At 38.8% G+C, this 54,734-nt stretch overlaps 3 protein-coding genes across 5 annotated transcripts; all 3 read right to left on the bottom strand.

Annotated features, from left to right (window-relative positions):
* Positions 1–30,683: 30,683 nt before the first annotated feature.
* On the bottom strand, positions 30,684–35,257 carry MKKS (MKKS centrosomal shuttling protein). Its single transcript, XM_009811824.2, has 4 exons — positions 34,252–35,257; positions 33,556–33,731; positions 32,783–32,893; positions 30,684–32,321 (listed from the first exon to the last, which is right to left on the bottom strand). Exons 1-4 carry the CDS (start codon positions 35,240–35,242, stop codon positions 31,881–31,883), a joined length of 1,719 nt encoding a protein of 572 aa, XP_009810126.1. The 5' UTR covers positions 35,243–35,257; the 3' UTR covers positions 30,684–31,880.
* LOC132319041 (uncharacterized) lies at positions 34,641–37,738 on the bottom strand. 3 transcript variants are annotated; one of them, XM_059828517.1, is made up of 3 exons: positions 37,710–37,738; positions 36,264–36,493; positions 34,641–34,653 (listed from the first exon to the last, which is right to left on the bottom strand). In XM_059828517.1, exon 2 carries the CDS (start codon positions 36,474–36,476, stop codon positions 36,285–36,287), a length of 192 nt encoding a protein of 63 aa, XP_059684500.1. In that variant the 5' UTR covers positions 36,477–36,493; positions 37,710–37,738; the 3' UTR covers positions 34,641–34,653; positions 36,264–36,284. The 3 variants fall into 3 exon arrangements, with proteins under 3 accessions (XP_059684500.1, XP_059684499.1, XP_059684501.1); XM_059828516.1 differs by lacking the exon at positions 34,641–34,653 and adding an exon at positions 35,646–35,684; XM_059828518.1 differs by lacking the exon at positions 34,641–34,653 and adding an exon at positions 35,646–35,684 and having other exon boundaries at positions 36,264–36,489; positions 37,710–37,726.
* Positions 35,479–35,634, bottom strand: LOC132319042 (uncharacterized). Its single transcript, XM_059828519.1, has one exon. It carries the CDS (start codon positions 35,632–35,634, stop codon positions 35,482–35,484), a length of 153 nt encoding a protein of 50 aa, XP_059684502.1. The 3' UTR covers positions 35,479–35,481.
* Positions 37,739–54,734: the final 16,996 nt, after the last annotated feature.

Here is a 54,734-nt window from a genome sequence, read left to right as displayed (position 1 = left end):
TTTTGGATTCCTTTCCTTTTTTCCCTCTCCTCATTTTTTTTTTTAAATGATGTTTGCTGAATGACAACACTGTTGGAATGCTAAACGTGCTGTTAACCTTTAAATATACAGTATTGTTCTTGTAAAACTGTGACATTCCACAGAGCTACTGCCATGCTCCTGTCTTTGGGTATCATGATGTTTAAGCACTTAAACCTGCTGTCTTCAGTTCTTCATTGCCATTATCTGTTGTTATGATTTCATGATTAGACAATGTGGAATTATATAACTATAACAAGCATTGCACTAAAAAGTGATGTGATTTATGCATTTATGCATGAGGAATAAATAGACTTTTAGACTCCTACTTAAACAAGACTTTTCCCATGGCAGTAGCACACCAACAATGACAACAAAAGCATGCTCAGTATTCGGACTCTTTTGGGACTATGTTATACCAGCAAGTTTGCAGTCGTGCCACTTTTTTCTTGTTGATATATATATAGTTATTAATCATGATCATTTTTTTTAATTATGAAAAAAGAGGGATTTGGCACTCACCATTTAGCCATTGCCAGCAAAATAAAAGCTTGGCTGAAAATATGTCAAAGACAAAAAGAAATAAGTGTAATATATTGGGTTTGTCTGCTGCTTTTGAAGACTATCTTTTGGAGGAAACGACTACCATATGAAATGGTGCAAAGAAATGTAATTTTTATAAGGCTCTCTCTTACTAGTCGCTATCCCCATGTGGTTTGTTATCGGTACAGTTCTCTGTTGCTTACCTAGAGCTATGCACACCAAATCGCTGAGATGTTTAGTAGCTGACTTAATTAAAAAATAATAAAAAAACCTAAATGAATGAACTCTAGATAAACTGTGAGATAAATATCATTTACAGCATGTAATATGAAATTCCTTATGTCTCCTGTCAGTTTGTGAAGTGATTGACATTTTGTAGCTAGTTTAAAAATTATTAAAAATTATAGATCTCAGAATCCATGCTTGCTTTATCCATTTGTTGCCCTATGTGTCAGCGACAACTAGTTATTTGCCACTTACCTGGGAAAAGGAGAAGTGCAAAGAAGTTTAAAGACTCTTTACAAACTGGTTCTGTATTACACATGAGAAACGAAAGATTTCTGTTTGCAATACTGTGTAAAAGTAACTACTCTAAAAATAGCATTTTACACTCAGCACATTTCAAGTGAATATTATTTTAAATAAACTGGCTTGGATTGCCAAACACCGAATCAAAATACATTCTTTTGTTCAAGGGAAAGAAAAAATTAAATAAATGTTATAGTACAAAAGGATATGGTTCCTTAGTCAATAAAATGTATTCCTGTAGCCACGTGCTAATACACCTTTTTTCAGGGAACACTTTGAACTACAGAGTTTCTATAGTCTGCTAAGAATAACTCTCTCAAATGACTAACAACAACTAGTGTTTACTGCCAATGAAAAGTGTTATCATATTTTCCCAGGGTTTTTTTTCCCTATATGGACAAATTATAATTAACTCTGCATGAGTGACAGTTCACTCATGTGTCTCACATGGCCCGAAGTCAAAATACACAAAGAACATAAATGTTTGCATAATTAAAATCGCATGATAATGTAGACAAGCTATATTTTCTTTAGCAGCTTTTTATTTTTAGTATCTATTAAAAATTCATTTATGCAAATATTTTCTCCCACTATTTCAAACCAAAGACTAAACTTCAAGCAAACATTTTTAACCTGCTGACCATTTCCAATCCTGTTCGTTCAGGGATTCTAGTATTTGTGACTGTCATTCTGCAATGTCAAAGCCTACTGAAGGAGAGTGATAACCATACTGGAGAATGCGTCAGTATGGGGACATACAAACACATGGATATTTGAGAAGGGCAAGAAATATATAAGGAAGTAATGAGGATATTAATGGAGATATTATTCTCATCTGTTTGACAAGAACACACGCTGTCTGAAGAAGATCATACTTCCAAAAGCCACTAAAGCTGATCAAAAATATAAGCTGTTGCTGTGAAGGAAGTCACTATGTTCTGACATCTGCTTTTGCTTTGAACAAAGATCAAAATCCAAACTATTGGAACTTTTTGGCAAATGGAAAGATAGAAATATTGAAATGTTTCATTGCATTTCTCTTTGTATCCTCCTCCACTGTATGCAGGGTCTCTTAGCAGCTGGCTGAAAATTACTTAAGTAAACAAGTTTATTATATTGCATTTCTCTGATGTTTTTGGAAATTGACTTTTCTAGGATTAATTATTCTTGAAATAATTCAAAGAAAGGCTCAATCTCATGCAGTTTGTTTATTAGAACAATCCACTTCTGTTCGTTAAGTTTTGCGCACAGCAAATCCTTGATGTAGCAGCTGACTCAATAGGAAAAAAAAAAAAAAGATGTTTTATATAGAACATTGCTTCAAATGTGGCATTTCCCTTTTTTTCCCCTTTCCCCCTCTGGCCGGCCCCTGTTTCCCATAATACGCTGCAGGCTTTCGCTGCGGCTGAACAAGCACAGTGCACAGTTACCATCCTGAGGGGCAAGGCTTGCTAGACAGAAAGGGACACAGCAAAGAGCTGGAATTACAACTCCCATAAGATAAAATGGTCACACTGACCATGGAAACAAAAACCACCCAGATTTTTCTGAAGGCAAAGCCTTCTTTTCCTGGTAAGAAATTTCCCTTTGATCACATTATATTTTCCAATCAGTAATTTCTTTTGTCTTTGTACCACTGCCATCTGGAAATCCAGGTTTGAGAGGAAAAAAAAAAAAAAAGAGAGTGCTTGAAGACACAAAGCTTCATGAAATAGCATTTATTTCTAGACTTTAAATGCAATTTCAGCCACAGTTTGTGTGCAACATAGCAAAATCCTCATGTTGGTGTTGGTTTGAGGTGGTCTTAAGGAACAGGTTTGTTCATATTCTCAAGTGCCAAAGCTGAATGAACTAATTAGATGGATTAGTTAAAATTTTGCTTAAAAACTGAAGTCCAACTAAAAACCAAACTTCTGTTGAGCTCTACAAATCCACAATTGACTTCTTTCTTATCATGCATTCTCCTCCTTTCCTAGTCTAGGCTGGAAATGGAAATATCAAAATCATCCCAAGGAAGGATATTTGAATGTTATTCATCAACAGAACAAAATTCATTAGTGTAATATCTCATGCAAAAAAATCACCTTCATTAAAATCACCTGGCCTGATTTCAGTAGTGAGAAACTAAGAGAGAAAAGTGGAAAAGCTAAGTAAAAGCAAGGTGGCTTATCTGAAGCAAACTTTAAAACTTCTAGGATGTTGATGATTCCCAATATTAGCATAAACACAAACTCAAAACTCAAAGGAGACTGTTATGGCTTTCCAGATTGACACAAATGCAAGAAAAGAAACCACAGATCATACACAGCACCTTGTGGTTTGATAGAGTATACCTTACGAAAAGCAGATGGACTTAATGTAAAGGTACAGACTGAAAAATAATTGTTTAATATTCTTTGAAGATTTGGTGGTATAGCTGTACATAACAGAAAATGATAACTCTAAATAACAGTGATGAGTATTGTTTATTTTTTTAAGAAATGTAAATTTTATTAGCTTACATGGGTTAAATACGATGCATTCTTAATTTCTGAAGAAAACTAAATATGCCAGAGTTTGCATGGCAAACTGTAAAGCACCCCCTTAGAGAGATGCCTGTGCCACATGACACACTTATTACAGATATACTTTAAGTCCTCCAGAAATATACAGGACAATTATTCTCCAAAATATTCTGCGTGCCACACTAGTAACTGATAACCTCCACAGGCTTTGGATTTGGACCTGAATCTGGAAAGAACCCTCAAGACTTTCATTTGAGGGACCTAGAGGCAGACAAATCAACTCCTGCACTTTTTTCCTCCCTCTTTCTTCTGTGCGTACACACGCACATATAAATCTTTTACTTTAAAGGCATTGAAAATGGAAGAGACTAGTACTTAGTAATAAGGAAAATTATGTGTGTCAGAGACAGCTTAAGTATATGCACTGCTGCTGTGTGTGCCTGTGAGCGTAGGTGCACAGGACGCGACTGCTGTCTTCTGAGCCATTTTGTTGCCTTTCTAGAGAGAGATGAGGACAGTTTGTTTGGAAGTTAGTAGAACATAAATAGAGTATTTTTAAACCTGCAAACAGCTACACGAAACACAGACATGGGTGATAAACCTTGCTGAGAAGTTGGGGCATCGGGCTGGTTTGATGGGGGTAAGGGGGGTAGGTTCTAGATGATTTATTTTGCAAAGCACTTGCCAAATAGTGTTGGGTCCTCGCTGTAGCAGTATTCAGAGAGATTATGTTTGTGTTGTAAAATACCAAGCAGTTTTAATGCATTTGGTTTCAAATGTTATTTTGTAATTCAAAAAAACCCCAAAAAACAACCAAACAACAACAAAAACACACACAAGATGGCGGTGAGGGAAATCAAAATAAATCGTTACGTGATCAAAATAAATCATGCTGATTCCCACACACTCAGGATCTATTCCAAGATCACTGCTGGCCATGCAAAAACTGCACATAATGGGGTAAACAATTTGGTCAAGCAGTGGGTGGCAGATGAAGAGGGTGAACATTTGCCTGGTGGGCTTCACAGTTGCTTGCTGAAAGTGAAAAGTATCAACTAGGGTATCGGGGTTCAGTTATTGCCTTGGTTACAAACAGTGGTGGTGGGGTCTTTCATCGGAGAGTCCCAGCCTTGAACTGTCTTTTCTCCCCACTTACTAGACCACAGCTCCCACTCCAGTGCACCCTGCACCTCTGTCCCCTTCTCCCCCAGCTTCTCTCAGCTCTCTTCACTCCCTCCTGCATCCCCCTGCACCTACCCAATTGCTTCTTCCCTTCCTGTTCTTCTTGTGCTGAATTAGCCTGCCTTCAGTCCTGTCCCTCATTTCACGTGCTTCACATCCCTCCGCCTGCACATTTTTCAGCCCTGGGCTTTCAGTCAGGCTCTCTCCTCCACGATTTTGGCAGGAGAAGCACTAAAGAAACAAACAGCCTCCTGCTTTCCACTCCACAGCTAAGCACCATGCCAGTGTCACCCAGCGTCTTGCTCAGCCCTGACAGTCCCAGCAGGCAACATGCATGTTGCCAGGGGAACTTTTTGGACAGTTTATCCAAAAGGATCTAAGGAGTTGCCGTAGGTTGGTGCAAACAAAGATGTTTGGGCAGTTGAGGACACACAGGCAAGCACTGGGTAGGTATTTCAGAGGAAGACAATAGCTGAGAGGTCCTCCAGCCTGCTGAATTTTATGTCTCCGGTCCACAGCACTGGTGGACAGCAGTGCTTCAAGACAGCTTCGGAATCTTTTCTAACACAGGCAAAGCAACTCTCCTTCCCTTCTTCCCCAAATTTCATTCATTGGAACTACCAAGATTTTGGTTTTGGTTTGGCTTTTTTTTACTGAAGCTTCTAAAACCTGTGCTTCTAAAAAGCAGGTAGAGGAAGCAGATTTCCCTCACCCCACCTAGGATAACTATCCAGTGCTGGGTTATTTAATCCAAAACCCAGAACAGCTCAAGTTCACCTAAGAAAGTTAAAATGCAATACTGTATCGGAAATGGTTTAGTAAACTTCGCTATAGGCAGTCCTAAGTTAATTTGCTAACTGTTAACTTAAATACAGGCTGTAAGTTGCACATACAACACAGTAGGTTTTCCATCTAAATTCTGATCAAAGTTCATTGAAAGGAACAAAATTGTTCTTTTCCACATTCATGGGGGCTGATTAGACCTCCAAAGCTGAATATGCATAAAAAAATCCCACTGCACAAAGGGTATTCTTGGGTATCAAAACCAACAGCACGTAAATGTGAGCAAAATATCTTTAAGAAACCTTACCTATTTTGACTTTACTGTACAGTACTCCCAGACTTTACTGTATCAACAATAATAAATCCAGCTGATGACAGTATTTTATTAACTGCTTTTGATGCTCTGCAGGACCCCAAAAGTCTAGGTGGCTCTACAGTCAGTTTATAAACTCCATGAAAACACATGCTGAAAAGTTAATTTTCAAGGAACAGCAGCTATAATTCTGACATTCAGCCTTAAGCCCTTATCTTAAAACATATTTTCAGTGTCCACTGCACATTTCTGTTTCTTGGATTAAATTAAAATTTGAGGGGAAACTAACCAGAAACATAAAATTTAATGAACTTCTGCTTTTTTTCGGGCGATCCTTACAGCCTTACCCTCAGAAGTCAACACATATTCACTGACTCTTGCTGAGCCTTGAGGTGAAAAAGAGAAAAAGCCTATTTGCCCTCAAACTAATTAGGTTTTAAACTCCTAAACACACATCAGAAGCACTGGTAACTCAGACAGCTGGAGAAAGGAAAAGGGCTGAGGCCAGAGGAAGGTGCAGAGGACAAGAAATCAAAGCTGAAAATGGACACAATAAAACACACGCTGCGAAGCAGAGCTGCTGCGGTGCATGTGAGGACACAGTGGGAACTCAAACCACAGCCCTGCAATAGCATTCTGCTCTGCAGTGACCTCATTTAGAGATACAGAAAGTGAACAGACAGTAAGGACTTGATAGTAGAGAGCACTGTAAACATGGACAGTTACTGGAGTGAGCAAAGACCTGAGGAAGATCAGGGGCTCAGTTGATACTAAGTTGTAAACCTGTAGACTGCATATTACTGTATTATGAAATTACTCTAGAAGAGTTCTGATATGCACAATAGTAAAAGTTAAACCCAGAAAAGCAGTCTGGGGGAGAGAGAAAACTCTACCAAATTATCTTGGTAACTTATTCAAAGTATTTTCTTATAATTCCCTTTAAAATATTTCTGTTTAAAGCCAATCAGGGGAACTAAAAAAAAAAAAAGAAAAAAATCTTAGTTTAACTTAAGTTAGTGGTAGTTTATTGCAGGAAAGGGTCTGACTTGTTATGCATTAGGTGCCAGCCAGATGTTCTCCCTGCCCATCAAATCCTCTGCACCAACAGCGCTTGTGTCACAGCAGCACCTCAAGGCTCCTGAGGTCAGCGTCCCTCTGGTACAGGCAACACACAGCCCACAGCCCCTTGCTACCCCAACAGGCTTACAGCCTAAGCAGACAAAACAGGCAAAGGTGTAGTTATGAAAAGGAACTGTATGTTGTAGGTAGTTTGCTCAAAAGCCGATATCCATATGTTGGAGGGAGAAACTGAACTGGCACAGGGCTATCTTCTTTTCTTTCAGTCATCTCTACCAATAAAGGTTCATCTTAGTTGAGTCTGGCTGGCAAATGTGTTGACAGTGCAGAAGTCGGTGTGAACGCAGTTCTTTTTTTCATGGCTATCTAGAGACTCTGCAATGATGCCAGTCATCCTACGCTAATCAAGATGCACCTGTTATTCATGGGCCAGCACATATAGCATGTTTCTGCAGAGTTTTAAAAGTGAGAATGGCTGCTGAGAATTAATCTCATTATTAAAGGAGTAATATATATAAGAACTATCACCACTATGTACCAGCTTTGATTTTCACCCCTTATTCAACTGTCCAAAACAACGAAGCACATTATTAGTAATTTAGAGTTCCAGTCCAACAAAATACTACGGAAAACCTGAGAAATAATGAGTGGGTTTGCAGCCACCACAGAAATCTTTAAACTGTACTTTACCTCTTGCCAGCCCCTGTTCAGTACTGCCTTGAAATGCTCAGTTCAATAGGGCTTGCCTAAGACAAACTCCTGAAGCTCTGAATACCATAAGGGGTAGGAAACACTTTAACATAATTTCAAAATTATATCTGCAAATCCTCTGAAATACAGAAAATCTTTTGAATGTAGAGAAAGTGCAAGATGAGGGTGACAGGACTAGAGATTTTATGGGTTTCATGAAATCATGACAGAGCACTAAGCAGAACATTTGTTCTTTATTTCCCGAGTCTTCTGACAGTGACTGCTAGTCAAGTAATCAATACTGAGCCAGCACGGCAAACTAGCTAGTTTCAATATTAAGTCTGAAATTGGATTCCTCAATCCTATTTTACCTAAAGGGAAACTAACTAGGACACATGGCTTCAGTCAATGAAATGACACAGGCAACTGTAAAATTAATCTGAAAATCAAAGAATGTGCAGGACCACACCAGCTCTGTGTGGTCTAACATATGCATCTCCATAACTCTAACATACGCATCTCCTAAAAAATACCCTGAACTGTCACTGTCCTGTAAAAACTCTCTAGGATTAAAAATCCACTTTATGTATTGTACAACATTGTGATACAATCAGCTTTTTATTAAGTTAGTGATTCACAAAGCACCCAAAATCAACATATCATAGAAGTTGCAAGAATTAAATATGATGGAAACGTACAAGTAAATGGTTGCATCATACACAAGGACACTGACTTGCTACCAGTGAGTCACACAAACATAGAAAATGTTAATAACTGAAGCAAGGAAAAAAAAAAAGCAGAAAGTAAGGTGAGGAAGGGACAGCTCTAAACAAGCCCTGTTGATCCTTTCACTGAAGAGTGGCTGGCAGAACTTCAGTCTGAAATGAACACTTAAAAGACAACACAAAACCCCCAAACATCTTGGGTCTGATACAGTCTTTGATTTTGGCCCATGTCTTACAGAATATCCCTGCAGATATTTTCCTCCCCATGGGTGGTACTTTCTATAATATCTCTTTCTACTTACTTGAATGACCAGCCACATTAATTCTATTTTTACATTAAAGAAATGAAGTCTTTTGAGCAATTTCTTTTCTTATAAGTGCTTCCCCACAAAGAACTTTCATTGTTCTATTAAAAAAACCATACCCAAAACCCAACACTTTGTTTAGGCAAGCCTAAACCAAAATCTAGTGATTTCAAAACTTCAAAGTACCACCACTGGTTCTTGTTCCATTGTCTGAGCTGAATTTAAGCGCTGACAGGTAATACAGTGTTGGTGCAATCATAAGTAATAGGAAGCACTGTGGGACAAGGAAGATTATCCCCAGTGGGTGGGGGGGGTGGGAGAGTGGTGGCGGTGTGAGGAATAAAAAAACAAATGAAAACCCCCAAGAACACAAAACCCCAACAAACCCCCAAAACAAGAAAGTGCTCAACAGACCTGGACAACAACTTCCATGGAACAAACCAGCAGCCTTTCTGGATCAAACACTGTTGTGAGGTTTTTTTTTCCCCTGTAAATTTTATCTTGGTTTCTAGGTGAAATACACTTTTTTTTTCCCTTTTAAAATCAATTTTTTTAATTTTTGGCAGGAAAAAGAATAATTGTTTTTCAAAGTGTCCCTCCATTTTTCAACCTTCTCTGTCTCTTTCAAGAAACACCCAACACCTGCAAAGGCATATATTGCAGCATTTGATTTTCACAGCTGAGTTACTTTGGCAAAAAGGTTATTTTGTAGCTCAGAGAAAAGAAAATATGCTGTCAAGACAAACTACAGCTGTTTAAATCATTCCTCTGTGAAGCAATGGTTTCCCACAGGGAGAAGTCCCACAAGTATATTTTTGCATCTGCAAATGCCTTAGCTGCTCTTCTGCCCAGCACAGCATGGAGAAAACAGAGAAGATGAAGTCATGCTTCCACGGCTTGTGGTTTGGGTTGTTTGTTGTTGCTGTTTTTTGAACAAATACTTTAGAGAGACGAGAACATTTCTCCCAGTCTCAAGCAGCCTCACGAAAATCACCGTAGCTGTACAAGCGGTATTAAGTGCTAAACAGAGCACATACTCTTTGGCTGTCAAGGTGTTCTGATGTTGATCCCCACATGCTACAGCATATCACAACCATATGGATGTGAGGATAGCTAACGGCAACACTGACAAAACACTTAGGGATATTCCATCTAGTTTTGCTCCAAGGGACTTAGGTGCCTGGACAGGGGACACCTTCAGGAGATCCCTATGACTCTGGGCCAAATGCTATTCAAAAATGCACCAAATTGACATGGAGTTGCTCTGTCCAGCAGACAGTGTAGGGTAGTGATTGCTTCTGCACATCCATATCTGTGGCACAGCTTTATGCCAAGCTGTGCTCTCTGGACTCTGGAGACATAACATTGTGCCATCATCTCCATCAGAGCAGTCTCAGGACAAAAATCAGACCTAAACATCTATATTTGCCAAAAAAAGAAAAATTAAAAGAAATAAGCTCCATTTTCCTTTTCAGGCAGGGCCATGACATACAGAGCCTATACCAGCAATGTAGGGCCATATAAATACATAGGTAGAAAAGAAAAATTCAGTCAGAAGTAAGGACTTATGGGTAAATTTAAGCAGCCTAAAATTCAGCAATCTCTGTGGGAGTACATCCTGAGCTCTTGCTGGCTCCACTTGAGGAGCATATGCTCAGGTGTTCACTGCCGTTTAGCAGAGCTCCCTTTCCCCAAATGCCAGGAGGCACCTCCTGACAGCACAGGTATAAAAAAAACTAAAACAAAAAGCAAAGAGAAATCCCCTCAACCTTCACACCCCCCAAACTATACTCTTCCAAGTTGCAGAAATTACCATGACCCCCCGCTCACCCTCAGGGAAACAAATAGGATCTCTGGATAGGCATTGGATTTGGCCATGCAGGGATGCAAGGGCACAGTGCGCACCACAGTCTACACTCCTCCAGAGATATGCTCATCAAGATTTGTTTCAGAAGTCACTGATGCAGACTAGGGGCTCTGCCTGTCTTGGCACATCAGCTCTTTGTTTTCAGCACTGGCTCTCCGAGGCACCACATCTACTTGTGTTGCTGTAGCCTCTGCAGACAGAGGGCTGAGAAGCAAGTCCAGCAGTGCACCCCACGGCTTTCGGCTGCAGCCTTGCCCTGAAGGGCTGCGATCGTCAGGGATGAACGGAGACTGGTGGCTCTGCACACCCTGGCTTGACCTCCTCTGAGCTCTGTGCACCACGTGCTGTCCGGTGGACTGCTAGCCATTAAGGGCCGAGCTGAAAATGCTGAAGCAAGATTTGTTAATGCAGCTCTTCAGGGAAGTGCTGGATTAGCCCAGATTAGCAGCTGACATTGTGGTTGCACAAAATGAATTGTGTCCTTTTGGTGTAAAGCAGATATACTACCACATGACTTCAGCTGCAGGCACAGCCAGGAATAAAACAGAGTGGATTCAGTTAGGGGGAGGATAAAAAAAAGGGGGATTTCATATACTTCCCAACATGCACTGAATCATATTGCTTATTCCAATTATATTTGAAAACAACACAATACAGTGATTTCAGCATGGGAAGCAAGACATAGTTCATCACTTACAATTAGAGAAAACCATTTTCCTTTGCCTCTCTATTCACAGTTACATGATTCAGGAAACACCATACGAGCTGCCAGGAACAGCAATCAGCTATAGTCACTCTTGAAGAGATACTGAAGATAGTCTAATCATTTTCTATTTAAACAAAAATGCTTTCACCTAATAAGATTAGTCTATGCATTTTGATAACATGCTTCCCTTCAGAGTTAGGTCTTCTATCAACTTAAATGAACCCAACTGCCAATTAAACAACTAGCACAAAGGCATTCATCAGCCAGCAAGAATAAATATGGGAAAATTAACCACTGGGAAGAAGGAAAGACAGGACAGCTAATGTTTTCAAAACAAACATAAATGAGATTAATTTAGATTGAAATGTGGTCAACATCCCCTTTAGATATTACACATGAAAACATTAATATTTGGAGAATATGACCCCACAGTCCAGTGATATCAGACATTTCTTACCATAGGCAAACTTCACATGAGCAAGTGCTAACTGATGTAAAAATACATGAGGAATAATTTGTCTATGGTGACTAGATAAAACGGCAAAGGCAGCTAGATACTCTGTACAGAAAGGGAAGGTAAAATAATGTGATTTAAGCATTCATTCAGAGAAAAGCCCTTCCCTTCTACTGACAGTTTTGCTAGACAGATCAGTCACAGGGAGCTCCCCAGTTGTTAACCACTACCAAGATTTCCATTCCTGAGCAATCTCATAAAGGATCTTGCCAAACCACAGCCACCAGTTCCTCTAAAGCTTATACCTTAGGTCTGCCACTGTCTGGGTTTAGGCTGAGACACAGAACTGAAAATACATTAACATCACTCATGCATGATGTGTTGTGAAAGGAGACAAGATAGACACCCATCTTCACCTTCTGTAATGCTGCTGCACCATCCAGCAGCAGGAAAAGTGAGAACTTGCTGTATGTTTGCCAGACAGAAGTGGCAGGGCTTTAGGGCAATGTACTGAAATGGTCCTAGCCCTTCTGGAGAGAGATTCCTCCCTGTGAAAAGGATGCACACCCTCCACTAGGAAGTTCATTTTCTGATCACACCAGAATCAAACCTCTTCCTGCTCTTTCAGCACTTACATTCAGCCACTGGACGACATACACAGACTGAGGTTCCACTGCCAGCCATATGCACACATCATTCTTCTATTCTTTTGCATTAAACAATTGACTACAAATGCTAGTTGTTTAGGTAAGATCAGTTTGTGGATGAAGAACAGACAAAAAATCTGAGGCTGGTGGGAAGAATACAGTAATAAAAAGATTTGGTGCTTGCTTTGTTCAGTCTGCACTTCATGCTACTGGGAGATATCAGTGGAGAATCCAAGAGAGGGTCTAGAGATTTCATCCCATCCTAGCTGATGATTTAGACTTGATCACACATTCTTTGCAATATGTTTATACATATTACCTGGCACAATACTATGATAGGAGTGTAACGTGGAAGAAATGAACTAATGGCTAACTAGCATGGGAAACAATGCCAGCATCAACCCGACAGTCGTTAACTAGCCAGGAGGCTGGTTAAACAGCAATAATCCAACAATCCTATATTGCTGTCTCACATGCATGATAGTTTTGACACATGCAAATCACTACCAAAAAAAGAAATCAAAGGGAAAAGAGAATGCTCAACAGTCTGAGCAGGACAAAGTCTTCATATCTGTCTGTTAAAATAAATTGTTACGATGAACTTCTATTTTTTCAACTCCTTCAAAACCATAGGTTTTGGATTTGTTTTTTGCCTTTTAAATTGACTGCTTTCAGAAGAATGTGTTTTATATTTTCTAAGTAACAGTCATCTCCTGTATGGGTATGGAAGAGGAAACAGAGTATTCATTAATGCTGCTCAATAGTACATTGATTGGGAAAAGATTTATGAACAAGCAAACCAAATGGCACGGAAGTTGCCTAGAAATGTATGCTGCAGGATTTTGTATTGCAGCATTCTGAGCTGCCTATGAGCTCTGTACATTTGGGAGATTTTCATTGAAATTCAGCACATTACGTTGCAGGCAGGGAAGACTGCCAACGATTTTATTTTTAAGATGCAGCAGCTACATGACCCATTTATGCCTTTGACAACTAGCAACTTCTCCCTCAAAAGAAAAAAAAAAGAAATAAAAACCAGTGCAGATTTCCGTACCTGTCCTGTGTTTTGCTTTCTACCCTTGCCACACAGATGATGTGGAAAAGCAGCAAGGATTGACAGTGGACAGCTATTGAGATCTGGCTGTTTTTCCTTCTTCATTCTTACATTTTTAATCTCCACATATCCAGAAGAAAAAGTGAAAGACTATGAGACAATCTACTTTGTTAACTGCCAAATAAATTAGCATATGCCTATTATTTGATGAGGCCATTACCAAAAAGAGAGATCTTGTCTGACAGCATCAGGATAACAACAGCATTCGCCATCCCCTCCAAAATGGCAGGATCCTCTTCTACCCCCGTAACTCCCAGTTATTGCTTTGGCTGCATGTCAGTCAGCTGGTCCTCTCACTGCAGAGATGGCAGAGGCCTCAGGAGCCCATTATTTATATAACACTACAGTGGAGGAGAACAGGCTGTTCCTTAGGCTTCCTACGGCTCATGCTTCTAAGAAGAATTGCACTCACTGCCCACAGGAAAGAAGAAAGGTGGCTTGTCCAGTTCCTCAAGCTGGGATGGACATGGCAAAGTCAGAAAGCATGAGGAGTGGGGTGGAAAAAAATAATTAAAAACCCCACACAGCAGCTATAGAGCTAATAGAAGTGACTGACTGTGCTATGGGGAGGTATGTCTCACTACACACATCAGTGGGGAAAGCAAATGTGCTTCTTATGCATCCCTGGGACAAAAATACCTGTATGGGGCAATCTGACTCATCATGACTCCCACTGGAGTCCTCTAGCACATACACTAAGATAACTCACATTTTTAAAGCCAATATTAGTAATGTCAAACCTTTTAACTCCCTCCTGTGTGTGTGTCCCTTTCTAATAAGGTAGACCAAAAGATTAGTTTTATAGTTAGTTTTTCACCTGCTTGGAAACTGTCAGATTCATATTTTCAAGCTTCTCTGTACTGCAATCAGTGCACATGGATTTAATTTTCTACTACTTTTTTTTTTTTAAACTGAAAACTGGGACTCCAAGTATTTGGAGTAGTAACTCCAAGTAACTGCAGGAAGAAGCCAAGCTCACAAAAATTTTTGCAGGAAGTGCAGGTATGCTTATTTCCACTGCTTCAAGACAGAAACCTCAAGAGTTAAATTTTGTGTATCTGCCAAGTTAAATCATTATATCTGATTATTTAACACTGCAATAGAGAAGTACTCCAGTCTTCCTAGACAAGAAGAGTGGACACTTGCACCATGATTTACAAGGAATTAACCAGATATACAGTAAAAATCCTGCTGTCAAAGGGTGGAACTGCGTGGAACTGCTTGTGGCTGTTTATGTACGCTCTAAAACCCCAGAGGACACTCAAGATCAGTAAATGGGCATGAATGTAAGTGTATCTTAGCAGAAATTAAGGTTACAGATTACCCCAAAACTAGGGATTTGGAAGAGGTTTCTTGCTCTATGATGCCTGCATTTGCCCTCTGTTGCACATACAATATCGTCACTTTTTTTAAAGCAAACAAGCTATTTTTTTTAACCTCAGAGTACAGCAACTATGATTATTTTTTTTGTTTGATTCCAAAAAGGAACTTTCTTAAAGAATTTCTCTCAAAGAATAGTAAAATATCTCATCCAAACTCACAAATTTCCCAATTTCCTGATATGGATCTCAGAGACTCAGTGCTCATCCTCTATCCTAACTCAGGTCAGTCTTATGTTCAGAGGCTTCCTGGTGGTCCACACTCTACAGTCACGGCTGTGAAAAGTCACTTACTGCCTCAAATGTTGCTATGTATAAAATTAAAGCCTCCTGCATGGTATTTCCCTTTCTACCAGACTTTTCCAGCAACTTTCTACTGTGTTAACCATTATAGTGGCAAAGAGGCAACCTTCCTTGGAGCAACAATACACATGCACGATGGGCGTCTGAGAATCCAGATAGACTGAACACCACTTGAAGTAGTTCCCTAAAAAGATCAAGGGACTTAAGGGTCAGTACAACAGGGCTTAGACTAATAATAGTCAATGCACTACTGGGATAAAGTGAATCAGATCTTCAGAGAGTTCTAACAGATTTTTCAGGCTTTTTGTACTGCTGAATGTCTTTCACAAAGTCAGAATAACACAAGGAAGAAAAGGAGGACACTGACTTTGGATTCAAGACAGGAACTGCCAAAGTCTCAACATGCAGACAAAACACCTTAGTCATTTTAGAGAAGAAGCTGTAGGATTTAAAAATATGTGTCTGAATTCACAGGGTCACTGACAAAGAGGAGTATTTTGGAAAATTTTACTTGAAAAGCTTAGCTTAATCTGGATAGAAAGCAGAAGCAACATAGGAAACCAGTTGTAAGAAATAAAGACTGAAGAATACTTCACAGCCATTTCTACAATAAATCAATGGGCCAGAAATCCTGATAATTTATTCTGTGATTGCTCAAGAGTTTTTGTGTTCCTGGGGATGTAAGCCAAGGAATTTCGGGGTCTCTGCATAGCAGCCAGAACAAACAATCCCCTTTGTGTTTGTAAGAGTGCCTGCTCCTTTTATTTGCTGTTTTGAGATGGAAGAACACAAATAAAGCTAGTGACATGGACTGCGGCACAAATTGTTTTGGTAAATGGTCTCCAGAAAAAAAAAAACCATCCTCCTTTGGCTGGCTAAGCCTAGCAATCTCTTGATCAACTACTGGACCAAGCACACTAAGGAGTCCTATGAATGGCAAAACTAAGGCAATTCTGTGTCCTGTGATCTCTGACTATTCCTTCTATTCCTGTACAATTCTGTTCCCCACAAGTTCCTTGCTTGACTTCTAATCAGAATTATACCATTAACTTTTTCCATTAACTTCAAATACACCTATGAAATATCTTCTGTTAAAAAAAATTCCTTGTAATTGCTGTATAATAACTTAAGGCAGTCACTTAATACTCACTCTTATTGAGTAACCTTTAATTTAATGAGCCCATTTCAAGTGTCTAAACACTCAAATTACAGAGCATCAGTTCTTTTCCTCAAGAACCCTGCAGTAATCCTATTTTCATCATATCCTTGGGTGATCAAGTAATGTTTCATTGCATTTTAACCTAAAACACACTCTGAAAAGAGATCACAATGCAAAAATCTCAAATGGATTCAATGAAGTTCCTGCAGTGAAACTAGTTTAGTTAATAATTACTTTAATCGTACCTGTATTTCCTTCCATGTTAAAGGTTTATTTGCTCTGTGCTATTGAAACAACACAAAGGGCTTTAGTATTTTACTTTTTCTTTTTTTCTTTGTGCAAAACTCCCATATTTTCATTACAAGAACTCTTCAGTAGCAAAAATACGTTTTATTCCTGAGAACGCTTTCTTTTAGCAAGCGGATTATACACTATAGTGTTGATTTCTGAAAGCTGGTTGAATAGTTCACCTCTATCAATTCTGCCCTTAAGATTCCCACATTCAATTAACCAAGTTGGTGGAATGAGATATCCAGGAAAAATGTAAAGACACCTCTTTTCTTTTTTTTGTAAAGAAATTCTGCTGACACAATACACCGATACAGAAGACATCCAAAGACTGGATCAGCTACAGTGACAAGACACCTTGGGACCACTGGCAAAGAAGTGCATACAGAGAAAACATGCAAGAAATTGGAGAGTAAGAGTGCTTATTTTTTCAGAGGAAACTTACGTGTTGTCTGGCCCAGTTAGCTGTAAGAGAACTGATAAAAAGCAGCAGGGACAGCCTATCAGAAAGAAAAGAGGCTGGGAGTACATAAGAAGCCCACGAACCACTTAACTGCCAACACCTTCCCGTTCACAGTAAGCTCAGGACAAACACTAGCCTATGCAGAGCTTCACTAGCTCGCCCTACCTAGAGCTCACATCAAGTAATCAAAATATATCAGAACCAAGAGGACTGCCTAGATGTGAACTGACAAAAATACAATGACTAGCGTAGCTCTAGGCCAGCCGCAGAAGCGCAGAAACACTCCTGCTTTTGAGTCACAGCAACAGGGGGTTGTGAGTAGGTGTGAAGCAGTTAGAAAACCACAAACTTACCACAGGATAACGATTTTCAGAGATGACTACTGATTTTTGCTATAAACCAGTTTGTAAGTGACCAGTGCAAAAATCTGAACACTGCCATTTCTTTTAAAAAGATAGTGCTTGGCACCTTTTGGAGATCAGGTCCCTTTGGCTATGGCAGGCAACTATAAAGTCACAGAGACTTTACCTGTGAAACACAGGAGGTCAAGATGACTCACCGAGAGATGTCTTAACAGGACTTACATAGCTCATGACCAGCTACTTCCTTTGTAATCAATATGCAACTTTAAGCATTGAACCACAGTAACAAGTACTTATTGAAGTGACCCCAGACTTTTTCTAGTAAGGAAAGATCCATCTTCAACAGAAAACAAATGATGGGTTACATGGAGGGGATTTGCTCAAGCCACGACAATGCTGTGAGGTGAGATACTGCTTGCTGCGAATTACATGGCACTGCTCCAAGACTATATGATTATCTTTCACATGACAGAAGCATTGAACACCCATGTAACTCAGTCTTCTGAATGCCATGACACTCCTGGCTCTGCAATTCAAATAAGTACTAACAGGGAAGTATAAAAAAAAAGAAAGGTTTCTCAATTTCTCCAAGTACACAAACCACTTCCCTGGCTTTTTGCTGCTGGAGATCACTCCCACTAATCTCATGGAAAAGAAAGTCATTCCCCCCCACCCTCCACCCCCCACCCAAATTAGGGCAGACCAATAGGTGAATCTAGCAAATATATTAGAAAATAAAATAATTGGATCAGAACATTTTCAGACATAGTCCAGGATGCATTTGCTTGTATAAGGAAAGTAAGTTTAAAATTTTGTGTTGGAAATAGAAATCCTGAGACACAGTCATGGCCAGATATGGAGGGGAAACTGATGTGTTTGGTGGAAGTTGCTTTATATATTGCATTAAAAAAAATTGAACCCATTAGATACTAATTTAAATATAAACTTAGTGTACAGACCAAAAGAAATAGTGCCTGGCATGCCAAAGCAATACACTAGTTTGACCTTATGAAAAAGAAGAAAGAAAGATGGAATTCATACACCACTCAGTCATTATGGAAAGGTATTTGCATTCATCCTGGACACACCGGTAAAGTGGAAAATTCAAACCAAACTGGAGCTCTAGCTTTTCTGCTTTTAAAACCACAGAAGAAGAATGTTTTTTTAGATAGATCTCAAAGGAAGAGTAGCATCTGGATACACTGTGCATGATTTCATATATTGCTTTTACCCACTGAAAAGGCAAAAAAAAAAAAGACTAGATGTTTCATAAAATGCTTTTCAGCCATCAGGACTTGTTTGATACTAGATTTGTTGAAACATATGGCATAACAGTACCTCCTAAACAGAGGTATTTGTTAAGGAAAACAGTTATAAATATAGATCCAAATAAACAGCTTTCAATGTGAAAAAAACCCCAGCTTTAGCTCCTTTGTTTACCCAGGCTAGCTCTTCCTTAGAGCACTCGCTGTATACCACACATATAGCTAATGGCTGAAGGCAGATCATCACAGAGCACCATTATTGTTAGCTTAAAACTGACTTTACACATTCCCCTATTGCTATCTGCTTTGGCTCTCTTCTCCAAGAACAATTCTTGGCCATCATGTCATGTCCCCAATGTCACTTCTAGTGTGCTGGCTATTCTTCTCTAACTTAATCCATTTCACTTGAAAAAAACAAACAAACAAAAAAAACAACCCAAACCACCAGAGAACCCAGGAACCCAAACCATTGTTTATTCCAAAGGGGATAACGAGAAAGAGGAAGGCTAGACTGACTGCTAGCATGGGCAATAGCCTAAAGATTTCTGTTCAATGAGCAGACATGGCACAGTGGCCAAGGTTAGCATCCCCAACTGGTTGACCCACACCTACTATGCAATGAACTGAAACATCTGTGAATTAGCTGTTGAAATCCTCGATTTACCGCACAGCATTGTTTTAGTGTCATCACTGATTTGCATTAAAAGGCAGTGCGTGAAACTGCTTCAGTTCGGCAATGAAAGCACAGGGATAGGGCAGATCACTTGGAGGTTTGACCTCTTTGGTCTTGCTATTCCCACCCAACAGCCAGAACCAAAACATTTTGAGAATCCAAGTTCAACAGCTTGTTCTTTAAAAGATTTGCCACAAGTCTTGCATATTTCACCTGCCAGTTCCGTGAACCAACATAAGCAACAGCGCAGCGTTTCACTGGTGTATTGAGGGTGGGGGACAAATACTGCTAAGGCTTGAGCTGCTCTGGAAATAGAGATGCCCAATACCAAGAGAAATGTAAAATGTATATTTGCAACCCAACTTTATCACCATTCCAAATTTTACAAGCATTTTGTGCAAATTAAACCAAAGGATTGGGAGTAAGGTCTCTCTGCCTTACCACAGCAACCTGACTGCAGTCCCATGACAGTGTTGCAGCAAGCCAGAGTAATTGATGACTTAGTCTTATCATAGCAACCAATTTTTTAAACGTTTTTTTATATTTTACTAAAATGGGTTTGGAAGGATTGGACACCTGCCACTTTCTCTGTCCTTCACTTATTGCCCATCTGCAGCTGACAAAAGTGTTAAAGTATACAGATAGCAGAGGGAAGAAAAGCAGCAAAAGCAGAGAAGCAGATCTTTTCTTTCATTTGCACAGTTACTGCAGACAAAAATTCAGCAAAAGGCACAGATTTCCTCTCTTATACTTGTTTCCCTAGTCCAACAATTTGCCAAAAAGCTAATTCTAGAAGGATGGAGCTTCTCATCCTTGATATCAAGAGCATCTCAAAGGTTTCAACCTTTAATGCAATGTGAATTTCAGTATTAACTTCACACACAGGTATAGGAGAATTGATACATATAGAACTGCAAAATCCCAAATATCCAGATGAAACGAACACTCACTCTTTAATTTATAAGGATGTGGATGTAAAGCAGAAAATCTCAGGCCTTCTGTAGACAAGACATGAGTTTAGGGCTCATAAAACAAAAGATCAAATACCACCTCTTCTCACCTAAGGTGTGACCTACAGCATCTTAAATTAGGCCTCCTCTTCTAATCTATCTGGAAGCCACATCTCTCTACACTTCTCTGTTGTAAAGATTATGTAACAAAGTGAGCTTGACTCTGACCTTTATTTTATACGCAGACAGTTCTGACTGAAGAACAATTTCTTTTGTTTGGTTTTTTTTAATAAAACCAGGAAATACACATGGGTTTTCTCCTCTCAGAAGACTCAGCCTGGTAATCAGGGCACTCCCATGGACCATAGGATGCTGCCACACAGCACAAGGATTTTAACTAGATTCTCAGGTGAATGCCGTAAGCGGTGGAATACCAACTACACCCAAGAGGGCCTCTCCTAACTTCCTTCATCCCCATTTAAAAAAGCAAACAGGGCTTATTTTACTGTATTTATTATCACAACAGGAAACAAGTCCAAAGTTAAATCCCCAATGTACGTTCAAAGATCTGTTAAATTCACCTTGTGGTCTCTTACTACTAGCACTTACATTATGAATAATTCAAGGCTGCTCCTGCCACAGAGGACAGTATTCCATCACGGGTGGTTTGTCCAGCCTACGCTGTGCTTTGCAAGTGTATTTTTGAAGCTATGTTTTGCAAGCTTCTAACAACTTAGCCCACTGGTTTACACAGAGCAATGTGACCATTTAGGTATCAGGAACCTAAACCATCTTAAATACTTACTATTACAGAATAGCTAACCAGTCTGGCATACATGGACTATAAAATAAGTTCCCTAGGCAACTTCACCTGTAAATCTCTTATATTCAGCACCATGGCTGTTATCATCTGATTCTGTGAGCTAAAGAAGAGATGGCATTCAGTATAGGTGGGTAGAAGAACAGGGACACCTAGAGAGTTTAAGAATAGGACATGCACATCTTTCAGATTTCCCTGCTGTCACATGATAAATCTGTTTGGATCTTAAGCTCAGCCCTCCTGCTCTGTCCCCGAAGCAGGTAAGTGACCTCTATGATCTCATGATTCTTATGACCAAAGTAGAGCCTAAAAATCTCTCTAAAGCATGGTCCAGGGCCCTAGAGACTCTCCATATGAACACTTTTATATCTCATCCTGCCATTTCAGTATTTTCACTATGTTTTTTATGGTACGGGTGTTAGTCAGAACTAGCCCAAGCAAGGTTCAGCCCTAGACATACTCCTTCACAGATCTGAAATATCAACTGAGCACTTAGTTGCTTCATCTCCTTATTTTCTTTTGATCCACATTTTTAAACAGTCTAGCCTAATATGGACAACCTAAAGAAACACACATTTTGGCAAAACTTAGAAATAGTCCTAACAGTGCCTGTTAAAACTGACAATCCAGATGCAGCCTGACCCAGAAAGTCCTTAAATTGCTGATTACTAGAAGCTAAGAGAGCAGCCCAGGAAAGTTCTTGCTGTTCTTCCCTCAGCACTTAAAGGCCACTGTAGCAAATAAAGATAATTGTATCTGATCTGTCCCATCATCAGTCATATCTTTGAGGACAGAGACCACCTTTTTGATCTGTACCTTGTTTTGTGCCTTCTGTACTTAAACAGTGTCACGGAACAGACCAAATTCTCAACATGGTGGTGGGGAAATGACACTTTTCCATGCTCCTAGGACAAAGGAGAGACAGAAGTCTCCTTGACATCCCTAAGATCTGGCCAAAATTTTGAATATTTCCCTTTTTAAAAATTGGAATAAAATCAGGTGTACAGTTTTTCTCACCATACAAATCACTGTAATTCCACCATTAAAAAAAAGGAAGCAAGAAAAAGCTTAACACATCAGACAATCAATAAAAATAAACACGCTAGTTTTTGAAAAGGCCAGAATCTCATCAACTCCAGCTCTTGCAAACTAAGCTGAGCGCACAGCACTATGACAACAGCCTGACACATTGTTTAAGACCAAAAGAAACCAGTAAGTGTTTGTGCGAGCTGTGGGAAGGCGGCAGTTCCTGCACCTACCGTCTGGCTGAAGCTGAGAATCTCTTTGGAAGACACTCACTTTTCACACAAAATCTCCAGATTCTTCATCAAGGTCTACACACAGAGCACAGCCTGCATACTCTGATGACAACCAGAACCACACAAACCTACGACTGTCTTCAAATTCATCACACGAAGAACCTTCTGTTGAGATAATTTCTCCAACTCGATTTATTATCAACCTGTCCCTGAGGGTTCTGCCAGGAAGAGGGTGAAGCACAGCGTTTCTACTTCTGGATGTCTCCTTATGGCAAAAAGTTCATATCTAAGTGACTTACCTGCGACAAAGATAAACATCATGCTCAGCTGGACTGATAGCCAGATCCCAGGGTAGGATCAACCCTTTTTTCCTAACTGTGACAGCTATAAAGAGTATGTCTGTGTAGTAATTTAGTCTAATTCTTGATTAAACATTACTGAACACGTGACAAGCATATTGGATGTAGTTTGCCCATCTTTACCAAATGAAGTTCAAGCTTGTATCTGCAACGCACTGATTTTTTATTCAGGTATTCTTTCCACTAAATGAACAGTAAAGACCATAGTGTACTTGCCACACAAACTATTCTATGTTTTTATTACCTAATTTTTATTATCTAATTCCCCACTCAGGGATTCCATCTACAGAATTATGATAAAATTGAATGCTTTCCTTCCACCCTGTACAGAAATAATCTTTTGGCCTGTGGCTCCAAATCCACTCGCTCTTCTGCATTTCTTGGCTGTTTGTAAAATTGCAGTTATTACAGCTATGGAATTGATTTTGTGCCTTACAATTACTGCTGGGTTTGCCACTCACTATGCCTAGTCATCAATTAGGCTGGCAAATATTCTCTATCTGGAGCTATGAATATAAATGCAGATAAGTAAGAAAGACTTGCAATTCTAGCAACAGCAAGCCAGTGATGAATTGAAGGCAAAACTCATAGTAAGCCAGGAAGCCTTGCCACAAGGTCTCACAGCAGGACAAAGACAGACATGATTTCCAAAGCAGATTTGCACATTTATTTTGAATCCTTTAGTATCGCCTGCCTGGCACCTTGCAACAACTGCTATATATGACCAAATCATAGTGGCAAATAAACTCATATTTCCCAATAATACAAGTAGTCCTTCTAAGGCTGGTAGGCATATTCAAGAGAGGTTAATATTAACCTGTTAAAAAGGTAACTACCTGCAACATCTTTCAGTATGCAAAGCTTCAGGCTAAATGTCTATCAGCAAAATGTAAACTCACCTCTGCTTTCTCTCAGAGGTGGAACTATTCCTAGCAAAGCTCAATGAAATGTTGGGCCTTGGGTTTTTGTTCAGTTCACATGCATGCCTCCCTTGGAGACCAAAAATTTCATAGCTTACAATTATGTCCCCAAAATTTTCAGTTACTGCTCACAGGCACTTTAAGGAACTGTCAAGAACCACTCAAGATGGTCAGATGTAGTCCTGGGTGACTTTATGCCTAAAAGTAAGAGTTTTAAGCAACTTAGGATGACCTATAAACCAGAAAAATCTTGCTTTCTACTCTCGTGTCTTTAGAGTCAATAGCAAAGCTTTAGATCCCTACCAGCTTACAAAACCAAACTGACCAAAACCAGTCACACACTGAAAACCACATTGTCAAGATTACACTTAGTACTCACAGCATCTACTATGGAGTTTGCGGACATTTATGATCCTCTAACTTTGTGATGCAGGAAACTTAATTTTGCCACATCACCACGAGATTTTTGGCCTATATTTTGCAGCACACACTACATATAGAGTTATACAAGATGTGCATGCTTAAATCAGCACTACTTCAAGAAACTTAAGATTTTAATTCTGGGCTTCTATACATAGGAATTTATTATAAAATTTGCAATTGTAATGACCCAACTAAGAGCACTGAAATGAACTGCTCATTCAAACTATTCGTTGTAGTTTGCTTAAAATGTTAACTTCATCCTGAACTTGAGAACTGTAATAATGCAATACCAAATCAATTGCTTAGAACAATTCAGCCATGCAACTGTATATTTTTCTCACTTAATAACTCCACTCTTAAACATAAGCCATGCATTAGAGAAAGGTATATGTTGCTACTCATTGCCCACATCTCCTTGTAAGTTGGTTCCACCCCATGCCAACATACACAGATCCAAATGGAGACAGTCCAGAAACAGAGTGTTTCTCTAGTAGGTAAAACAGCAATCCATAGTTAACCTCAGAAATCCTGTGATGTATTGTATCTAGTCCTTAACATACACTATATTAAACATAAGCAATAATGTCACGCACGAGTTATTCTTGTAGAGGAGCAAATTCTTTTCTGGCCCACAGAGAAAGACTGGAGTGACATCTGCTGTTTTGCATGCAGTTTTAGGAACAAGATTTTTCATTTAGCAGCCATTTTGATTAAACAGATACAATGGATCTTCTTAACACCGAAAACCAGGATGCATATGCCCTCACTTACGCTCCTCTCTGAATGCTGCTATTCTGTTGAACACTGATATAAAGAAGTCCTTGAAGAGATTTTATGTTCACAAAGACATCAAGTGCATACAGCTTTTCTTATTTGACACTGTAATATTTCAGTACACAAAGGAGGATTTTACACAGCAATTTTCATTATTAAAAATCTGAACTAATTTCTTTGCTGCTTTGCTTTGGAGGTGAATACTTTATTTGGAAAGGCCCACACCATACCAATAAAAAGACTAGATTATTCAATGCAGGGTTCAAGTATTCTATTTTCTTAGCATTTTGTATTATATTCTTCTAATTACCAACACATATAAACCAGTTTATTTCAAAGGTAACAGACAGCAGGGACATCTTCAACTGTCTTAGCTACTGCGTGATTAATCATGTTTCAGCTGAGAGCAACTTTCAATTAGAACTGTTCCCAGCTGGGGAACATTAACACATTTGAGTGGCAAGACGAAACACTTCAGTGTCTGTGTATAATACTGAAAAAGCATAATTTATGGACAAAGTCATGTTTACAAGTAAAGCACGACAACAGGGCAGTTCAAGACCTGATTCAGCAAAGGTATCTGGGCCAAACACAGAGCACAGAAGTCAGTGCAATGCCTATCACAGAACTACACGACACTTGAGCAATACAGGGACAGTTAGTTTCAGGAAACACTTTCTAGGATCATGATTTTAAATACTTAGAAAGAACTCAGGTACAAATTAAAAATCTAGTTTTCTTTCTCACCCCTACTGACTGACCCCAACAAAGAAGAAAAACAGGAGGCCAGGGTTAAGGCACGTAAAGCCAAGTGAAGAATTTGTCCTACCTTTGTTAGCTACAGAAGAAATATTTGCTTGCTTAAAAATGAAGCAATGGAAAGCAAAAAAAAAAGAGAAAAAAGGCTGGCATAGGCAGACAGCCACGCCACACACACCCCTGTTTAGTAGGCACCATGCTGGTGCAAAGTAAATACAGGAAACACTCACTTTTTGGAGTCACCTCATGAATTGCAACACTCATGCGATGACAGAAGGGCCGTGGGTCAATCCTCTGTATCGCACATGCGCTCGTATCCTCAGACCGTGCTTAAGGAGGCTTTTACGGGTGCGAGTAGGTGGTCTTCCCATCTGAACTCCAGCTGGGGAACCCCACACAAAGCAGCTCTTGGGCCATTCCCCTTCTCAAAGGTACTGGGAAGCCATCTCAGCCTTCCCAGACAGCGCCCATTTCAGGAAGCTCCTCAGTCATTAAGCACACCTTTGAACACTTGCTTTTCCATAGGTAGGTCCCAGTGATCTGGCTCTTAGGGGAGCACGGCACCCTGTCACACCTGCCCTAGGTAACAGCCCTCAGCAACCACATCTTTACACCATCCACATCCAGTAGAAGTTGGGTTTTTCTTCACCCTTGCTGTCTGTTTTTTGAAGTCAGCCCTTTTGGCTGGTTGATCCCCAGGAGTGGCACAATTCCCTCCTGAAGCACTCATCACATAAGTAAAATACCTTTTTCCCAGCGCCTCTGCCAGGATGAGGCATTGCTGACATCTCTAGTGCTCTTCCTATGCGCTTTCCCCCCCTCTAAGTTTCTTTAAAATCAACAATTTTTCCACACCCTTCAACAACGGTTAAGAGAGGGCTCACAAAATGGCACCCTGTGAGGTATTTCAGAGGCGTCAGCAGGAGGGGCTGCGTGGCCTCTGGGGGGAGAGGCCGGTTCCGGCCGCTGCTGCACAGGGCACAGCCCAGCCCCTCAGCCCCGCCAGCGGCACCTCCGCATAAACAGATTTCAGAAAGGGCAAAACACCACTTGGCAGTGAGGAATGAGGGGGAAAAGCGTGAGAAACACAGGGGGAGGAGGTTTATTTTGACCCAGGAGGTTTTTCATCCCGTTTTCTCCCTCTGTCCTGTTGAGGCAGCGAATGAACGAGCAGCTGGGTAGGCGCCGGGCAGCCGGCCATGGACAACCCACAGAGATTCACCTGCAAAAGAGCACTCATAATCCAGTCAAACACGCCAAAAACCCTAGACAAACCCTGCTAGAGCTTAGGGTCCGCTGGCACGTGAACAAGGAGTAATAAATGAGGGTGTAATAGTTTTGCTTCTGCCTCTCGAAGCCACAAAGTCTTTCAAGAACGGGAACTACCACAGTCCCTACAGTTCCCTGAAAATCACTCGGTCATCACCGTTGAGTACACCAGCCATCGGCAGGGGATCCAGCGTCACCCGCCCGACAAGTGACGGCTCAGAGTCGTCCCGAGTCATCACTACAGACTGGGGAACTCATTTTTCCCACAACCTCCCATATTTTTTACCCAATACTCACCAGGTGTGACAGATCAGACTAACAATGTCATAAGCCTTAAGGGAGAAGATACTAAGGATGGCTTTTAAAGATTCAAGAGAGGTGATTCAGCTTCTCTACTTGTAAAAAGACTTAATGGTTTATAAAACGAAAGTTACGATAAGGAATAGCTGTTGATGTTGTGGTATGCTGCCACACAAATGCTTAGCAGACAACATGTAATAGTGTTATAATAATAAGCAGCTAGTATGTAATGTGTATCTGAAGAGAGCTGATGTTGTCAGGACAGAAAATAACAAAGACACCAGTAATCCGTTTGCAGAAGGCAGACGGTACACAGCTGTGGCCTTCAAGGCACATGATGAAAACTTGAATAAAAGGTTTTCATGTGCAAGCAGATTTGAAAGTTCAAGTTGATAAAGATGTTTGTATTAAGGTATGAAAATAAAATTCTGCATGAGATATGTCTACAAGATATTTATATATGTTTAACGTACATCTAAGTCAAAAATAATGGAAGTCAGCACAGTTAAAGATACAAAGTGCCAAGCCCAATCCTAGAGCCTATTCTGCAACTAATTTATTGGTGTCTGGTCTAATGACACAGTGCCTCTATCTACATATGCTGTGACTATATTTCTGCTTCCAGCATAAAGAATAAATCCATATATACTTTTGAGCTTATAATGTGCATGACTCATTTATACAGTGCAATGCATATAGACAAAAAATAAAGGTATTTCTTAACTGAGGATTTAAGATCACAGTGTAACTGGCCAAAAAAGTTATTTATTATTACTGTGCAACTTGTCTCTGCTGAGAAGCAGGTAGAAATAACTCATGTTTACATTATTGGATAAAAGCTACTGAAAAACTTGAAATAGACATTGTAATGTGACTAGCAACTGACTTCTCAAAAAGCCTGTCTGCACAGATTGTAAGCATGCTGGAGGCAGTCTCTTTGCAATAAAAACAGACTGTTTCTGCATCTCCAGAACAGTAGTAAATGCAAATTCAGTTAAAGTTCTTCCTATGACATTGATTGACTCATGGATATTGATTTTTCTGAGATTGAAGAGTATAGTATTTACATGACTCAGTTCACGTGGCACTGCTGAAAATGTGACAAATACTACACTTTGCTACTCAGCACAGCAAAATAAGGGCACAAGTAAAATTCAAAAGTTCAGGTTTTGGGTAAGGTGAATTGTTTTGTACATGCTCTACTATGCTTGCAATATTCCAGACAGTATTTTTCTTACAAGCTTTGACAAAAATTCTCCCTTCCCTTACTGGGACAGATCTAACACTGTAACAGCTAGTTAGCCTAAAAATGCTGAAACACTTCTTCAAAAAAAAAAAATCAGCGTTATGCTACCAATACAGTAAGGTTAGGTTTCTCAAACTCATAAATCTGTTTCTACCCTGCCTTCAAGGATTAGCATCATATGAACATCTGGTCTGAAATACATGCAGAGCACAGACTCTGACGACATACATGATACAGTAAGGATTGCTGAGGTGTCTGACAACGCTCGTCTTGAAGTTCAACCATTCCTGCACAGGGCTTTAAGGTCACATTTCGCTGGATGTGTGTACTGAAGATGTAAGGCAATAGATTAGGTTACCATTAGCAACAGTAATATACTGTTGCCAAAATTTCAGAGAAAAAGAAAATGCATCTAGGTCCAATATACAGGGAGAACAGGGTTTTTACCTAGCAGACTAGTTGAAGGAGTCTACATAAATCCTGGCCAAAGTTTCATTAAGGAAATTACTACAATACTTTAGCAAGGATTTGAGTTTGTTTTGAATTATTTATTTCATTGGTCCTCTGCAGCAAATAGTTATTCACTTTACATCTGGATCTTACTTAGAATTCTTCACCCACAAATCTCCATGCCTTAAGAAGAGTTATCTTTGTTCCCATTTTATCAATAAGGAAATAGACAGAAAAAGACTTCAGATATGGCTCAGAGTGACTCTACAAATTCACAAATCAGTAGCAGAATCAGTGAAAAGCAGGTATTCTGCATTCTTTGCCAATGCCAAAATAGTAATGTTTAATGGTATGTCTACTTGAAATAGGATGCAATAATAGAAATACTAAAGATCCCTAAATTAATCAGCATTTTCAGGTCTTCTTCACTTTGAAGTTTTAAATACCAAATGCGAACTGGAATACCAAACAAAAACTGAAAAACTGAACTGAGGAACAACTATATTAAACAGGCATCTTTCTTAAATATGCTGAGTGATTATAATATCAGCACTTCTTTTTGCTCCTGCTAGGCCTGGAGCACTAACACATCTGAGAAGGCTGGAGATGAATGTTCTTACTTCTTGTGCATTACCAGTAGAATTATTAAGATTTAAATTAATAGCCTCTGAGCAATCTGTGGAAGTCAACAGACATGACTGAGTTCACGATCAGAAAAGACTTGTCTCAATAATGCCTATGTAATGCTAATTTTTCCCCACTGAACAAACTTTAAATTCCAAGGGGAGCAGGAATAAAACCATAGTGGCTTCTCAGAGGACTTACAACTGGGGATATTTCATTTTGTCGATTTCAAAACACAGGGGGGGAATCCTACCATTTTTGCACTTAAGTTTTACCAGGAAACACAGGAATTCAGCAAAGTTATTTTTTATGTTGCTCTTGGATTGAAAGTCAAAACTCTATTTACTTGCATTTTAAACAGTATCCAAAGTTGTGTCCTTCCTGTGTTACCGATTAAAGGTAGGGTAACACTAACCGCTAAAGGTTCAAGAAGACTGTAGCACAACTGAGAACTGAACCCGAACTGCCCATAAGCAGCAGCGCCAGCTGCTTATTTATCCTTTTCAGTCACACTGGGAGACAAAAATTCATTGTTATTAAAACTATCTATATACAAAACAATATTTGGTTCAGGTATAAATGAATTTTTACCTACTCACCAAAAATTATTTTTTTTCACAATTTTCTAATGTGTGATTTTAAAACCGGGGGGGGAAGAATAGAATCAGAACTAACAACGGTTTTACAGGAGCTGTGAACCAACTTTCAGATACCAAGACAAAAGAACACTAGCAACTACTTCTACTTAAACGTTGTTTTAATTTTCACTTCACAGCTGTTGTCACTAAACTCAACATTTTTGTACTGCATAACAAGCTGCTATTACAGGAAGTAAAATACGCTAAATTCAACACTCTGAGTTAGAGGCTCATAATTAGATGAGTATTACCAAGATTCTTTGGTGCCTTAAGATATACACCATCATTTGGCTTCATTATTTCTGATGTTTTTATATGGTTCATGGTATATGGGAGGATGAACATATGAAAGCAGCCTTTTTAGTAACCAACAGCCTCCATCTCAACCCTTGTAACATTCTTCCAGAAATTCCCAAAGGATGCCTTATAGCACTGAAGCAATCATTTCAGGGCATAAAAAGTTAAAGAACTTTAACTTTTTTTTTTCCAGTGAGAAAATGATTATTTATGCTCTTAAAATGAAAAGGACTTTGTACAAAAGGTCTGGAAAGATCTGTTTTTAATTGCATTTTTCAAAACTGAGTTATACAAGACAATTCTACTGCTTATACTCAGTAAATAAATTAAAAACTTAAGAGACTAGGAAACAAATAAGCAGACTCGTCTGTAAGTAACTCAGATGTATTCTGAAAAAGCATGTCATGAACAGCTTGTCCTTTGTGACTGAAAACAAAGAGGGAGAAGAAAAGGGCAACAAAAATGAGTTTAAGCAAGAAACTGTAACACCCCTTTTAATCTTGCATGCAAGCTGAAAATGAGGAAAAAGTTTCGATCATTCAGTCTACCGCCTTATTTAAAGATCAAAACAAGCTTGAGCAGCTTAAAGCCTTACTTCATTAAAATAAAAGAAGCTATGCACAGTCAAAGAGTTAATTGAATGGTAAGTGGGACATTCATTCTTGCAGCTTTGCTTAAATGATAGAAAGATCATTTAGAAACTGTACTTTATTCCACAGAAGATAATGAAGGTCCACTTTACAAGAGTTTTTTTCCACATAGTCTGCCATTTCTTTTCAAATCTCCTATTACCTACCTACTACCTTAACATCTCAAGGTTGAGTTTTAATAACTTGCTAAATAAATTACATATATGAACTAAAATCTTCCAGCCGTTTAGAAACAGAAACTGCATATAGTATATGGTGACAAGATCTTCAGAAGGAAATTTGAGAACAAGTGGCTCAAGATATTTGCTAAGGAAAGCCTTCTTTTACCTATAAAGTTAAAAATACCAGTCAAAGTTCTGCTGCAATACAAGTCTGTTTGAATGGGTAAAGCTTTTGCTGAGACTACATAAATTTTAATCTATGATATGTTTTCTCAGCAAGTGAATCTATTTTCCCCATTCCTTTGAAGATGCCACAGAGCTAACAAACATCCAAAACTGCTTAATGCAGAGGGAATATTGAATACACTAATTTGAATACTCCTAAGTCATATGGTACTATGATTCATTGTATATTTGGCTAATCATTTAACAGATCCTAACAAAATGTTAAACATTTGAAAATGCTTGAGGGCACAGTAGATTAACAAAAGAGTACTTAATGGCCAACTGTTTGATTTAAAATTTCTGTCTGTTATCCATATTCTAAACGTTTAAAGTATCTTAACATGTTATGTGTTACTCTGCTTTCAATTAAGTATCTTGCTGTGCAACACAATTAACGTAAGATCAGAGCTAATTTTGATCTTCAATTACATATGAGAGATCCAAAATCAGATTTGCTGTCTCCAGAGCTACTTGTAGGCCATTGCACTTTGCAGCAAAACAGTCCAATGTCAGAAAGTCAGCAACCTTTACTGAGGGGTCTTTAGGGCAGCTCTGTGTAACAGGAGAGCCAAACTGGCCTCGCAAAAGCCTCCAGTTGAGATTCTCAGTGTTACCATTAATCCCACAGCCACATTTTGAAACTAAATCTGACCAATTAGAGACAGAAGGAAGACCTGATGGAACAAACCAACAGTGCCCATAAACCATGTCTGTAAGAATTTCTCCACCATCATGATTCAGAGAACAAGCTACAGACTCCAAGGAACGGCAGAAACCGTCAGCAACCAATTGGTATTGTGTCCGAGAACAATCCATATCTTTAAAACTGCTGGTGGACAGACTACAACTCTAAAAAAAAAAAGAATCAGAAAATTAGAGCACTTGGAAATAAATTTAAACAAACATATATAGTACTGGTGCTTTTTTCCCAAACAGATAGTTCAGTTTTAACTAAAAAAGTGTTCATGTGATGATTATTCCACAATAGGAAAGATTTACAGACAAGTCAAAGCGGAGTTCTGCACGATTATCTTTCAATATAAAAATTCTACACATTTAACACTTAAAAAATAAGCACCTACTATAATAGATACCTACAAAAATATTAACAAGCACAAACACGGTATTAACAAAAATCTGTAAAAGATGTCATTAGCACCAAGTACTTCAAAAAGACCCCTTTGTTTTATATTAGACAGCAAAAATACAACACTTACTAGAGAAGACAAGTGTTTTATCTGTAGCAGTGGTTCTACATAAATTTTCTTAAGTATATTAAGCAGATTTTAAAAACCTTTTGTCTTACATACCTTGTGTCTTATGTACGAAGCCAAGTGCGTTTCTGTACAGCCACCTCCTAACAATGCCAAAGGTTCCTTGATTGTTAACTGTAACACATGTTCTGCAGTTTCACAGGCACGCTGAAAACCATATGAATTTGCTGTTAGACGCACCATGACTAATAGGATTTGTCATTTACAGTAGTTTGTGGAAGAGACTTTATTAACTTGAATTACATGTGGATATAAAGCTGCTGAGTGATTTCCAAACCCATGTTTACTTAATGAGAAATTGTCTTTATTTGTCCACACTTGGTATGGAAAAGCAGAAATAAAAGCTGTATTTTATTCCTTCTTTTGGCAAAACAGGGTTGTATATAAGAAGTCAATCAGTATTGGTAACATTTCTAGAGCAACTAATTCAATGCAAAACTATGCTTAACTACCATTGCAGGTATTGCTGCTGACCTTTTGCTGGGCAATTTTCTCTTTATGCTCTCGTAGACCAAGGAATGAGAATGAAAATGTTTATCCAGCCTCAAGAACAGGGGAAAAATGTTTCTGTCTCTAAACAACTTCCCATATTAAAATAGAGGCATTAAATGAACTTCAAGGATTTTGAAATTCTGGAAACAAGTGCATTTCTGAATTGCTTTCCTGAAATTGTATACCTAAACTGTAACTAAGCTCCATTCATGTACTATCACTTTTCTAAACTCACTGTATCTACATTTCTCATTACTTTTTTATTTTTTCATTAAAAACATGACTTTTCAAGAAAGATTTCAAGAAAATTTGCCTACCTTCAATTCATCCCATGCTGTTTCATTTCTGTTACAGAGTATCAAGCTGCAGACAACTGTGTCATTAGGAATTAGATGCACAAAATCTTTTGAAGCAAAACTCTGAATGCACACATCTTTCAAACTGCCATAACAACTGGGAGACAATGAATGTATGGAAGCTATAGGCTTTGAACCTGTCCAATTAAGAAAAGCAGAGAACAGTATGTATTACTGTCATCAGAACAGCTATCTGTTGCATTTCAGAAAGCATGAACCTTTTTCCTCTTGGCTTTTTAAATTATATATATTCTTCAACACCTAACATTTCAATCTGCACAGGAAGTCACAAACAGAAACCAACATGTTTTCAAAGTGCAAGACTTAGTGATAGTTTAAGACAAAAAAAGTAATTGTTTTATTCTTATTGTTTGAAAATAATCTAAATTTGCAAACAGTTACTATAATTGGATAGTCCTCATACAGCAATCAGTAATCACATGTGCAGTATGTCATCATTAGAGCCTGCAAAAGACCAATCTTGCCTTAAAACATGGTTTTCAGACTAGAAAAGAAGAGCTCTTGCTCAGCTGCTAAGGCAGGATACAGACAGAAGTAAGAGAATCCTTACTCTGCAATGACACCAACCTAGACAGGTTTTCATTACGAGAGGAACATTAAGGACAATTGTTTGAGTACAGAAAACTCGCTTGTTACCTGTCATCCGACTCAGGGGTTCCATCAGAGATAGCCCAGCTCTGTCCACAGCGATGATGTGGTTTTCTTTCAGATACTGTTTCAAGGATGGATGGATAACTTTCTGGCATACTATAAGGCCAACTTCATCCTTAACCAGTTGCTTTCCTACATTAAGCAACTGATTCAGCTCTGACATTTCTAGAGAAATGCCATGATGGACTGTTATAGTTCCTTCTTCAGGGTTGAAGAGGTCTCCTGACATGGACACACAGAAAAGTGCTATCTTGATCATGTTTGAACAAGTTCTTTTGACAGTAAGTGGTTTTGCCAATTGAATTTCTGGTGTTTCTATCAGTAGTCCAGGAAGAACTGCAGAATCCACAACTCTTCTACCTTTCACAGGTACTATTACACACTTTCCTAAAACAGGATTAGTCTCAACATGACATGGAATAGTAAACATAAAAGCCTTTAAAATCATCATAGTGAGATGATCAACCTCTGGCTTATTAAGCATGCAAGCAGGTTTGCTTGTTAATACGCTACGTACCAAACAAAGAAGAGTCTCAAGACTGCTAAAATCCACAGACACTCGGCAACCACAGGCCTCAGATTTGAGGTAGTCCATACATAAACTCAAAAGATGTTTGCTTATTTTAATGACAGTGCAAGATGCAACATTCAGGCTTTTAAAGTTTTCAATCAAACTACAGCAAAGAATGGCAGTAAATAAGCCACAGTCACTGAAGCGGGATATATGGTTCTGTACAGAGGCTGTCAAAACCCTTAACACAGGATGACTGACAGAAAGACGACCGAGTATGGCTGAAGACTGTGAAGTTGTACAAACATAGCCTCCCACACCATTGTGGAGCTGTTTGAGTCTACCAGCAGGACCATAGCAAGATTTTAATAGTCCGCTTAGCAGACACAGCGACTGACTAACCGTATCTTCAGTTAAAGGTTCACTAATAAATAACGGAGGCTTCTTAGCTTCAAGACGAGACATTTTCAAAGTAAGATTTTAATTCTGGCCAACAAAACAGATTTCATTTTTTCTTGGATCTATAATTCATAGCACTTAAAGTTTAAAGTAGTACATGTTAATTCTTTGCAGCTATGGATTATCATTTTAAATGTGAAACCGCACATACAGTACAATAATGATACTCCTGTGACTGCTCATCATCTCTTAAAATGCTTAAATCCTATTGTGAAATTGATACATAATGACAGCAGTAAGCCATATCATTCACGACGATCTTCTTTTTTAGCTTCTGAATGTGATCGAACAGATTTTTTTGCAACAAAGTTTACGAGCATGCTTCCAAAAGGGACACCTATAAGTGACAGTCCTGCCACAAGCAGAAAGTTCTTTCTACTCCAGCTAGCTTTCCTCATCTCTTCTTCTGGCAACACTCACAGATGAAAAGCTTCAAAGCTAGTTATACCTACAATAAAAGCCAGAAAGGTATTAAGAAATCTCTGCCTCTGACAGAAAGCGTTTCTTACTTCAAGATGCCTAACATATACAATATCGTTTTTCAGTTCTTAAACACTTAAAAACTTGAGATATTTATTTACATTTCTATGTGATCTCTACAGTATTTAGACTTCTCTCATACTTAATTTTGTTTGTTTTCTATTGTAATTACCATCCCTACTAACAACACAGAATATGTTACTACGTAAAGTCACCATTATTTCTGGGCAGTTTTGAACCTGAAAGGACACTGTCGCAGACTCAGTCACAAGAGTTTGACTGTTGCCTTGAAGTTATTGGAGTTTGTTTTTAAATATCTGTAAGACCTACATTACCATCACTTAATTGATCCTATCACATGGGATTTAGCAGTCGTTTTTGAGATGTATGATGCATTTTTTGGGTCCAGATTAACTTAGCTGCAAAAAAGAATAAAACTCTGGAAGACTAAAGTTAGAGCAGCAAGACTGCATTTGTTAGAAAATTCTCATTTAATTGACTCATCTCCTGCCGCAAAGATACAGATACAACTAATTAGGCAACTTACCCACAATATATAGCACTAATGCTATTTTTCTTTATTTTTGTGATCGCGTTGCATCACGTATGCCACAATCCCAGGTTCTGGAACAAAGTCCTCTGTCTTCACTTGGAAAATAGGACTGGACTTGATGTAAAACCACCCCCAGTGCACCAGCCCAAGGCTAGTTCCCATAACAATCAGAACTTTGTAGTCCTTCCAGATGGTTTTAAGACCCATTGCAAACTGGCATCTACCTAGGGAAAGATAATTTATTATTTTAAATATATTCTAGAAATCCTTTTTTTTCTCTATAATAATAGCACAGAACAGATGAACCTGAATGTTAATATCTTTAATTACAGTGCAGATGATTAAAACACAAAATGACACAAGAAAGTCTTACTTTATGAACTTCAAAAAAAAGGCTATAAAAATAACCTCATTTCAGACATCTTGAAATGTTAATTGCTGCATTCACTTCAAGCTTTGGCACGCTAAATCTTAAAGCAGTGTTAGTTTGTTATATTTATCTCATTACAACTGGTACTGCTTCAGATGGTAAATATTTGAAGTCTAAAACAAAGCAGTTTCAAAATACACTATGTTTTTCCCCATAGTTAATAAAATTCAATGACTAACCAAGCGCCTGACAGAATACAGAACTTTTAATTTGCAGGCCAAAGTGCAATGCTTCTGACATCACTTTACATCGCCCGGTGTAGCAGCTATGCCTGAGCACCTTAACCCTCTTTGCCCTTGATCTTCAAAAACTACAAAGTATCAGTACAAACATAATAAATACATCCTTGTCTAAAAATGTGTAAGCCTCTACTTTCCATGGGATTTCATTAAAAATCCCCCAGTACAGGCAAAAAAGGTGTGCATACTCAGGTTTTCTACCAAAATAGCTTCTCGGTTTAAACTGCTACAAAGGTACAACTCGGAGCAAATGTTCCTACGCCTGCCCACCTTCATCCACCTGACAGGAGTAACGTGTCCTGCTAAACCCCCCTCCATCACGCCGTGGAGATTCCACAGCTCCACACCACCCGGCGGACGAGGCAAAGCAGACCCGGGAACCACACAGCCGGCCGGTACGCGGGAGGCAGCCGCACGCCGGCAGCGAGCGGCTGAGGCAGCGCTGAAGCGAGCGGCCGCGGCCCGGCCCGAGCAGCCCGTCCTCTGAGGGGCGGGCCGGCGGCAGGGAGCCCTCCGCCCTCGGGTCCCGCCGCGACACGTCCCCAGCCGACACCCCTCCTCTACCCCCGCGTCCCAGCGACCTTACGGCGCGGACGCCTGAGGGGGAAGCGGCTCTCCTCGGGCCAGCGGCGGCTGAGGAGGAGCAGCGCGGCGGGAAGGATGGGGGTGAGGCAGGGGGACGGCGCACCAGAGGCTTCTTCCCCTTTTCCTCATGCAGCAAGAGGCCGCGGGTAGATAAGGCGCTGCCCAGCCGCCCCCAGCAGCGCTCACCTCGGGGAGGCGAGGGGAGGACTCGGCTGCCCGACCGCCGGCGCCTCAGCGGGACGGAACGGGCCGGGGGCCGCGCGCCCTCCCCCGCGCGTTTAAACCCCCAACGGCAGGAAGGGTCCTCGCGCAACCCGGAAGTGCGGCCCGCGCCCCGCCTCCCCGCCCGCACGGGGCCGAGGCTAGCGCGGGGGCGTTCTTCCTCTCGCCCGCCATTGGCCAAGCCCTGTGTCACGTAACAACGAGGTGCTCTCGCTCTCTCGCGGCACCCGTGTACGCCTCAGCCACCCGCGTGCTGCTGCCCCGGCGGCCATTTTGTGTTCGGGCAGGGTAGGGCGGGCGGCGGCTACAGTCGGCGGCCATTTTGGATAGGGGAGAAGAAGCTCGTGCTCGGTAGCCATCTTGCTTAGGGGCAGAGGAGCCGTTAGAACCGTTGGAGGCAGGCACCGCGCGGGGAGGAGGTACGGCGCGACTGCGGCGGCAGCACTGCCGTCACCCGGCCGGGACCCTCGGCCGGGAGGCTCTGGGGGGGAGCGGCTGCGTCTCGGTCTTCAGTCTCGCTTTCCTCCCTAGATAAACGTGTGAGGTGATGTCCTGGGGGAGCTGCGGCGGTGCCGGCCGGCTCCCGCCCCCCTTCCCTCAGGCAGCCCCCTCGGCTGGTCCCTCCTGGCCGCCCCTCGCGTCAGCACCGCCTCCCGGCCCGCGAGGTGCGAGCCTCTGAAGCACCGGCCAGGCGTCAAAATATGCATATCCCGCTGACTTCTCTGCCTCGCTTAACTCCTGCTGCAGTCACTCTGCACCTGTCTGAGCCTTCCTGCAGGCGGACTGTGTTGCCCTGACCAAAGCAAGTTCAAGAAAACTTTGTTGCCTGACCGCTTCTTAAATTTTTGCTTAGCCCTTCTGTTCCGTGCCTTTTCTGTATTCACTCTTCTCTCTCCCTCTACTTTTGCAGTAGCTGTCAAAAATATCTTGTATTATATTCACATGTTAATGTGAGGGTTTATTTTTAATTTTGTGCATAGTTGCAGAACTTAGAATTGTAGCCAAAAGACAAGTTTTTAATGCCTAATCTTCATACAGAAAGGACTATAACAACTTTTTTTTAAGTTTTGTGGAACAGCTGAATGGAATGTTGACTGCATTCAGCTGTTCCACAAAACTTTAAAAAAAAATGGCCTTCAGCAATGCAAAAGGATAACAGCCAGCACCTGTCTGTAATAAGCACTCTGATGGTCCCCAAAGTCTCTCATTCCTCTAGTTCTATGCATTTGTGTGGTGAATGGGTAACACTTTTGAAAGTGAATTGTTGAACTTTAAAGGTGAATTGGCAGTTCATGAATGAAGGAGTGTAGATAGCAATGAGCTAAAAATATGTTAACTTGTTGGAAGAGTAGTTTCCAAAGGTTAAGTGAAAAATTGGGAACAGTGGGCCTAAAAATCCTGAGACTGCATAATGTGAAGGTTTTAGTAGGTCTTTCCAGAACTAGAAATGCTTTACTAAATATGTGAGTTGCTGAGTATTACACTGGTCATCCCAAGCTTAGGGTCAGCTCTCAGAAACTGACTGAAATCAGAGTGTTGGATCTGGGCTGGACAGTATTCGACTCCAATGCCTAAGGACTGGAAAGTTCAGAAAAATTCTCTTTTATGTTGTGACAGTTAATTTTGAACATTAAAGCTAGTTAATGTTAACTTACCCTAGGGAGCTCCTTAATTAGCATTTGTGTTTTTGTTTCTGCCTTTTTCAGGTGCCCAACTGTATGCACACATGGTAAAGGCACCCAAAGATGGGCAGAGTGTGAATAGTTTCCAGCTGTTGTGTTAGAAGCTGCTGTATCTTCAAGTGGGCATGTGTGGCAGGAGTTTCAGTTCCTCATTCCTGCTGAGTTCCAAATTCCCTCACCACAGGAAGCTACTTCTTTGATAAGGTAAGATGCTGATCACCAGCTGGCAGAAAACACTTCAGCTTGCTCTCTGGGAGGCCATGTTTCCTGGCTTCTCCCGAGTGTCTACCATTCCACTTAATGTCAAATTTAGGAAAGAAAGATATTCTGCCACATTATTTTTGAAGTGTGTCTCACTCAAGCTACAGGGAGCCTATGTGTTTAATTCTAGATCATGTTTTCTTGTGCAGGCTGTCTATCAAAAATTTACTTGTTGAAATAGTACAAATACCATATAAAAACTTTTTTTAAAAAAAATATAAATACATATACTTTCTGAGATGAGTTTTTCTGCCTTATTTGCTTATCTTCACATTTCCTTATGTACTGTTTCCTTTAGAGATCCACATTAGTTTGCAACGGTATTCCATGAAACAGATTCTTCTTACTAAATAGTAGCAATTGTAATAAATCTGTGTTTCTTGTGGGGTTTTTCCAATGCAGAAAATGGCAAAGTATTTTGGGTCTTGCTGGCTTTTTTTCTTTTATAGTTGATGGGTGTTTTTCCTCATTTTCTGATGTCTTAGTATCGGGTATCTTTTCATCCATGATAGTTCAGTGACTTCCCTGATGGTTCACACGTTAGGTGTATTCTTTTTGGTTTTCTAAGGATTTGCTTACATTTATTCTGTTTGCTCTATTTCCTTTGTCTTATCTATATGGTCAGTGTAAAGGATGGGGGAGTCTGCAAACTCCCAAAGTCAGCTTATTCCCATGAACCAAAGGTAATTTCTCTTGTGCATTCTCCTGCCCCCCAGTATTTTGTAAGTTGGATTTGGAGAGGATTTCTGTGTGCCAGCAGTCCTTCTCACATCAGTAGTAGCAGACTTCTTGCAACGGTAGTATTCTGTATGGCAAATTGTTATGAAAAAGAGGTTGGTGATGCCAGAATAAGTTCAGCTGATTCATCCCTGTGCTTCGTTTGTTCTCAAGCAGGACATGAGCATTTGGTGAAAAGGTGATTTTCTGGCATGTTTTGTTGCAACTCTTCTTCATGTTGTTACTGTAAAGATTAATTATAAAACATTAGCAATCCAAATATTGTTGTTCAGTTCAGAAGCCTGCAGCACCATCGTGAATCGTATGCCATATGCAGCTCAAAAATGGTGTACAATCTAGGTGAACTATATTCCTGGAAGCATGAGGCAAAGTACCTTGTGTTCTACCATATCCCAAGGTACAGGTAATTCCGTGTAAATGTTAGGTTTGTTGAATATTATTATTGCTGTTGTAGGAGCTCTTAGTTGATAGTGCACTCCACAGCAAATTGTGTTTGTAATTACAGATTTCCTAACTTCAGGTTATGATTCTAGCTACTTGGAGAAGAGACTATAGCATTTAACACTCTCCTACTTTTTGCTGGTTCTTGCCTACTGTTTTTCCTATTTTTGATTTTTTTTTTGGTTGCGGGGCGGAGGTAGGGATCATTAGTAAAGCTCTAGGAACTAGCCTTTCATTAAGATTAAAAACCCAATGCTGAAATGCTGCTGTGAGACTTTTCTTTTTTAAGAGAATCTGATGAGTTGTACGTGCCCAGGTTTTGTGGTGTTTTGAAAGGGCTGTGATATAGCTCTGCTTTTTGTTTTTGCATGATGGGGTGGGTAGTCTTTCCTCGGAGTTCTTGAACACCAAGAATACAATGTTGTACACCATTACAAGGAAATAAGAAGTGCAGTTGGTTTTCACTTGGCGGTTGCTGTTTCCCTTTACCATCTCTTCTGACCTTGTTCTAGCAGTTGCTGTTTCAAGAATTTGAGTTATATCTCCTACTAAGATTCTTCTTATAGTTGTTCCACTATGTTTACTTCTATACAGTAGCACATTACTACCTGAGTGAATTGAAATATGATGTTCCAAGTGGTCCAGAGCACTGTTCCTTACATTGTATTTCTCAAAATTGCTATCGGTAAAGTTGACAGAATTTACTCCGATAAAATAGAAAAGTTTCTAGGGCTGTTTTGTGCAAGGGAGAAGGATAGTCGTGTGGCACAAGGCATGTGTGCACGGTATTCCAGCTTCTGTCTGCATGACTGTTACTTGAAAATTCAATTTGCTCTATATAACTTTCTGCTTACTATTACTGTGCAGCTGATAAAAGCTTTAACTTTGAGCTTTTTCAGGACATAGTAGAAACATTCTATTAACTGTATTAAAGGTTATTTTCAGTAGTTACTTGCAGAATGCTTCTCAGTTCAAACTCATTTTAAACTGGTTACAGTAACAACCATTTTACTTCTTACTGTTTATGATCCTTTTACTGTTTCTGTTTCTTACTGCTTGGATATTGATATGATATATAGAAAAAATAACTGAAGTAATTGGGAATTTTCCTTGAGCTGGTATATGGAACTGTGCCCTTGTTAGTTTCACATTGTCTCTTAGTTGTTTTGAAACGTCGGGTCTCAGCATTTGGATATTTGGAATGGAAGCACTGCATAGAAGTGTTTATTTAGTTCAGAATGATTACTGTTGAATCTTAAGATCAAAATTATCTGTGCTATGCTATGTAGTTGTAAAGTGGGTCTTTATCTTGTTTTGCACTTTTCTGAAGTTAAATAAGGGTAACAACTGCATTTTGAAATGTGTAAGTGTAGTGCCTGACAGAGACACATATCACCAACCTGACTTGTATCCTGAAATTTTGACAGCTCTATCGCAATGCTTTACAATAACTTGAAGTATGCAGTGAGAAACGGGTATGTCTTCCTGAATTCTTACTGTTTTCCTATACCATCTCTTACAAAATTGACCAGATTTGTCTATCTTATAGGAGACTAATCCTTTTTGAAATGTTAGAATGTGAAAGGCAGCTCTATTCTCGATGTAGTTTCTGTTGCAGTTTGTCTACTGCAGGCAGCAGCTACTGACTTGTTTTCTTTCTTGATTTTGAAGCTTGAACTGTATTGTTTGGGTACTCTATCTTCTGCCAGTATACTGAGACCTTGTTCACCTGGTTTTCTGTCCAGTCTAAGTCTCTTCCTTGTCTGTTGCCTCTGTTCCTATCCTGTGTGAAAACAGAATGTATCTTAATTTTTTTTATTCCTGGGTTTTTGTAGATACTAATTTGGTACCATAGGGCCCATTCCATGTCTCTTCTGAATCCCAGCGTTGTGGGGTTACCTGGAAAGACTTTAATGAATTTAACCTAATATTTTACCTTTTGACAAGTGAATGTTTAGCTCCCATTTATGTGGAGAATGATGAACTTCCTCAGTAGTTTCAGTGCTGTGACTGTAATTGTTGTCAGTTTGAGGAAAAAAAAAACCCAGTTAAAAAACTGAAATCAGTGTGGAAGGTGACTAGACTTGTGGTTTGGCTTGCAAACCAACTTGAAGCTTGTAGTCATTTGAATGAGATACAGTGTTCTTCTATGGGGGGGGCAGGGAAATCTTAGCAATTAATTAAGGTTTATTCTTGTGCCCAAGGGAAGGTGCGTTTAACTTCCAGCATGAATTAATGCTTCCTGGGTTAGTTGGAATGGTCTGAGGCAGGGTCAGGGTCTGTGCAGATAAATGTACCTCACTCAATATCCCAAATTAAGCATTCTGAATCCTGTTTGGGATAAGCAAGAGGAGAGGATGTCTAAAGTTCACTTTACTTCTGTGCAACCACAATAATGCTCAGGTCACATTGCTTTAGGCGTGTAGTAGTCTAAAATTTTAAATATACAGAACGTATATATATGCATACTAGGTGCACCAGAAGCCATAGGGTTTTTTTGGTGTTTTTTTTTTTTAAAGTGATCGTGCTTTGTTCTTGAAGTGGTTTAAATTCTGATACTACTGATTACCAGAACTGCAGGTGGTGAATAGGTATCTCAGTTCTGAAGTTTGCTTACTGCTGCTTGGTCTGAAAGCAAATTTTGAAATTTGCTTAGTGTTGCTGAGCCCCTGTTAAGAGAGCATGATGGAGGATATTATTTCTATAGGGCCACTGTTGTATGCAGGCTGTTGTGGGCTCCATAGCTAAGTAGAAATGGAGTATCCACAAGATAGGAAGGGATGAACTTTACGTAGAGAGGTTTGAGGACTCTCTTGACTAGAGCAGGTATTATTTAATGTATTAAGATTGTTTTTTCTTGAAAACAATCCCTTTTTTAATTTCGTGTATTTTCTTCCCTCTTTTCTTCTTCATTCTTTCTTTAAGCTATACAAAGGGATTTTATGTGAAGCTATTATTTTGAAAGAGATAGTAGGCTAGCAGCCGTATACATAGGGACCAGTGGTTGAGACGGTAGTAAAGGAATATTCCAGGTTTAGTTTGCTGCTCTCTGAAAGGCTTCTTGAGGGTAAGTTAGGTGGGTTTGTCTCTGTCTTGGTACTGGTCTGAAAAATAGCTCTAATTTTGTATTTCATGTGTTGGGTGCTAAGGGCCTGAACAGTTACGGGGTTCACTAAAAGAAACCAACACTAAGTAATGTAAGTAGCTAAGTAATTCTCCTTTAAATAAGAGTTTTCCTTGGTTTTCTTAAAGCAGAGTATAGGGTTTGAAGAACAGAAGTAATGAAAAAAAAGAGTAATAGATTTTAAAAATCCTTCTCAGTTGGTATAGAGATCTGAGTTTTTCTATAGTGCTGATCGGTTTTAATTGATATTTTTATAGGGCCAGCTTACATTGACCTATCATGGCATCCAACAAATTTGTCATTAAGGTAAGCAGAATGTCATAGCTTTCATTTAAAAAAACAAGTCTGTAATACTGCTTAGAATGTGCATACGTTGATTTTAAAAGTTAATGATGAAGAGGTGCATCCTTCAGGCTCCTGGTCATAGTAGCATATCTTGTATCAGCTTTTCTCTCTGTTTGGAAGCAGACTTCTTGAATCACTGCTGTATCACGGCAGAGTGTGTCTGAGGTCAGCTGAAGATTAAAATCGTGTAACTAAAAGTGATTAGTTGTGTAGTTAGAATTAGAAACTGCATGAATTCTCAGTAAAGCAGTATTTGCTACCTGAAATCAAATTTAGGGTTAATTCTTCTCTTACTTTAATCTTGCAATATTATTTGTGTACTTCCCAGATAATCTAAGAGTTCCTGATTCAAGGCGTAGCAATGTTCTTAAACTACTTATCACACTTGACTCTTTATCTGCATCTTTTTTTGCCTCTCTTCCCATTTTCAGGGATTAGTTGTCTTACATCCAGTAAAATGCCATTGCAGCTTATTTTGCAAACAGTCTCTGACTTTTGTTTATGTATCTGAAGAGTAATGCTTTTCAAAACATTCCATAATAAACATAGCACTTCATAATTCTTTTACTGTAACTGTATCAGCTTATCAATAAATAAAACTATTTGTTCAGTAAAAATTGTGAAACCTTCTCTTTTGGACCTTCTCTCTTGTTTCTGTGTTCCTGTATGTCTAGGGTTGTTTAGGTAATGCATACATTTCGAAGTGATTAGTGCAATGTATTATTCTATTGGAAGAGTTTTTTCCAGGAATTTTCTTAACAGAAGAGACTTTTTCCTCTGTGGACAAGCTTGGGTTTTTTGGAGGTTAGCTACAAAACCCCTCCTGACTGATCAGGCTGTGGAAGCTGTGGAAGCTTGGTTTTTGTGGGTAACCAACCTGATCAACAAGCAGACCAAGCACTTAATTTTTGTGTGCTATGTGTTCTTTTCCAAGGAAAACTGCTGTCATTTAGTGGGACTTTTGCTTTAATTTTTATACTGTTTAACATGATTGTAAACCTTAATAGTATCATGTCGATATGATTCACTGCTTCTAAATTGATATAGGAGTTGGGAGAAATATCTTTAATTTCGAGCACATTTTAGCTGATACTCAGAGTATATATGCCACTGATGTGGGTAACAACAGGAGCTGAGGCTGAAGGCATTGTTTTTCTCAGCTGAGAACTCTTGATATCATCAATATTAATGCAAGTTTCCAAGAAAACAAGTGGTGTGAGTTGAAATACCTTCACTAGATAAAAAGCCTTAAGATATTTTATTACTGACCTGCATTATTACAGCTTGCTGATTCAGCATAGACACTTTACCGGTATACAGCATGTATCCTGGCAATCACTGAATAGTTCAATATCACTGACGATTGGGGCAAATGGATAGGTTCTCATTGAGCATGTGTGTCAGTAAGCAATATCATAGATACAACTTCTGAGAGTGCCAATGAGATGCAGCTTTATTTTCTTTCTGGTAGTATTTGAGAAATGAGGATAAGTTTTTTGCATCTACTGAATGCTGAAAATTAACTTGTATTGACTTTGCCTTGACTAAAATGCATCAAATATATAATGTAAATATGTGAAAAGCTGATTGGAACTCACTTTGTGCAGAGATGTGTAACGTTTTACTTGCTAGATCGGGGATTTTGTGTGTGAGTTTTTCCTTCTTCACATTTCACTGGATTTGTATTTAATGTGAATTAAATACAAATTACCCCTTTTTAAAGACTGTTCAACTTTCACATAATTTTTTCAAGGAAGATCCCTGTGCAGAAGATTCTCCGTTAAAAGGCAGAAAATATTCCCACTTCTCTCTGCAGGGACAGTATAGAAAATACTATGTTTTTACTTTTAGGTTCCTTGTGTTTGAAATTGATAGGGGTATTTTACTGAGTCTGAAAATGTTTCATGCATGCTTTGTCTTCTACATTCTCTACTTTTAATTTTTTAGATTTTATAAGCATGTGTATGTTAATCTTTTTGGTAAGAGACCGAAAAGTACAGCTTATCAGTCTTTCAAGGCTTAGCTAACTGGAATGTAATTAAGAGGAAAACACCTATGACATGTTTAATTGCTTTGCTTCTTAAAAGCATGTATTTTATGTGAGACTCTCTGTACCTCCAATGTAATGGTCAGTTATTTTCAGTAGAGGGAGTAGTTGGCCTATTTTTGAAAGGCGATCCTAAGCTTGGTTTTATGGGCAATTAAGAGCGATTGAAATAAAATAATTGATGCAGTAAAATAGCTTTAAACCTTAATACAAAAACTACAGTTGAGTCCTAAACACACTTTATTCACTTGCCAAGTGGCTGGATGCCATAGTGTTGTGATGATGTACAATAGGTAATATTTTATGCAAGTTAACTTGATAAGCAATTTTCAATTTTAGGAAATACTGGTATTTCTTAAAGTGCTGCACGGTAAAATACCCCCAAATCTGGAAAATAAGACATATGAATTTAATTAAGCTTTCTGTGTGTCTTGCTAAAATATTTTACTGGTGTTCTGAGAAATAAATCTTAACTTTTAATTGGTGAGGCTTAAAGCAAAATCATGAACTCTATATGGATTTGAAAACTAATATCACTAGGGCCTTGTTTAAAACTTTGGACAAACTAGAAAGAATTGCTCTTCCAAAATTGTGTAAATTGACTTTAGTCATGCCAAACTGCAGAACTAAATATAGTAATTTTTATGGCTGTAATAGAAAAATTTCATTTACTGTTTTCTGCAATTCATTCATTTGCCAAACACTGAAGACTTTAAGTTGTTACTACATTTCAATAGCTCAACTCAAAGGGAAGCTTTTTTTACTTTGCCATTTCCTACTTTGAGAAATTGAGCTCTGTTCTCTCTCAGATTTGTAGGCCTTTGCTAGCACATATCTTAATCTAAGATAATTATAGTTTCAGTTTTCCCTGTGGTCATTCAGCACACTTGGCAATCGATTTTTCAGCAGTGTTCTTTGTTATCAATTTAAATTATTGCATGCTGGAAGCGTATATGAAACTTTTTGGTCCTTCATACCTCAGACTTTTTGCTTGCTTTAAATTGCAAGTTCCTTTGAAGCAGCGAGCATATTTTTCTGTTTTATATTGGGAACAAAGATGGAAGTACTGGAAAGGATTGGACAGAAAAATGACAGTACAACTGTAATGTGGTCAATTTTTCCCTTAATTTTGCTTGTGTGTGTATCCTTTTTTATGTTGATATATCTTAATGTAATCATTACAATACTGATTCATAACTAAAGGCATCTTAACATCTGTCTTTGCCTATCTGAGAAGTGCTCCATGAAAGAAAGTGTGTATAGAAAGAATGTTGATCATAGGCCCTAACAGTAGGTAGAATGAAGTGGAAAGATATCTTCCTGTAGACAATATGCTCGTAGGTACTTATGGCGCTGTATGGGTCATTTTAGGGTCTGCTCACAGACCTGCAGAAGGTGTTATTGACTTTGGTGTGGAATAAGAAAATGCGCAGTTTATTTTGAAGGGGCCTTTTTTGATATTTCCATGCATGTTTAAATATGTTAATATATTTCTAATGCTAAAGCTTCACCATATCTCTGGCCTTTTCAGTGCATTCTTTTTTTAAGCTACCGGTTGAAAAGTAATACAGTGATAGTACATCAACAAAGATTTCTGTATCAGTTATGTCTGTTCGGATGATTCTTAGGTGATGTCTAAGTGGGCAAGACAGATTAAATTTCACATTTCTGTGAAGTGTGTTGACTGAATTAGCTAATCAATATTTCTGTAAATATTTTGCTCTGTGCGAAAGTGGTGGGTTTGCTTCTTGCAAGTTGGAGAGAAAAAAAGTAGGGACATGAGTAGGTTTTCTTATTTAACTTGTATGTTTTTCTCTGATTCCATATAATGAGTAATGGAGGATAGTAAATGCATTTTACTGCTATATTAAGTCCATAGATACATGCATGCAGTGCTCTGAAGCGGAGAGCGAGAATAAGGAATACCGTTTGTGTTTAAAATAATTTTTTGGTATGTTGTGACAACTCAGAGTTACTAGACTGATACTACAGATGCTTTTCTTACATGCATAGTTTTGAACTGTTTAGCATACTGATTTCCAGTTTGAGAGCTAGGTTTCTTTAGAGTGCTTAGTTAAAATGACTAATAAATACAGTATTTTCTGATGTCCGCTTCATTTTCCCCATTGTAAAAGTTCTCTGAACTGATTAAAGGTTGTTGAATTTTACTTACACCAGATGTTCTTAATATTTGCTTTTTGGGTGTTTAAAAATTAAGAAATAGCTATGTTAACCATTTAATGGTGGTTTTCTAGGTATGGTGTTCTCCTAAAGCAACATTGCTCAGAACATCTATAAATACAGGTAGTTGGAATTGTTATTATTAAGAAGCATCACACACTTCACTCAGCTGTGATGTTCGTTTCGATACGAATGGATAAAATATGGTACTTGTCTAAAAGGGCTTAAATGTCTTAAGAAGATAACAAGGGACCTGGGGGGAAAATATGATGTAAAATAGGAAGTAGAAAACAATAACAATGGATGGAGGGACATCTATTTAGTTCTCTTTCTTAACTCTGCAATTAATTCCCAATTTCATGGGACCAGATATTGAATGACTAAAATGATGAGTAAATAAGTTCCAGAAGAAAGAAAAGAGGAAGTTGGGAGGTAGAGGGGGGAGGAAAATTAAGTGTACGGTCTAATTCTAAACCTCCTGGAGTCAATGGAAGTTTCCTCACTGACCTCAGAGGATTAATTTTCAAGCCTAGGGAAATGATGAGTGGATGAAGAGTTGAGAGATTAAAGTGTTAGCAGAAGGAGAAAGGAATAGGAAGCCAGAAGGATAAACATCAGTAGTGGAAACACTGCTTTCACGGGGATCACTTCAAATAAGGAATAAAAGAATGGTTCAACTTGCATTACTTTTTTTTCGTAATTAAAATAAATTAATCCGATTAGTTTTTAAAAAAATCCAGTTGTGGCAGAAAATGAGGCTTTTGTTATTTGTGAGCACTGTAGTACTGTGACAGTGATAGGGGATTCTAAATACACACCATATCAAGTGATACTAATTTTGTTTGGACGTAATTAATTCAAAGGTGTAATCTCCATGATGATTGCCACGTGCCTTATTTCTGACCAGCTCTACCATATTTTACACCTCTACCATTCTGCTTCTTGGAGATCTTGGTGGTACTGCCTGCTTGACCCCTGAGTCCAGCAGTGAAGGAGGAAGGGATGGGAAACTTAGAAGCAGACTTCAATCTCTGAGTCCAGCAAAACATCAGGGCTTAGCAGAGATGCTACATGGGGTCACTGAATGTCTTTAGGTCCTGGGAGAGGCTTCAGCTTACGCTGTAGGTGAAATTCTTCAATTCTTTCCAGTGAGTTCAGATGGAGGTTAGTAGGCTGGGAGGTAGAGGGATCCATGTTTCATATAGTACCTGGTAATGTCATGTACAAACAGTTTAATGATGCAGTTTTTGCTCCTGATGTTAGTGTGATGAAAATTTAATATAAAAATGTTTGTATTGTTTCATGTGGCCTCCCCCCACCCTGGACAATGTAGATGGATTCTAATATGTGGAAGTTATCTGGGTATTTGATATATGGGTGTGTTCTGACTGGACTATGGAGTAAAAGGGAGAAGAGAGACTGCAACACATTTTTATTCTTTCCTTATGTTTCATCCATGTAGCTCACAACTTCCTTAAAAGGCATCTATTTTTAAAAGCAAAATTATTCCTTAGTTTCAATTCTCAAATAAAAGCTTAGTTTCTGGACATTTTGTGTTCCCTGCAGCACTTATTCAACCGTGACTTTGCAGTAATTTTCTTGACTCAATAGCCAAACTTTTCCATAAATAATGGTACCACAGGACATGGCACCCTATTTCAGTATTCTGCTGCAGTCATTGCTAAGCATGAGCACTGATGACACTCGGCCATTGTGAAAACCCTTTAAACTGCTGATAAAATGATGACTCATGGTCACCTGATGAAAACAGCTTCATTACCATGACTCCAGAAAATTCAGATCCCATGTAAGTGTTTCACTTCCCACACTAGTTCTTCTAAAAGGCATGATGATGCAGTTATTTGCTAACAGTTGACAGCTGCTCAATTAAGCTGTGACAGTGTGGTTGGCAAAAACTATAAATTCCAGACTTTTTTAATAAAAGTTTAAGGAACTAAAAGTCTGTATGAGCTGTGAAGAAGTCACCAACATTATTCTCAGTGTTACTCGGAGTGTTTTCTGATCAAATTATACATCTTAGGTTTCATTTACCACTACTGAATTAAGTTCTTTTTATAGTGGATCTGACCCAAACCTCACTGAAGTCAATGGGCTTTGGATCAGAGCTTGTAGGAGTATGCTGGTAGCACACTGTAGCTTAACTAAGGACATACTAATTTATTTCATAAACAGTCTTCCTCAGTTCAGTTTATCTGTCTTTTTTAAACACTGTGTCTATAATGTTAATGTCTAAAGAAGTTAGGTTGGAAAAATAATTGAAAAGTGATACAGACAAATAATAAAATATAAATCAGTTTTAATTCCAATATGAAAAGAGTAAAATGAAAACTCCTGTGTTCTTATTACTCAGGGACTGTGAAAAGATGGATAAAGTGAAAATACAACTATGAAGAAACATTAAATTAGACTTTAGGGGTGTATGATTCTATGTTATAAAGCAGAAAAAGGTTCTCAACGACTAACTGAATGTAGGGTAGTGTGGGATGGTTCATTCACTCTTAAATGATCAGTAGTTCGACTGGCAATTTTTGTCTTGCACTAGTTTCCCTCTTTTGACTGGAAATATTTCTGACTTGAAATGCTGTGAGACACCATGCTTAAGGAAATCAAAATATTAAGTGATTTCAAATGCATATGATTGAAACTTTTGCTAGAATGGATGATGTTTGTGTGTGTATGGGACCAATATAAAAATATTATTTTCTCTTTCTTTTTAAACAGAAGTTGACTAAGTAAAATTCATGCTTTAAAATTTAACAGGCAGACTCCTACAATTTTTTTTAGTTATATGTCCATTTGTGTTTGTTTTTTCCATTTATTTTCCAGCTGTCTCATTTCAAACTTAGATGATAAACATTATGTATATATTCTGTGCTAAAAACTGGGACTCATCTAGTTTGAAAAAGAATGGTCTGATCAGAATTGAATATTAACTTCAGATATTAAGGAAAAAAAGGTAGGAACAAGATACATTTCTTAGATGCTATATTATCAGTCATATAAACTAAGTCAGCAACTTACATATGGGAAAGTCATGGCTTGTTTGTGTGGTGGTGTGGTTTTTTTTTTTTTCCCTGAATCCCTCCACCATTTTCATTACCATAAGCAGTGTGGTAACGAAGAGGCAAAAAGTTGCAGATTTAATGAAGAAATTTAGTAATAATGTCAGAAACACATTTGAAAAACAAGCTACAATATGGAGTGAAGTGGTATCTTAATTGACAAAAAAGAACTCTTACCACAGAAGGCAAGTTCTGTAGAGTTTGTCTGTATTCTAGCGCTTCTGCTGTTCTGTATTGTTCTAGCCTTCTGTTTTTTAACAGAATTTATCTACTTTTGCCTTCGTGTGATATTGCTTGGCCAAGTGAACAAAAAGAATAAACACCTTTATGCAATGAACAAAAATCAGGTTAGTTGTATAGGTTCATTAAGTCATACAAAGAAATGGTAAATGAAGATAGGTCTTGCCCAGTCATTGTCTCTGTACCTTTGCGTATCACCCTAACCTACTTTTTATTTGCGTGCTTTATAGAATGCAGTATTTTTAATGAGGCCTATACAAAATACAACTCTGCCTTCTTACTACAAAACAGTATTTGTAGCTGAGAGTTTTTCACTTGGGAAAGTGGAAAAATGATAGTTTGTGGTCTTGATCATGTGCAGATGGTCTTGAACCAAAGTCTTAACTTCAGTGATTTGAGTGCTTCAAGATGATCTTTTCCTGTTGGTTGTGTACACTTTGCTAGGGAAGTATGGTCCATTTATGAAGCCTTAAGAGCAAGTGTCATCTTTCTTGGTTTTGTACTTTCTTGTCTTTGTAACTTCCCTCATTGAGGCTTCTTTGATTTCTGCTGTGTGTTTTACAGACGGATCCTCTTGTGTGAAATCCTGAATCTACAAGCTTCAGCGAAACAAAGATTTTATTCCTTTTTATACGTCACTTGCCATATTAAATAGCATTCAAGTGGAGAATCACTATAAAGATGTTGTATCAAATGCACATTAAAGAATAGTTAGTTGTTAGTCTTGAGGGAGAGTGAGGAAAAGAACAGCGATAAGGAAGAGTGTCATAATATCACTGGTTTACGTGCAACAAAATGTGACACAGCCACAGAACATTTTCTCAGCATTTTCATATTGTTGCTGACTCTATCCTCATTTTGCTCTAAAAACCCATGCAGTAACTAAACTAAGCTCTGTCCCATGTGCAAAATTCACTTGGCACGGCCCTGCTGAGTTTCCAGGAAGGAGTAAGGTGCCTGGCATATCTGACACCACTCAGCTGGTGAAACAATAGTTTATGTAAGATACAGTTAAATACAGCCTTTCAAGTTCAAGCCAATATTCTCCTATTTTAAACTCAGAGGGTTGTCTTTGTTCATTGAGTATACCAGTGATTTAACAGCACTCATAATTAACCAAATATATACATGATTGTGGTTTATCCTGCTTTGTATCATACAGATAAAGGCTGATAGAAGTGTATAGCTCTGAACATAAAATATTTGCTGAACTAAAGAGTTGGGAAAGAGCTAAGTCTTGGGCCATTAAAGAGGATCTGTTCAATGCCAAGATCCTGGGATGTGACAGTTGGTAGGGTCATGCAGTATATAACTTTCCTTTCTTTGTTTTGACATTTCGATAGTATAAAAATAAGACTGAGAGTAATATAAGTAGCACTACCAGAGTGCCTTGCCTTGCCATAATAAGGTAATCTTCAGTAGTGGAAAACAAGCTTGTAAAGACTTACTCCTGTTGTGCTGTTGTCTGTAAGTCTCTGGTTCTTATTTTGCTGGGTGTTAAACTGTCACACAGTTGCACTCCATGTCTCGGGGAGTTTACAAACAATTTAGATGATAGGAGTAAGTCTGACACATCAAAAGTTGAAAATGAAGCCCATAATTTTAAAAAAGGAATCAAAGAAAAACATCTTCTCGCCTCGAACAAATGCCGAGTACTAAGTGTTTGTAGTATAATATGAAAAAGACTGAATAGCAGTGTCTGATGATTAAATCATCATTGGCTGCCATGGGCATCCCAGCAGAGAGAAATCTTACAGGAGGATATGGAATAAAAGAACCATATTGCTTTACAGATTTCTTCAGAAAATTGTTAGAAGTTGTCATTAATTTTAAATCTTTATATGTCACTCTACACATCTTTCAGAAAATTGAATTGAATATTTTATTTTGCTTTTATTGTTTGGTGAAAACAGAGGGTGGTGTTTAGACATGACCTTAAAAGACTTCAAAAAAAATGTTAAGGAAATGTTCCTTTGCCTATATACTTTCTTCACCCTGATAATTGGCAGGAATTGTGGTTTGATTTGCAGAATGTTTGGAGGATACAGCTAGGAGTACTTGCTGATTATGAGCTGAAAAGAGATTTAATTACAGATGCTTAGCACATTCTACATAGTTCAGAAAACTGCTAATTTGAAGCCATTTTCTGCAGGGCTGTTAAAGGTGGTTCATATGTCGTCATTGTTTTATCGAGGCCTACGTTACTAAACATGTAGGAACTGTTGGGATTTAGTCTGGGTTTTTAAGTTCCTATTTGAACTATGATACAAATTTTGGGAAGGAAAAATCCAGTGATGAAGAATACAATAAAAAATATTGTAAGTTCAGAAGTGAAATGATATTCAGATATTGTTAGAACCTACCTTTTTTTTCAAGCATCAAGAAATCTCTCAGTATTTCAAGCTGTACACCTAGAAAATCACTTAAAGCTCTGTTGTTGGTAGCCAGTGTTGTGGCAGGGTGAGGCAACAGTTACTTATGTACCATTAAGAGACAGCATTCCCCCTCCAAGCAGAGAAAATGAAGGTGGCAAAATACAGTTTCCAGATTTGTAAGTTGGCCAGCCCATTGGATCTGTAACAAAGTGTTATGGATACCACTGATGATCACAGACTGTTAAAACATAGTAGGAAGTTTGATCTTCACAGTGAGCTACGAATTCAAAGCTAGTTTAGAAGGAGAAAATACATCTGGAATTACCAGCTGCATTGCTCGTCATTGTCCCTTGGAGACCCATGGGTAAGCAGAGCCTCGCTTCACGTTCTGTTGCTATGCCATTTTGGTATTCCTCCTTTACATGGAGATACTAGGAATAATAGATTGTCAAACACTGTAGCTTTTTTTTTT

Source organism: Gavia stellata, chromosome 23 (assembly GCF_030936135.1).
Source record: "Gavia stellata isolate bGavSte3 chromosome 23, bGavSte3.hap2, whole genome shotgun sequence".
Classification (NCBI taxonomy): Eukaryota; Metazoa; Chordata; class Aves; order Gaviiformes; family Gaviidae; genus Gavia; species Gavia stellata.
The sequence above is the reverse complement of the archived record's forward strand: the minus strand, read 5'-3'. Positions and strand labels throughout refer to the sequence as shown.

Coding starts and splice junctions, on each gene's coding strand:
- MKKS (XM_009811824.2), bottom strand. CDS start 35,242: ATGTCTCGTCTTGAAGCTAAGAAGCCTCCGTTATTTATTAGTGAACCT. Junction 32,894..33,555: donor CAGCATGGGATGAATTGAAG/GTAGGCAAATTT, acceptor TATGGTTTTCAG/CGTGCCTGTGAAACTGCAGA. Junction 32,322..32,782: donor CTTCGTACATAAGACACAAG/GTATGTAAGACA, acceptor TTTTTTTTTTAG/AGTTGTAGTCTGTCCACCAG.
- LOC132319042 (XM_059828519.1), bottom strand. CDS start 35,634: ATGAGGAAAGCTAGCTGGAGTAGAAAGAACTTTCTGCTTGTGGCAGGA.
- LOC132319041 (XM_059828517.1), bottom strand. CDS start 36,476: ATGGGTCTTAAAACCATCTGGAAGGACTACAAAGTTCTGATTGTTATG.